General features: G+C 38.1%; 1 protein-coding gene and 1 non-coding gene across 4 annotated transcripts; one reads left to right on the top strand and one right to left on the bottom strand.

Annotated features, from left to right (window-relative positions):
• Positions 1-21,819: 21,819 nt before the first annotated feature.
• LOC113707518 (small nucleolar RNA R71) lies at positions 21,820-21,927 on the top strand. Its single transcript, XR_003452246.1, has one exon. It is a non-coding gene; the product is annotated as a small nucleolar RNA R71 (small nucleolar RNA).
• Positions 21,928-41,307: 19,380 nt separating this feature from the next.
• Positions 41,308-49,025, bottom strand: LOC113705853 (uncharacterized). 3 transcript variants are annotated; one of them, XM_072063934.1, is made up of 2 exons: positions 48,633-49,025; positions 41,308-46,385 (listed from the first exon to the last, which is right to left on the bottom strand). In XM_072063934.1, the coding sequence occupies exon 2, from the start codon at positions 42,834-42,836 to the stop codon at positions 41,577-41,579; it is 1,260 nt and encodes a 419-aa protein (XP_071920035.1). In that variant the 5' UTR covers positions 42,837-46,385; positions 48,633-49,025; the 3' UTR covers positions 41,308-41,576. The 3 variants fall into 3 exon arrangements, with proteins under 3 accessions (XP_071920035.1, XP_071920036.1, XP_027083563.1); XM_072063935.1 differs by having other exon boundaries at positions 41,308-42,104; positions 42,192-49,023; XM_027227762.2 differs by having other exon boundaries at positions 41,308-42,842; positions 43,848-49,022.
• Between the last annotated feature and the right edge of the window lie 23,064 nt (positions 49,026-72,089).

The raw sequence follows: 72,089 nt of genomic DNA, 5'->3' as shown, positions 1-72,089 counted from the left end.
TTTCGGTATACTCGAGTATTACCACTAGAGGGATAAGGTGATGGCCAGTCAAACCGAGGGGATCCGGAAGTCATAAGGTGCAGATGACCGACAGAGTTGCACTGGAACACCGTATCCTACAGTATATGTTTACCTTGTATCATGATAATTGTTTCATGCTAAAATGCCAACATGAAATCCTGAGCTATGCCTGTGATATGCTCCATACCTGTTACCTGTCCAATGTACTCATATCATGATACCTGTTTCATGTTAATGCTCCATACCTGTAACATGCTTAATTACTCGCACCTGTAATAAGCTCCAATCACTCGTGAACTATACATGCCAATGTCTTGAACCATGATAACTCATACCATGATACATGTCTCAAATTACCTGTACAATGATTATCACCTCATGATAACATGCCATTGTGTAACCTTGAACCATGCATATGATATGCCCAACCTACTTGATTTATTTGAACTGTTAGAGTGTCTTGGAACCTCACTGGGCTGTGTAACTCATCCCACGTTGTGGTTTTCTTTTACAGGGTTCGAGACCAAGGGTGCTCGTGAGTAGTACTAAATTGTTTTCTTTTGAAAACTTTAAGTTATATTATAACGGATGGCTATTGTACCCTTTTCCGTTGGGTTGTATTTAAGCTTGAAAGCTGCATAATTATAAGTGTGTGATATTTGAAATACTTTAATTATGTATTGAAATTACTTAAAGTATTTCGAGCTTTTGAATGATGGATTGTAGTGAGTCCTGGCGAGAGCTGGACAGACATCCTGCGGATACCCTTTGGTTCGCCTTAGGGAGAAGTGGGGGCGTCACAGTTTTGGGTGGCAACACCGTATAGGTCCTCAATTAACACAAGAATTTTAGTTAAAGGACTTAATTCGTGCGATAAAATGTTGAGGGACCTAATCGGGTTTAGTAAAATACTTTAAGGACTAAATTGGCGATTTTTCCATTAAGGTCGAAAATGTTTGGCCTTTATGATTAATAGCTACTGGAATTGGACTAAAGTAACAACTCAAGGAATGCTGGACTTTGACTCTAGAACAATGGAAAAAAAAAAAAAACAAGGTGTCCTGAAACTATTTTTTTAACTCGAATCCAAGATGCTAATCTAGTCCATTTACAAACAGCCACTCACACCTGGTGGGCGGCCTCTTCTATTTAATTAAAAAACAATTAGAAGATTTCATGCAAAGAGGAAGGAACTAAACCTTACCCTCTCCTAATTCGAAAATTATAAATGCCAAGTCTGTGTTACAGCACCAAATCCTTAGACAATCTAGGTAAGCTATGCTGCGAGTGAAACAAAACAAAAGACCTAGATGATACAGCAAATGCCGCCAAAGAATCTGCGACCATATTGCTTTCCCGGAAACAATGGGTAATCGAATGCATTAGAGAATCAAATGAGTGGATCTTTCGTATAATCGAATGAATTGATGAAGGACTCAATGCTTTAGAATCCAATAAACACCATAAACCTTTTAATCTACCTCCACCATAACTCTAGACACACCCATTAAAGCACAAATCTCTAGACCGGTACACAATGCCCTAGCCTTTGCTTGGAGAGCAGAAAGCTTGCCATAAAATTCTGAAAAGGTGCATAATTCATCCCCATTGGAATCACGAAGAATACCGCCACCACCTACGATGATCCATTTGTATTTAATTTAACATAAGTTGCCAAAGGAGAACTCCAGGAGACCCGAGAAACTTTAAACATAGAAGAAATTTCCTACAAGCAATTCACAAGCTTCTGACCAAGGGGTACCCACCAGAAAAAATACGTTAAACTTCGCCTGAAGTATTATTAGCAACTCAGAGGTTATCTGGAAGACCAGTTGCCGCCAATCAATAACCACTCCATCAAACTAAACTTTATTTTGGAAATGCCAAATAAACCAAAAAATAACAAAAGGAGCTACCTGCAAAAGCCACCTCATCCTCGAATTGGCAGCCTTAAGCAACCCCTAGGAAAACAACCTACTATGTACCCCTATGTTTGGATGGAAAATACCAAGCAGTGTTTCAAAATATGCCCACACCACATTTGAATTCTTACTTTCGGTAAACAGGTGATGGATTGACTTGCTCTTCGAAGACAAGAACAACCACACTTAGATGGACGAGCAATCTGAAACCTGAAGAGATATTCATCTACAGGCAGCTTCTGTTTTAGCAATCTCCGCATAAAAAATGAAACCTTAAGCGGAAATCCCGACTGCCAAACAGACGTGTATATCCAAGATTTCTGTGGAGAGCCATCTAACACTGGAATCGTAAAGCGGATCTCAAATTCCCCCAACACTGACAAGGCCCAAATAGGAATGTCTGGATCCTTTCCGTAGCTAAACAAACGCCCCTCTCCATTTGACAAATCTCTTGTGGTGCCAACTGTCGGAGGCGGAAGAAATTCCACTAACCTTTATCCCAAAAATACCTAACCATTGCCAAGGAAGCTAGCTTGGGAAATCTCCACGCCAACGGCCCCGATCCCGACTAGTTGTCCCACCAAAAGGAAAATTACCATCTAACAATCCTAGACTAAGAATTGCTCGCCACGCCACGAATAGATAACATCTATTTCCATAAGGATGACGCTGACGAAGATAGCACCACTTGATTTGGGTGCAAAAGTCTACAATATCTTTCATGTAAAAATCTAGCCCACAACACCTTCTTCCTCGGAGCCAACACCAGAACTTACATGCAAACGCGTCCGCAAGACTTGACAATGATCTAAAGCAAAGCCCTCCTGCATTTGCTGGACAACACAACTTTGCCTAAGCTACCCAATGAAATCGATGACCAAACTATGAATCACCCCAAAGGAAGTTCACAAAGATTTGCTCAATCTAGCAAATCACACCTTTGGGATGAGCTAACACAGATAGCAGATACACCGACATTGCTGACAAGACCAATTTAATCAAGATCACATGAGCTCTAATTGACAACCACCTAGCATTCCACTGTTGTATACATGCTACCACTGCGTCAATGGTATGTGTGAATATGTTTTCCTCTTTTAGCCCACAAACATTAGGCACCCCAAATATCTAATCGGGAATTGCGTAGAAGGAAATCTCATTAGGTTATGTATTAAGCTCTTTCGAGTTGCGGGAGCCCTTGGTGAAACCAAAAAATAACCCTTTGAAACATTAACTAATTGACTTGAACATTGCTGGTAATCATGTAAAACTCTCATGACACAACTCAACGATCATTGACTGCTCTTCGTGAATATAATAATGCCATCTGTGTATGCTAAATGAGTCACAAGAGGGCAATGCCGAGTCATGAAATACAAGGTGAAAGACTTGTTAAATTGCAATGCATTCAGACCCCTTGATAACAGCTTAGCAGAAATGATGAATAATGCCGGAAACAACGGATCCTCTTGCCTTAGCTCCCGAGAGCATGAGAAGAAACCACATGGCCTACCATTTACCAGCACTGAGTACTTACATAATGATATGATTCTCGAAACCATGTCTATCCAAATCTCAGAGAAACCAAAAGCTTGCATAACCCGTAAAAGAAATATCCAAGACACCTGATTATAAGCTTTTGCCATGTCAAGCTTCAGGGCCATATTACCACCTAGAACTTTTTTAGAGATTGATGAAAACATCTCTTATGCCAGCAAAATATTATCTAAATTTAATTGACCCTTGACGAATGCACTCTATTGAGGGGAGATGATTTTTCCCAAAATAGGAGCCAGCCGGGAAGCCAGCAGCTTAGAAATAATTTTGGCAATAAAATTACATAAACTTATTGGATGAGAATCAGCAAAACCAGCGGGATTAATCACTTGAGGAATTAACACAATTAACATTGAGGAAAAACCAGCCGGTAACCTAGCCCCAACAAAAAATTCTTGAACTGCTAGAGAGACTTGTGGGCCAACTATCTCCCAAGCAGTCGTGAAAAAAGTACTAGAGAACCCATTCAGGTCTGGGGCACCCTCACCATCCATGGAAAACACCGTCGACTTCACCTCCTCCACCGAAGGACTTGTACCAAAGTAGCATTATCTTCCTGATTGATTAACGTCGGAATCAACTGCAACAAAGAACCATCATCACTCTCCTGCGTTTGCTCCGCAGAAGGGCCCTCGGAAAAAATTGAGTAGCCGCTTGTTGAATTTCTGACTCCTTCTTTAACCAACTCCCATGCTCATCTTTAATTAGGTGTATGAACATCTATAATATTCTCTTTTTCAAAGAAGCATGAAAAAACTTTGAGTTAGCATCCCCGTCCCTAATCCATTGAATCTAAGATTTTTTATGGCAAAAAGTAGCCTCCCTGTGTAAAGCCACCCTTAGCACTTCCTACCTAGTCTGTAATTTGGACATGTTTAATTCAGATGGATCTTCTTGAAGAATCAATTCTTGCTACCGGAGAAATTCTTCAGCCACTCGCACCGTATCAAAAATACTTCCAAAAAACTCCATACTCCACAGCCTCAAACACTGCTTTGCCTGCCTCATCTTCACTAATAACACCCTCATTGGATGTCCCATATCATCCCCATCCCATGTATCGTGAACTACTCGCCTAAAATCTAGATGAGACAGCCAAAAATTTAAAAATACAAAGCTCTTAGGACCCTCCTCCAGGCTTGGCTTAAATCTAAGCAACAGCAGGGAGTGATCAGACCCTAGCTGATTCAGATCTAACACCAATGAAGACAGCTTGAGGTCTGCCCAATGTTTGCCATGGAAAAATCTATCAAGTCATCGGTTCAAGAAGTATACAATCGGGAAATTTATTTGGACTGTTTCGTTTGGAACGAATCTGGAAAATTGACTTTGGACTGGTTTGTCTTCGAAACTGGAGTTAAACTGCCCTTTCCCCAATGGAACAAAGAATATATGACTAGGTTCAATGAGTTTTCCCCAGAGGAATTGGTTAATGGCTGTAAGATTCATCTGGTGAAACCCGAATTGGAATTGGATTTGAAGGGCAATTGTTTTCTTGTCTTATTTGTCTAGCCGATTCTAGAGCTTCACAAACACAAATAGGCTCAATTCTGGAAGCTTTAGGAATAAAAAATTCATGGCTGTGATTTTTTTTATACACTACAGCCAAGAACTTCAGATGAACGAGAGTTTGTGGACTAGCAGAATTTGCAGCTTTGACTTGAACAAGTTTCGGTTCCCAAACCCCAAACCAACTTCAAGAATCTAACAAGGATGTATGAAGGTGTTTCTAGAATTCATGAAACAACAAAAGCTTGAAGATTTATCCCCAAACAGTTGAAGATTCCTTGGTTTCAACTAAATAGATTTTTGGGTTTCAACAAAGCTTCAAGAATTCGACAAAAACAATGTCTAGAACTTCAAGATTGTTGAACTTCAAGAATTTCGAATTGTTGAATCAAGGTTCCAAGAAACTTAGCACAATCAATCCAATTCTTTCCAAACTCAACACGTAACAATCAAGAATTGCAAGAACAAGTTTTGGTTTTCTTGAAAGAAAGTCATGACAAGAAACTTTTCCAAAGAAAAACTAATGACTGGCTTTTCTTGTAACAACTTGAAACCCTAACTATAATCAAGAAACAATAATATTACGAAATGCTAGAACAAGAAAATGGATGAAAACAGCAAGAACAAATGTGGCCAGCAACTAGAAACAATGAAACTCTAATTATGATATGTGAATGTGACTAAGAAGAAAGAAACTAACGTGTGGAAATTTTTTTTTTTATTTTATTGGGCTGTTTCACGACCAAAACGACACAAATTAACTGCACCAATTGACACTATAATCTAGACAAAAACAAGAGAAAGTAACGACTATAGGTTCTGGACAGATTGCAACAAGAATCGCCTAGAACAAGGACAAGACGCAATGGAACAAATAAACCCTAGTGGCTGTTCTTTTTTTTTTTTTTATCGATTTGCTGAAAAAATCCCACCAAGGAACAACACAAATTAACAAGAAATTCTGGAATAAACAACAAGAAACAAATGACTAAGACTTCGGACAGATTGTGATAGGAGACAAAACACAATGAATAACAAGAACCATGATGATCATTAGAAACACTATCAACAAAAAAACAAGGACTAGCTCTGACAAGTACGAATTGATTCTATCAACAAAAAAACACTAATGAATTGAAAGAAAAAAACAAGGATATAATCTAGAAAATCGCCAACTAGCTCTGATACAGCTGATACGAATCCCATTGATAATGAAATTCCCGACTATGAACCCCAAAACGATGGTGATATTCACAGGTTTGAATTGGGTGAAATTTCTTACTCTGAACCCCTCTAATCCCAGTGATTACGAACCTTCTTGACCCACAATTAAATGAACTAGTAAACTCTAAGAATTGTTAGAAGGCGCCACAATCAAGGATGCAATTCTTGATTAATAAGCCTAATATGAACACTAGATGATTCTAGATGTTCAATAGAAGCTCGTAGAGCCAAAGAGAGAAATCTCTCAAGACTGATGTTCTCAAATTATCGTATTCTAGTAATCTAATTATTCAACACCATAATTCCCTAACATAACTAATGGACCTTGAAACCCGGCCCATAACTCTAACTAAAGGAACGGTTCCAAGCTTAAGAACTAGACCATTTTAGTAACTACTAATTCGGCCCAAATAATAATTAACTATAGACTAAGCTATATTTGACCATAACTAGAAACAAAATTAATGAAACTTGAACGGGAAAATTTGGTCCTTAATCTCTTTCTAACAACTTTGAGTAGCCCCTTTAATGAGTAAGTAACTTGACACTTGAGACTCCGCGCCCACATCATGTGATCTTAAAGCATAATGTCCTTGAAAATCTTATTTCTTTTAGCTTTCCTTTTCAAGCCACATTGCAAGTTTATAAAGTCCATTGTGGACTTATCTTTCATGACAACTTGAAGTAAGGATCAAGTCTTTAAAGGATCTCTCAATCACTTGTGATCATAAGGTCATAGCCTTTTCAATGTGTTTGTCTATCTCTTCTACTCATATATTACAAGTCTATAGAACGTATATGTTGACTAAGTTTTCATAAGAAATATGGGTGAGAAATGTGGTATTGAATAGGTTAGATGCAATTCAGGGGCAAAGTTAAGAGATTTCTTGGTGTATAGTCTTTAGTTATTATTTCTTTTAACTACTTGAAAATTTGAAATAATACCCACTTGTTTAGTCCTGAAGGACGAGCTACCAACAAAGAATGATTATTTTCCCTAAATGCTGAACCTAAGTGAGGAAGAGATATATAGCATTTTGTTTTGAGAGTTTCATCATGAAATCTTTTACATGAGTTTAAGCATGACATTTTTTTGGTTTTTGGGTTCTTTTTCATTTGAAGAATGCAATTTCTTTTGTATTACATGTCCTTAATGGTACACCAATGCACATTGCATGTTAACATGTGATTATTTTTCTAAATTTTAGGGAGCACAGTTTTCTTGTTTTTGTCAAATAAATGAAAAGTCATTGAACTAAAGTTTTTGCAATTAAATGGCCTAAATTGAGACAAATTCTTATAATAAATTTGTAGGGTGCACCCGAGGGTCAAGTAGTCTTCAAAGCTGTTATTCAAATTTTGATTTTGATAAGCCAATATATTGCATGAGTAGTAATTGCTACATCATTGTTTCAAAACATAGAAGGTAATTTTCATGAAAAAAATTCAAGTGTCTATTGTAATTTGGCAAATCCCCTCTATGCAGGTGTTTATGGTTGAGATCGGGAAATAAGTGGAAGTCAAAATCTTGCAAATCTAAAGATAAATCACCAATAAAAAAAATAATAATGCTACATTGCAAAGTGGAGGACTAGCTTATTTATTCAGAAAGTGTACTTACTCTAGCACCAGTTTTGAATTTGGCAAAAAAAAAAAAAAGAGGAAATGAAAAAGATTTTCCTTCAATTCTACAAATTTTTCTATTAAACTTTTGGAGCATTTCACTTTGGAATTGTGTTTCTAAGTTGGGACAACTCCTTACTCTATTATGTATGGATTAGAAGTAGTACTGCCTGCAAAAGTTGAAATCCCTTCCTTTGCACATGCTGATGGAGGCACAAATAGAAGATGCTAAATGAGTTAGGAAATGCCATGAACAGTTGTATTTAATTGATGAAAAGAGATTAAATGCTCTTCGTCATAGACTGTTATCAACAAAGAATGGATTGTGCTTACAACAAGAAAGTTAAACCTCATCTATTTGAAGTAGGGGATAAAGTCTTGAAGTGAATTCTTCCAATTTAAGAGAAGATTAAATGAAAGTTTGCTTCAAATTGGCAAGGACCATTAATTGTTAAAAGAGTGCTACCTGGAGGAGCGCTTATCTCCATGGAGATGGATGGGTAAGTTTTTTCTCAACCAATCAATTCAGACATGTGCAAAAGTTTTATTTTATTATGAAAATTTTCTTTTAAAATTACTGCAAGAGATGGGTTCAAGGCAGGCCTTCTTTCTTTTTCATTTGGATATTTTATCCTTAGTTTTCCCTTTTGACCTTTTAGAATAATTTTTTTTTTTACTTGGCAGCCCCTTAAGATTGCAAACCCTATTCTTTGTTTTTATAAGAGAGAGAGAGAGAGAGAGAGAGAGAGAGAGAGAGAGAGAGAGAGAGAGAGAAGGAAAGAAAAAAAAGAGCAACAAAAGAGACATAAAAAAAGAGAAGAAAAGAGAAGTTCAGTTAGAATTAAATTGGGGCAAATTCTTTTGTTTTTTTCAGCCTTACACTGGGGCAAACTTTGAAAGTATGCAACATCAAAACTATTTTAAACCTATGATACGGTCTGTTTTTAAGCCTTAACCTTTTTTTATACTTCACTTGACCCTAATTACAAAAGGAAAAATGTTACCGACCTCTATCTTTTGCAGTATTTTGAAAAAAGTTTTTCTTAATTAATTGGCAAATGATGTAAATACATCTTTTCTGAAACCTGTAAGAGAAGATTATTTCACTAATGCCATTAATTGTTAAAAAAAAAAGGCTGAATTAATATAGTTAGGGTTTAACTTGCTTATTTCATTTCATCATGATGTCCACATCTCAAGGTGAAAACCTGAAATGGCGTTTCTGTGACGAGCCATCTCCCTCCAGAGCATATCTTAAAGTTTAGTGGACAACCTGCCTAATTTTCACAAGAACTCACTCAAAATCTCCCAATCAATGGCATAACTCCAAAGTAAGTATTGTAACACCACAATTAAACATTACAAACCATCCAATATGCCAAATCATCCCTACTTATATGTACAACTAAACGGATCAAAATATAAGTTGTTCAATCAATTCACTAAGCACAAATAGGATGGCAATTTACTTAAAACAAAGACTTCAACTCTCACACTCACTATTCCCCGATTCCACGTTTCCAACATTTGTTAAGCAAAACAAACAAAAGAGGTAAGTTTACGTCCAGTGAGGTTTTCCCAAGCAAACAATAATCAATAAACACCTAACATGTAATCAAAATTAATCAAGAAAAGAGCACTTCACTGAATAAAGTAAAGAACACTTTACTAAACAATCACTTTCAAAAGGATACGGTGTGACGACCCCACCTCCCCCTAAGGCATACCCCAGGGTTTAGCGGACCACTTGCCCAACTCTCGCCAGGACTCACTCATTCACTTGAAATAAAATAGGGTACAACCTCAAGAATAAAGGAAATAACAGTTACCAAGTTTGAAAAGCACAAATACATTCATTTCTGTCTCAAACATTGATACAACCCCAAATACATCAAAAGATTGGAGTTCTAGATACATTCAACCCTAATCGAGCGATTAGTGCAAGTACAATTATAAAATTTCAAAAAAACTAGACTACGCTAGTCTGTACCAGTCTCACGCCTCGCTCGTACCCCCTGTAAGGAAAATAAATGGCGTGGAATAAGCTAAAAGCCCAGTGAGATTCCAAATAGCAAGTTAACCATTATTTGAAATTTTACGTATCAAAGTAGCAAAGTAGTGAGTATAACAAGTCCATAAACGTGAGCAATAACACTTCAAATAGCAAATCTCAAAATGAGCGAGTATAAAATTCTTTTCTAAAAGAAACGATAACACTACAAATAACAATCAAAGTATAAGGATACAAATGGCTCTCAGGAGCCAATTTCCTGTTGCTTCACCAGAGTTTGATCAAGTATTAGTTGACACTCCGTCAACTTTCAAGTAAAGTAACCAATCCAATAGTACTTCGCTTAACACCAATCCGTCCACCATTCAACCCTCTTACCAGGCCCCCCATTCAACTAAACACTGGTGGTAATACTCGAGTATACCGATTAGTCAAGGAGATAACACTCCACTCGACAACACTAGATACCCATGATTCGTTATCTAATCGATCAAGTCCTTGCCGGCTCGACTTGATTAACTAGCCAGTGGGGTTTGGGTTCCCAAGTAATCACTATAGTCGATGACCAATTGACTTGGTCAAGAGAAAAGTACAGAGACGGGAATGAGAGGTACCTCCCACTCGTATCGAGTGTGGTACATACTGCCGCTCAACACTTATAAGTCAAGCACAAGTACAAATACAAGTACAGGTCAATGCAATTCAAGTCACTTGTACAAGCATGAATGAGTTATCAAGTATTTAGTTGAGTTAGGTCTAGTGCGATAAAGTACACACTTGCCCGACCAAACCAAGCAAATGTTATCCGATCATGTTGGTAAATCAAATATCAAGTTCAATCATGTATTTGAAAGCACTCACCAAAGATTTAGTGCTTGTCAAAATCACGCTCAGGTGTAACTCCTTCGTTGGAGTCCAAATCTGCGATAAAACATCGTTTAAGAGCATTGAAATTAACTAAGGTTCTAAACTCAAGCGTTTCATGTAACTAAAATCAAGTAACTGAAACTCATTTGGGTAATATTCACATTACTTATCACACCCTAGAAAACTCATACTCGCTCTTTTAGTTTTGGTAAGGAAGCGATTAAAACTTTGGAATTCTCATTTGAGTCAAAAAGACGAGGAAAACGTATTTCCATTGGTCGCTGCTTTCATTTTTTCCAAGGTATGAGTTTCGGCCAAATTTCAGCTTATATATCTCTATGAAAGCAGACTCGAATACCCTAGACAAATCAAGTTCAATTCGTCCTCAAATCTTCACTCAAGTCACAAGTACACACGCCTGACCCTCGAGTGAAAATTTGGGCAGCACACCCTTTGTATTTACCTATTTTCCAACCTTTTATGGCTTCATTATTTTTTTCTCAATATAGCCCCAAAATCACACACAAATAATCTGACCACAATAGCCTTTCACTAGGCTCAATGTTATTCAATTACAAAACAATGCTAGCAATGCGACCGGAACTAATGTTCAAGATAAATAACAAAATAACAGGTTTGATGTCTCTTGGCGTTTCGGTCACAACCGAAGTTACGGTTATCGGATTGGGTACACTTTATGCTGTTTCAAAGCTAAGACAGAGAACTACATTTCTCATCAAGACATCAACATCCAATTCATGCATTTTCAATATCAAAATGTGACATCTCAGAGGAAAACAGAAAACTGTCTGCAAAACAGTACATTTGGCAGTTAAGGGTATTTTTATCATTTCACATGCTCCAATGCTCTGATTGAGCTTAAATTTTGTAGGAAGCTATTTAACACCATTTCCTACAACTTTTATGTTTTGACATAAGCTTGATTTGGCCTCTAACATGGACAAACGTACAGGTCAGTAACAGGGCAGTTTCAACCTTAAAGTTGGAAATTTGATGATTCAAGGTTTAAATTTCTCATTCATGTCTTGAATCACTACCCTAAATCCCTATCCATGCTTATCAACATCATATGCTATATAAAAAACAAGAAACACAACTGAACAACTCAAACCCTAGCTCAACAATCCACCATATCAATCAAAACTACTTAAATAATCATCATTAGCCAAAAATATGAGTTTCTATCCAAACTTAAACAAGATTAAGGAAGAGAGAAAGGAAGACAGCCATAATACCTCAAAACCCCCAAAATAAGTTGTGATACAAGAACTTTCTTCCTCCCAAAAGTTCCACCAAGCTCACCTCCAAGCTTTCCCAAAGATTAATCGGAGTGGATTCAAGTTTCACTTTACTTTCCTCAAGATTCAAGCAAGGTTGTTATGGTGGAAATGGAGTTTTCTCTCCTTTATTTTCCCTCTCCAAACTCACGGCTACAATGAAGAAAAAAGTGGAGGAATTTTGGTCCAAAACAATGTTAAGAAGATAGGAAATTTGTTGGTCAAACTTGGTTGGCCAACACTTGTCAAGCCACCATTGGTCCTCTTTTTTTTTTTTTTTTCCTTTCTTCCTTTTCTTTTGGTAAAAAATGGTGGCTGTTTTATAGGATATTTTAGGGGTGATTAGCTGAAATAAAATCAAGGTGATTAAGGTAATAAAGTAGTGTTCAAGTGATATCTTCAATCGGTAGCAAACGGTACACGTCGATTCAAGTTTATTTTTCTTAACTCGTACGTACTAGGGTTTTCACTTACAATTCACTAATTTATTATTATTACTTCTAATCACACACATTTTCTTCTCTCAAACTCACTCTTAACCACCAAATTTAATACACACTCTGTACCGAGTATTCACGCTCCCAAAAGATGTAAAAACCTTAGTTTACCCTAACGATGAAAGTAAAGGGAAAACTCTTAATTCCATTCTTTATTCCAACCATTGGGGAGGTAAATGAGTAGTAAAACTATTATAAAGTAATTGAGTCAAAATAAAAGGAAATTTTAAGAAAATATGAGCGAATTTTCCAGTCGTCACATACGGTGCTTGCAGTAGAGGCACTTCAATACACTACACACTTCCCTCACTTTGGCCATATTAGTAATTTGCTACTCTGTGGTAATACTCGAACATACCAAAACACTTACCCAAAACTACTATCATATCCGATCAAACCCTTTTTTGGCTCGAATAGTCCATTGAACAGAGAGTTTTAGGGCCCAATTCAACCGATGAGGTAAAATACACAGATGGCTTACAATAATGCACACTTACAGTAACACTTGGTTAATTATCAACATTCAAACTCAAACTAAGTCGAGTGTGATAAAATACACTCCCGATTTAGAAGGTAAGGGACAATTGAAATACATTTTACAATGAATCACTAGCAATTTTTTATAGTAAGCAATTTATCATATAAGATCACTTAAGAAACACATAAGCAATTAACACACAAATATGAAAACACTCACCCTAAAAGATTAATTCACACCTGGGTTCCGGGGTTTCCTTCTTGCACTCTATAATCCCCTAAGACAAATTATAATTATCATAATTATTTAGCTATTCACTTGGTAAAACTCTTAAGAAAGGATATACATACATTCTATTTCCTAGCCTCTAATCACAATTTCAAAAATGTTTTAAGCTATAGCCATGTTAGGTGAAGCAACCAGCTCACCTTTTCCCCGAATTCTCGCACAACAATCCCACTTTTAATTTCAAGAGGTTCAATCATGCAACCAACATACATCTAGTAAAACAGGTGGGAAGCAACAATTCATCAAAACCTATAAAATTCACAACTACAAGCTGCACAAATAACCAGCTCAAGTTCGGCCAAACTTACGAAATATAACTTCAGAAATTTCATTCCTCATTTTCTTGCAAACGCACCCAAATTCCTTGCTCGAATCAAGTAAATTACCACATGCATGCTAAGTTTTAGTTATTAAGAAGTATATGAAACAAAGATATACTTATTCACAACTAAAGTTATGGAGTTAAAGCTGAAAAATTCCCAGCTCTTCCCCCTTAGCCCTTATAAACAATTTCCAGCAATTTCCTTAAGTTTTCCTCTTAAAACAACCAACTTTCACTATAACCAAAAGAAAACACATGATACAACATATATGCAACAAAGAATAAATACATAACAGGAATTCTCCTAGTTAAATTCCTAAAAATTTTGGATAAAATTGTGGTAGCCAAACTCCTTTTCCTCTCAGCCAAAGCTAGAAATTCCAGAAAGAAACCGGTAAACTCTCTCTTTTCTTCCCTCAATCTCCACATGCAACAAATATCTAAGTTAATTTAGAAAATAAAGAGTGTACTTGATGAATTTACCTCTAATTCAGTACAAACTAAGAGTTAAAACAACTCTCCCAACTTCAACTTCCTCCCTCACGATTTCCAACAAAGATGAATTGTTCCAGCTAACTCTCAATCCTTCACTCTTAGATGCAAGACAAAGAAAGGTAGAAAGTTTCTTGGTTCAGCTTTATACGCCAATTCTCTCTCTCTCTCTCTCTCTCTCTCGGTTTGCTAGGGAAAAGAAACAAGCAAAAACTTGGCTTGGTTGCCAAGGAAAAGGAACATTCAAGAACAAGTCTTTTGTCTTGCTAAAAGCATTAGGTTGTCTTGAACAAATGGCAAAAGAAAATGATGACAAGCATCATGGTTCTTGACAAGTATCAAATGTATATACCGATAAAATTTAGGCCTTGCATTTTCCTCTTATTTAACTATTACCCCACTAGGTTTCTTATTCTAGCTAGTATTAAATTTCCATATATGTTAGTCATACTTAAATTTGAAGTAATCTAATGCACTTAAGTTTAAGGCAATCAATTAAACATTCTAAATAGTTGATAATGAAACAAAATTTCACGTTAAAATTTTCTAATGGTAATATATGCAATTAGGTATAATTTTCGAGCTCTCATGGCTTTTCCTTCAAAAGATAAAAAAAAAAGACAAGAAAAATAAAAAAAAAAAGAGAAAAAAAAGCAAAGAAAAAAAGAAAAAAAAAATGGGCAGGGTAACCTTAGTGAAAACCTGAAAGGCCGCTAAGGTAGGATTTTGAAATGCAAGAGAATCATGAATGGAAACTAAGATGCTGAAGTTCGAAAAAGCTGGTGTCTATGTTCGTTCGGATTTCTCTCCATAATATTATTCTTTTGCCGATATTGAAATTCAGATGAACTGTGAGGACCCGAAAGTTATTGTATATTTTCTTTAATTTTTGAATAAACTAATTTATATTTTCCTTTATTTTAATTTACTTGCCTTAATTTTATGGTTATTTTCATGGTTGAGTCAAAATTTTTATCTTTTTCCTTCTATAATTTGGTGCATGTTAAGTTTCATAAGTATGATCGACTAGTGAGGTGTGAGTAATAAATTTGGATGATTAGAAGGAGTTTTGTGAAAAAGGAAGTATGTAACATGAGGTGTTAAGAGTTAATTGGAGAAGCCGTGGATATCTTGGAGATTAGAGACAAACAAGAGACAAAGAGATAGGCTTGAACCATGCCTTGCCAAGTGTCGATGATCTAAGCACTCGTTGACCAAGATAAGTCTTGCCTTTATCTTTTATTTCACAACTAAAAGCCTTCATTTTCTCCTCCTTCTTGGCCAAACTTCATGAGAGAAAAGGGAGAGAAAACCCCTCAAATTCTAGCCTTGATTCTTATCCAAATTTGTGAGAAATCCAAAGAAAAACCCTAATCTACTCTGAAGCAAGCTTGGAGGGAAGCTCTTGGTGGAGCTTTTGGTGGAAGAAAGACTTTGGATCATTTTTCCTCTCAGGGTTTTGAGGGAAAATGGCTAGGAAACATCTCTTTCTTCTCTTCTTTTGAGATTCATTCGATGTATGAAGTGATTAATGTTAAAGGAGGTATATTTATGGAAGATTTAATGGTTTTGTTAAGTCATATTGAATTTTACAGCTTTGATGAGACTTTCCAGCTTTGATGTGAAAGTTCTAGCTTTGAGACAAAATTTCTAGCTTTGATATGAAATTTCCATGTTTGAGATACAAATTCCAGCTTTGTTGTAGCTTGGTTAGAGCTTTATATATGTCCAAAGTTGATAGCTTTCTTGACCTAAAATGGAGACCATATACCCCATAACATGTGATCTTGATTGTTAGTGATTTTGCCATGAAACTAGGGTTGGAAACTAGAGAGTTAACTTGAAGAATTTGGTGGCATATTGCTGGATTTTTTCTCCTTGTTGGTCAAGTGAGTGAGAGTGAGAGTTGACGTGTAAATTTAGAATGATTTGGACTTACTTTGCTCGAAGTTACTTGAGAACACCTTGATTGTTACATATAAACTGGATTCAATGGTTGTCCAAACATGTTTTCTAGTTGGAAGTAACCACCTTTAAACTCATGATTCTTGTTATTTTGTTCAAGACACTTGTTAATGCCATGATCTTTATATGTAGTTTCATGGTGGAATTCTTGCCTCAAATTACATGTTACACTCTCCCTTTTATGGTCGATGCGTTATACTAGATTTTTTTCCATGAACCTAAGTACAAAAAGTGAGGACTTTAGAGGAAACGTTGGCAAGGTCATGTTGGATTTATACTGGAATTTGTATGATAATTATGACCTTCTTTTGCTCAAGATACTTGCCAAGATTTTGAACTTCATATGTACATTGGTTTGAGTTAAAACCAAGAGGTACAAGAGGAGGAAATGAGTTTTCTCCAAAATGTTTCTTGCTTGAAAGTTCCAGTTTTGCACCTCGAAAGTCTTGCCCTGTTTTCGTTAAAATTTTGGCTAGATATAATGTCCCTGTGCTCTATATGTTGCTGGAGACATTGATCTATCATGCATAAGAATTGACGCTTAGATCATCTATGCATTAGATTCATCTTTTGTGTGTCATTCATTGGATTTTCATGCATTTTTTCTATTTTAGGTAAATTTTCCAATTTGCATAATGTTTCCTCTTATATTATCCCTTTATCCCTATACACACGAGCCATATCATTTAAATTCGCATTTCATTTAGAAAAATTAAAAAAAATAAGTTAGTTCATTTGCTTGTTTAGATTAGAAAAGTTACCTTTTGAATGTGAAAATGGGTGATTATAGTTTTGTAGTTTCAATAGCTCGTTAACCTCTCTATAAGAAAGAAAAGTGTATCACAAGTTTTCGTTTCCTGTACCCATTATATTGCATTACCTTTTTTTTCGTCATTTATATCTATATATAAAGTTTAATTTTCTTTTTTTTTTTCAAATCTCATCTTTGCATATTTGTGACCTCTTTAAGAAATTACTTGGGTCTTTGCAATTAAAGCGATTGGTGCCAACTAGATCTTGAATGGGCATTTTCCCCCTTTCAATATCTTCTTAAAATTTAGGTTTGTATCCATATAGGAAACATCCAAATATAATAAGTTTAAGGGTTAGATTAGGAAAATTAACTAGTTTAGATTAGCTTATAAGGGCGTTTTAGGTTTGAACTGATCGAGCCTTTGGCTTCTCTTTTCTCAACCGTAACTCTCAAACTTATTTTCTCTCATTTTTAAAGATCTGGAGTTGTTAAAAAGGGTCTTATTTTATTTTATTTTTATTTTTATCAAAAATATTTTAGGTGATTTAATACACCTAAACTCGATGCCAAGTGACGATTTCTTTTTCCTAAAATCTTTTTTAGACTAAATTTTGGGTCCAAAGTATCACATTTTTTAAAGTTCCATTTTAGGCCCTTTTTTACTTATTTTTGTAAATTGAAAATCACATTTTTTTGTTGCAAAAAATGGGGCGTGACAGCTAAGTTTTATGTTTTCAGCTGAATAAGGCTAGATGGAGTCATGGCAAATAAAATGATTTAGACATTTATACATCCTCTAATTTATGTACCCACATTACTGCATAATTTTTCACATCAAAATTGTGCTTCCAGATTGCTGAAGAAAAATATGAGTGGCAATCATGCAAGGGCATAAATCTTATATCCTACTTTAAGACTTATTTTTCACCATACAAATCATCAATAGCTGCAATACAGGAACAAGATTCCTCATACAAAGGGTTCAAAGGCATTAAATTCTTCTTTTTCTTTACCAATTCTTAATTTTCCTTCAAGTAAATCAATGTTTGCAACCCGCATAGCTAAGACCCTCTACCAAGGATAATAGGCATAGAAATATCTTCTTCCATATCAAGAACAATAAAATCAGTAGGAAAAAAATTTTACCAACTTTTACCAACAAATCCTCTACAATGCCTATTGGATATCGAACTAAATGGTTAGCAAATTGTAGTACCACTTGAGTCGGCACTAGGTTGGCAAACTTCAATTTCCTGAAAAATGATAAGAGCATCAAATTAACACTAGATCTAAGGTCACATAAACATTTATCAACAAGAAGATGTTCAAATTAATAAGGCACAGTAAAACTCCTTGGATATTTCATTTTAATTGGAAGACGATTTTGAAGCACTATACTGCATTCCTCGGTAAGAGACACCTCTGCAAAGTTTCCCAACTTTCTTTTATTAGACACTATCTCCTTTAAAAACTTTGCATAAACAAGGATATTTGCCAAAATTTTGGAAAAAAAAACATATTAACTTGTAACTTCTTAAGCATAACCACGAACTTCTAATATATCTTATCAATTGCCTTCCTCTTAAGCCTTTGCGTGAAAGGGATAGGCGGGACGCAAGTTTTAACTTTAGGCAATTTTATCTGGATATTTTCTTTTGTAGCATCTTCACCTGAATTGGGTTCCTTATCTTTACTTTCTTCACTTTTCTCATCAATTAACATCTCCTCTTGCTTCTTTGATTTTTCCTTGGAAGTTTGAACAGATTCATCCAACACTTTCCCCAAATGAAGTGTCACTACCTTTTTAACTCCTTTGAAATTCACCTCAATGGTACTAGGCATGTTACCTTACCCCCTCAGTCATTGCCTTCATCAATTGTCCAACTTGTTGCTCAAGACTCTAAACAAATGCCTGTTGGGACTAAACTATTTGATCCATTTTTTGCTTATATTGAAACATCATCTCCTTCATACTACGATTTTTCTCTTGAATACGTTGAGGAGGATACTACAGTTTTTGTTATTGACCTTGGAATCCTAGTGGTCCCATAGGTTTTTTTTTTTTAAAAAAAAACAAACTTACTTTATTTATTAAAAAAAGGAGTACATGATTGCAAGTTCAGGTAACACCACCCGACCTACAGATAGGCCCTAAGGACCTCTTAGAAAATCGAAAACGCCCAACCCCCAGTCTATCAACCTAACATAGGCCCCTCACTGACCTAGGCAAGGATGTGAAGGAGAGAAAGAGACAGAATTTGTCGGAACGGCTACCCAGCGATGCCAACGAGTCCGCCACTGAATTTCCTTCCCGATGGATATGTTGACAGGACGATATAGTAGGCGAGAGTTGCCGAAGATGACAGAGGATTGCCAGTAGCGATACCGGAACACCCCTATATCCCTGTAGAGCATCAATCAGGATCTTAGAGTCACCCTCCACTAGGACTGGGCCATGGAGGAATAGGTTACACAATTCAAGCCCCGTGCACAACGCCCTAGCCTCAGCTTGCAATGACGTCACATTTCTGTACGGCTCTGAATAAGCAAAAATCACCCAACCCTTAGAATCTCTCAGCACTCCTCTTCCTCCTGCTGGGGAGTGGGTAATGACAGACCTATCAAAATTGACCTTCAACATCTTTGCCGCTGGGCGAACCCACCGAACATACCGTGCTTGGACAGGGAAGCGGACTTCACAAAGGCGTCGGATCACCGCCTGCCAACTACACCCCTGTACACGACATCGAAGGAATGGAAACTGAGATCCAAGTAAGTCCTCAAAGTCACCCAATATCCTATCAAAAATGACCTTTGCCGAGAGGACCTGCCCTTCGTACACAAACCCACATCGCGCCTTCCATAAGTGCCACAAAATAATCACCGGCCCTATGCGTAATACCCATCGCAGGATCCAATGATGCGACTGAGCAAACCACCAGGACAAACACCGATCATAGATCGTTCTGCCGAGGGATTTGGGGTCGATCCAAACAAACCCCAAATTGCCGTGAGAATGCTCCCCATAGAAAAAATATGTTGCATGGTCTCAAGTTTCGACTCGCTACAACAGAAGCAACGTGAAGGACCATGGACATTAAATTTAAAGAGGATATCAGCAACTGGAAGAGTAGAATGCATTATGCACCAAACCAGGCAAGAGAACTTAATTGGCAAACCTTTCACCCATACATGCTTGAAGACCCAAGACCTTGACACACCTAGTGTAAGTAACTGGACAACATTCTTAACACAAAACCTGCCGGATTGGGTGCCAGACCATATAAGAGCATCCATGCCACCCTCCTACAAACAAAAAAACCGCTCCCTAATCGTCTTCAAGGTTTCAGGTGCCACCCTCGTCCCTAGTTTCCTGAAGTCCCAAGTCCCTTCCAACCAATAGCTCAAAACATCCTCACCCCTGGCCAGGTGAGGGAACTGCCATGCTAGAGGGCCGTCGCCCAGCCAATTATCCCACCAAAATGAAACGCGGCTCTACCACATCCCAGATTGCATGACGCTCCACCAACGGTCGCGCCCACAACATTCTCCTCCAAGCGGGCGATGTCGTATACTTTGCCGTCACCTGGTTCGGGTGCTCCCCCTTACAATGCCGTGCTAACATGAACTCTGCCCACAAAGACCCTCCTTGTCTATACCGCCACCACAGTTTGCACGAGAACGCCTGTACCACCACCTGAAGCGATCGAAAACCCAAACCCCTCTCCTTCCACTGCTGACATAATCGTGGCCAAGAGTGCCAATGTCATCGCTCCTTCCCATCAACCACACCCCACATGAAGCTCCCTAACAGTCGATGCATATGATGAACCACCCTCTTAAGGGGATTCAACACTGAAAGCAGGTATACCGGTATTGATTGCAGGACAGAGTTGATCAGAACCATTCGACCACTAAAGGAGAGCCATTTGGATGACCAACTCCTTATTCTGCTAGCAATAGAATCCATGAGCTTTGAGAAAAGATGGCCGACTTTCCTCCCAAGGAATAAAGGGCATCCCAAATACTTAACGGGAAAAGGCTTAAATGTGAAGCCAGTTTCCCTAGCAAGCAATGCACGCCTGGGCAGAGAGCATCTAGTTGAAGTGAGAAAGCAACTCTTGCCCTTATTAATGAGTTGGCCTAAGCAGTCCTGATACTACTGAAGGACCCTCATCACGCATTTAACAGAACGCGCGTCTCCTTGAGTGAAAACAATAATGTCGTTCGCGTAAGCAAGATGCATAATGGGACTCGACCACCTGTCTACAAAAAAAAGGGCTGAAGCCTGGTTAATCAAGTAAGGCATTAAGGTCCCGTGAGAGCACCTCTGCAGCAATGATAAATAGAGTTAGAGAGAGCGGATCCCCTTGCCTTAACCCACAGGCAGACTTTAAAAAATCGCAAGGCTGACCATTAACCAAAATCAAGAAATGACAATTGGAGAGTAAGCGCCACACATATCAATAAATAGCTCCCCAAAACCGAAGACCCGTAAAATTAGCTTTATTCCCTTGCTCCTTCTATGAAAAATTAGGGTGATTATGATACCGTGGATTATAAGTGTTTGAGAAGGTATCATTTCTCTATTACATTCGCTAACCTCCATAAGCTCCATCGAAATTAACATCCTCCACCATAGTAAAGGGCTTTCTATTATAGCAGCCCACAATTGTATGCTGTATGTGTTACAATTAGTACAAGGCTCTGACTGGTGAATTCCATGGGCAAGCAATGATTGCATTTGTTGTATTTGTTTACTTAACTCAGCCACTTGTGAACCCAAATTTCTTTGTATAGATAGTTCATGTACACTTGGTCTCTTACCCCAAATCGCCTTTCATTGATAGTTACTAGATAGCAACTCGTAAATTCTAACTAATTCTTTCGGAGTCTTGTCCCCAACGTACTCTCCTACTACAAAGTCTGCCATATTTTTGGTCATGAAAGTTAGCCCATCATAGAAAAACTGCACTTGTAGAGCCAAAGGGTATTGGTGATGAGGACATTGACTGAGCAGCAACTTAAATCATTCCCAAGTTTCGTGAATGGCTTCTCCCTCCATTTGAGAAAATATGCAGAATTTTTTTTGCAAATCAATAGTCTTTTGTGGTGAGTAATACTTGGTCATAAAAATATTGTACACATCTTCCCACGTTGCCAAAGATCCCTCTGGTAAATTTAAAAGCCATGACTTTGCATGATCACTAAGACAATAAGGAAAACACCTCAATCACAATTCATTTTTAGATAGCCCATTTAATGGAAAAGATGCACCATGGAATAAAATTTTCGGATGATGGTGAGTGGATCCTGATGAGCTAGACCATAAAAAGCAGGTAGCATGTTGAAATGTATGGTCTTTAGCTCATAATTTATTGCCCCTTCACTCGACCTGATTCAGTGTAGGGATGCTAAACTATGAGGTGCTAGATGTCCCCCAAATGAATTGTAGCAGGTGAAGCTACGGGTGATACAAGTTGCTAATTATTATTGTTGTTATTATTGCCACGATTCTTTTCTGCCATTGTTTCTTCATCTAAACTTGCTAAACCTGCCAACTCAATTGTGATATGAATATCAGGTGATGATAGTTGTGATGTCGGCTTATGCAAATGCATTTGTTTCTTGTAGTACTTTATAGTTTTTTCAATTTCAAAATCGTACACCAAATCACCCTTTTGCAATCAGGTCATACACCAAGTACCTACGCAAGAGGACAAAAATAAAGTAAAGAACTAGAGATAAGAAAAAATAAAACAAAACCAAAGATAAAAAGAGAAATAACTAAAGTAGAGAAATTAATTGTTGTCCCTAGTAACAGCGCCAAAAACTTGATCGATAGATTCTTGCAAGTATATAGGGTCAATCATAGTATAAAATCACCTGGTGTATTTTAGGGGTCAAACCCACAAGGATGAGTTGATATCCTACTTTAATTATTTTGATACAAAAGAGTTAAATCACAGAGAATTTGTTATTGATGAGGATCTCATAGTTAATCTAACTAAAAAAATTGGGTGATAAAACAATAGTTGTGAAAGTCTAGGATTCAGGTTTTCTCCAGAGTCTTGACTAAAATTTTCAATTATTTTCTTGCCAAGTTATGAACACATCACACATTTGCATTCTAGATTATCTCTTGATATATCTAAAGTGTGCCTAATTAAATCCTACGTCTCTTTGAAGATCACAAGTATTCTATTAAACCCTTTAAGAACTTTAGTGACACAAGTGCATCATACAAATCCTTAACCTACTCTCGTGATTAGACTAAATATGTTTATCTATTTATTGCGCGGTAGTATCTCTTTCATTAATTCAATACAATTCCAAAAATCATGTTCATGGTGATCAGGCATAAACATGTAATTAAGAACAAAATAGATATAGCAAAAGTCAAGAATTTAATTAGAAGAATAAATCAAATTTCTTTCATAAAACCCTAACCCTAGAAGAGGTTTAGTTCGTCATAATTAGAAAATTGAAACCAAGAATTCAAAGAGTTGCTGCAAATATGAGAAAAAGAGTAAGAAAACTTCTCAATTTCTTGCTCCAATCTTCTCCTTGCATGCTCCTTGATTCGCTTTGATCTTGATCTCTCAAGAATAAACTATGAAAAGATGTTGAAACTAAGCTAGACTAATGTTTTGCACCCATAAAAACGTCCTAGATAGCCCCTATGTATAGTTTCTTAGAGTAATATCCCAAATAAGGTAGGGTTGGGCATATTGGAATTGAAAAACAATTGTTTTTGCACATTTTTTCTAGTAAGCACCCAAAAAAACACTGGCGAGAAGATCGAAATCAACACCGGCACAAGTTATAACAGATCCACGGACGGATCTCATGGAATATGTGCCTGGATCCACTTTGAAGCCAAAAATCTCTATTAATGAGGCCGAAGCAACTCTTACTCAAAACATGAAAGTGGTAGCCCTTTAAATTAGCTTTCAATGCCACAAGAATCATGTCATTTGGAGATTTGGACACTAAGATATGCTCAAAATACTTGGAACTGGTTAGAAGAGCATTATAGCAAAACTATACTTCACTAATTTGGACTTTTGGTTATGAACCGTGAGAACCAGACTTTAATGTCTTATAAGAATTGCAGAGCGTTCTCTTAGTTTCAAAATGAATCAAGAGTCATCTCAATCCAATCTTGGTAGCTTAGATGATTGTCAAAATATTGAAACTTGTCAATCCTACCAAACCCCTTACTCTTGATGTTCTCTTCTTCCATTACTCTTCTTGCCACATTTTTGGTCCGTTTTCTCTCCAATTGAGCTCTTGACCTATTAAAACAATATAATAGCAAAATTAAGTAGTTTTCATTCAAAATGAAGCTCAAATAATATAATTCATATAAATGGACTACAAATTATACCCTATAAACTAGCTACGCTGTATCTCAACAACTATGATGTTTAGCAATTATTCCATTATATATGTTTTCTTGTCAACTTCTTTGTATTACTTTCTGAGCAATACCTTTATATATAATACTTGTCAAACAATATCTGACTTAATATATTTTCAACGTTTTAGATGCCTTCGTGTGTTGTGTAAGGCTTGCATAATTAGCTTGTTTAATGAAAACAATATGCTATTTATTGGTCTTGTGCAACCTATGAAAAGGACAAATTAGGTTAATATACTTTTTAACAATTTGAAAAATTCAAAACAAACAATAAGCAATTAACTCAAACTAATCAATAATTAAGTATTAGTAACTAGAAATTAAAAAGTAAAAGAGAGAAGCAAAACTCAAAATAGTTTATACTAGTTCAACTATCCTCCTTGGTGCTTAGACTCGCTCCTAAGCCACATCAATATTTGGTGTTTATTCCAGTTAGTGTCTCCTCAAAAGTTGGCGAGACAATGACATTTGAACAAATGCAATTCAGTCAGGCTCACACTAAATACAATTGTTCTAATTGATCCAAGACTTTTATGCTCTCGCAAAGTAACCTCACTTTGTTGCAAAGTCACTCTCCTAATGAAAACAACACTTGTTTAGCTCACAAATGTGATGATTTGTTTTGCCTAATTTACTCTGGACACAATTGATTTTTAATAGGTGAAAAAAGTAGAGCTCTTAGGGTTAAAAATTTAGCTATTAAAAGTAAGCAATTATATAGTTCGGATAACCAAAACCTTTCTTAATGCATCCATGCATTAGTTTTAAGTATTGTAAAAAAACTATGTTTTTACCTATGTCTAAATAGCCAAAATACACCTCTACTTTCCTTTGAAGTTTGCATCCAAAATCTCAATCCTTACCTTTTTTATCTGAATAAGTGGTAGTGCTTGGTTTCTTCTTTCTTTTAATCTGCTCTCATTGGTCCCAATTGTACTCTGTAATTTTAAAGATTCGAACAAACTTTAACTAATAAAAAGAACACTCAATCACAAATATTAATCCCTATTTTTATCATTAATTTGTTATCATTATAACTTGGAAGTAGTTTGAATATTAGGATTTTTTATTGCTTTTATCAAAATTATTTTCTAAATACGAAAACACTTTTGTACTTCCAAAAGTTATGGTTACAGTATTTTCAAAAATAAAAATAATAGATTGGTAAATGATACTAGAAGCAAGTTAAAAAGAATTTAATTCAATAAATGATAAAGTAGTTCAAAGTCAATAACTAAAACTGAATAACTTTTGGAATTAAAAGTCAAATATTTTCCCTTAAAATACAAAAGAATTTTTTCTAGGTAAAATGCTTATTGATTCTGTTCAAGGGGCCAAATGTAAATAATCTCAACTTTTAGGGGGGTTAACTATGAAGACCACAAGGTCCTTAAATCCTTTAGTTTTAATGATTAACAAAATATATAATAAAGTAGACAAATGGCTTAATTGAGTAATATGATAACATACATTTAAGGGAACAGGAATGGATTATTGAAAAAGAGAAGGAAAATAAGAATGAGCCAAAAGGATATATGTGTTCTTTAGAAAAAGAGATTTTGATGTAGTTTATTGATTTAGCTGTTTGAAGCAAAGATAGAGAGTTTGGTATCTTTGTTCGGACACACGTTTGGATATAATTGCAAGGGTTTACCTATTTGATCGGCCTAACATCTAGTTTTTAATAGCTATATTTTTCAATGTTGAGAGCAAGTAATAAGCATCTATAAAAGATCACATCTTCAAGAATCAGCTTTAACAAGTGGAGGAACATATCTAAGAGCTTACAAGTTAATTCCTTTCATTCTTACTATAAATTCAAGAGGTTAAACGTGCTTATTCATTCCTTTAGAGTTTCAATTGTACATCAACACCATGGAGGGTGTATGTGCACTGTTATTTGTACAATCCACACTACTAGATTATTGTTGTTCTTGTATTACAATCAATCTGTGTGTTGTATAAGGCTTTCCATTTGGAGAAAGTCATCCTCACTTATAACACATTTATATTATTCTTGAAAAAAATGTAAAAGTTTTGGCTCAAAAGGAATTGGTAGATTCAAAGAAGCAAGATTGATCTTCAAGTTGTATTAGATTGTGCCTCACCTTTTGGAAAAGGCACATAGTGAAAAAATACCGTGACTCGGAAGAAACTTGCGAGTGGAGATGGCACCAAGGAGAGTAGTCAAACAACTATTAATTACTTGTGTTTGCATTTTCTTTACCTAATCTCTTTACTTTTCTTTGTCATTCTCTATTTGATGTTATTGCTGGATGAATTAGTGAAGCTATTATTCTTGAATTTAATTGTTCTCAAATTGTTAAGGTTGTTCTAGGACCAACAAGTTATAATTAATTCTTTTATTATTGTTTTTTATTCATCATGAAAACTCGTAAAAAATTTTGAATTCTAGAGTCTTGAATATCCCTTTCTTTCTTATGACAAAATAAGGGTGTAAAAATCTGATAATATAAAAAGCAAATAAGCATTCTTTTTCAATAAAGCTCCCATTTGTATTTGTGTTGAGCTCCTACACTATATTACATACTAGTTTTTAGCTCACACATGTCTAAATAGGTGTCTAAATTGTTAGATTTTGTGAGAATATAGGTTTGGCTATGAGAAATAGATCTAGTAAGATTTTAAAATTAAGATTTAGTATTTTTAAAGCACTTACTAAAAGCAGATGCACTTGATAAAGTTATAGTCTCATTTAGTTAGGGAAAACTTTTATGTGTGACTATGGTTTGAGCAATAGTTGGATGATTTGTGAATAGTTTTTTTTAGTCTGTAAGAAATCTAGAGATGGCAATATTTTGTGTGTTCATGCAAAGATGATATGCATGTTATGAAATATGTATGAATCTATGCATTGTGTTTGGAAAAAATACAAATTTTTGGTTCCAAGAAAATAAAAGAAGCACTAAAATAAAGAAGTAAAATAATTGTTCAAAATCGCTACAAATACGAGCATAGGCAAAATGAGGAACACACTTTCCTCTTTCAAAACGTATACTAACCTATCTATACATTATGTTGCTTAGCAACTGCTGAATACTCAACATGAGAAATCATATTCCTAATACTTCAATGAACCTTTTAGAATATCAAGCTTATGAAAGCCAATTAAGATAACTAAAGCTTCGTGATATATATACAACAAATCCAACTATTCTTCAATTTGTTAATTTTTTTTAAAACTATGAATTTTATTAATTATTGATAGCCGAATTATAGAAGACATGCCGTGATTGAATATAAGGAAACTGTCTAATTTCCAAGCTAGAAATGCCTTTTACACCTTTTGGGAGCATTGTTGCACCATACGTGGCAGATTGCCTGGTATTAGCCGTGTGCTTTGCGAGTTCATCAGCTGCTGAATTAATCTCCCTGTAGCCAAATCAGCTGTGGCTAACTCAAGTCGTATTTGCCTTAAGACACCGTCAATCCTCCATGGTGAAGGTGAGGTGTGGTTTACTGATTTGAGCATTTGCACAATCACTTTTGTCGATCCCAAGTTTTTGCAATGCCGAAGGCCCTCCAAGAGTGCCATAGCCTCTGCTTCCATATTTGTGTGTGAAGAGGTGATTTCTGGTGGGTAGTAGAACCGACCGAAATCAGTCCTCTTTCAAAAGAGGTATGGTGAACTCGCTTATCCGAAGTGAGTGATGGGGCTTTTCCCCTGGGATCACCCCGACGATCAAGTCAGTATATAGAAAGAGTAAAGAGTAATGAACAGTAAGGATGTAACAATAGTCTTACTTGTTGGAGTGAATGGGGGATATTTATGGGGCAGGAGTGGAAGACAGGACGGAGGGCTTATGCTAGTGGGGCCCACGTCCTGGCCATTACGGCTCTGTCCCCTACCAGGAGGTCTCTCTGACACAGTAGCAGTCTGGACATACTGACAAAGAGTCCTGTACAATAGCTATTAAAAGCATCAGGTGCTTTTCAGATAAAGCACTGGGTCTATATTGTGTCAGGTTGACATCATCAGCGTGCAACCGAAGTGGAATGCCTAAAGTACAGAGGTCATCCATGCTGTGGACCTGAGATCTGGCCGGACCCCGGGGGTCGTGTCTAGGAGACATCATCTCGGCATATATGAGGATGACATGAGATGACCTCGGCCTCTACGACGGCCAAGGTGAGCATCCTCAATAAGCCCCCAAGCCTCGGGAGCACAGGGGCTCATGGGGTACCGCGGCTTCCTTGTGCTGAAGAATTTCAGATTTTGGGATCTGAACCTGTTCCGGAAGATGAGGGGGTGTGACACGTGGGCAGGTCAGTTGAGAGGAGGTGGTGAGCAGAACGGTTATGGGTAACCGTCATGTTATAAGGTAGTGAGACGCTTCGTGCAGAGAGGGGTGTCAGTTGAAAGGATGGGACATCAATGAAGAAAGCGAGAGAGAGACGTCCTTTTGAATTTGAACGTGACCGCCTCTTCGCATTCTTGCCGCCTCTTCGGATTCCCTCTAACCCCTATAAATAGGGGTCCGTTTCACCGCACTACCCATCATTTTCCATCTTCGCATCAAACTTGCAAATTTGTGAGCATTGCCGAGATCAGTTCCTTGAGCCGAGGCCTTTGTTCTCGTCCGATTCCTTAGTCAATAGTAAGTATTTTTCTTTTCATCTCATCTTTCATACATGACTAGAACGGCTAAAACCCATAAAGAAATCGTGACGCTGAGCTACCAAGTCGAGGAAAGGACCGACCCCTCAGAAAACGAGACCTCGTCCCGTTCTGAGGAGTCAACGTCCGGTGCAACGGAAGAAACTACCGAGGAAGAGACTGCCAAGACCGCCCCGGAAGAGGAATCTTCCAAGATGAGCGAGGGTGGTTCCGAGGTCGTATACAATGATGATCTCGGAACCGAAATCCCCCACGATGAGGGCATGCTGGAGCCAGTCGCTTCGATAGACATCTCCAACATTGACTTCAGCAATATGCCAATGTTCAGGAGCCGCGTCGGAAGAGAGATGGCCGAGAAGGTGATAAGGAAATACCCCTTCGGGGCGGGGTACATCATCAAATCGCCAGGACCGACCCACTCGGCCGAAAGGCCACCAATGGGCACAGTGACGATCTACTTGCAGCAGCTGGAGGCCGGGCTGAGGATGCCGACGTCGAGGTTTTTCAGGGACGTACTCCAGCACTTTGTCATCAAGATCACTCAGCTCATCCCGAACGCGGTCCATATTTTGGTGGGGTTCGAGATGCTATGCCAACATCAAGAAATGACCCCTACCATTAATCTTTTCTGCCGGTGCTACACCTTCAAGGCGCGTGGGGATGGATAAGGGATGGTTCTATATCTGCAACTGGAACAATTCTATGCCAAAGCTCGTGGTCAACGCTCCCACTTCGATAAAGAATTGGAAGCGCGACTTCGTCTTCGTCACCGTCGGGGACTTCCCTTGGGGTTTTTGGTGGAGGCCGCTTAAGTCGAAAGCCGACCCTTCCCCGGAGGATTATAACGAAGAGGCCTTTCGGAAGCTGATGGGGTCAGGGATTCAGATCAATTGTTAGGACTACCCTGTGGCAGTATTGGTCGACACGGGGTTTAGCCGAGTCGTGATCGATCCTGAGAAGTCTCCCTTCTTTTCCATTAGACTTACGAAGCCTTGTAACTTTTCTTTCTTAGCTTTCTTTTCACTTCGATTGTTACAAATAATAATATTTGCTTCTTGTGCAGTGGTTAGACTATCTGATATCCTAACCTCCTGCTCGGCAGAGGTGGCCAAGAGGCCGAAACGGAAGAGCTCGGATGAGACATCGACACCACCGCCGAAGAAGAAACCACAAGGGCCAATTGTCAAGGCTAAGGTGGCCAAGAGCACCTCGGCCACGGCAGCCAAGAGCAGTTCGGCTGCAGCAGCTATGGATTCCACCTCATCAGCACCAAAAGGGGCGGTAACTCAAGGAGTCACAGTTGCTTTACCTCCTCACGGCCGAGGCAAATAGCTGAGGCTCCTAGTCAATCCGGTCACGGGGTCCTCACTATGGAACTGTTTCCATAGCCCTCCTGTGTTTCTTGGGGGAGACAAGATGCGTCCCGGCGAGCATTGGTGTCCGAGTTAGAAGCTCTCGGTCAACGACAGGTGCACCCAGCCTCGGGTCACGCAGAAGTTGGTAATGCAATCAAGCTTGCCGACGGACGTGGAATTTACGAGGAAACTGACTCCAGCCGAAGTGGTCCAAAGCATCATGGTGGCCACGGCGTCCACCACAACCTTTGTGATCGAGATGGCTCAGTGATATTGTGGCCTGGTCGAGAGCAAGACTCCAGCAAGATATAAGATAAAATAGAGAAGCTAGAGAAGCAGCTAGCAGTGCCAGAGTCCGAGAAAACCGAGTTTCAGAGTCGGCTGTAGCAAGTTGAAGTGAAGGAGGAGGAGATCGAGGCTACCATAAATAGCCTCAGATCAGCTCTCGAGGAGGAGCAAAAAACGGAGGACGAGGTGAAGAAGTCCCACGAGTAGGCACTCGAGGGTGCTGGAGCCTCGGCGGTGGAGGCTTTCCGGAGGTCCGAGACCTTCGGTTAAGGATGCTGAAACCTCGGCAGTGGAGGCTTTGCGGAGGTTCGAGGCTTTCACCAAAGACCTCGGAGAACTGATCATGCTGAGCTTTATGTTCAGCTACACACCTGCCATTGACGAGACTGCTCCTCACCTTTCCTCCGAGGCCTTGGAGTCCTTGAAGAATAAGGCCAACTACAACAAGGACTCCAAGGAACTGTGCGATCGGATGGCCGAAGGCATCCAAACTGGGCGAAACCTGGCCGAGGTCTGGGACGAATTCAACAAATAGCTATCCGAGCTCGATGAGGTGTTCGAGGAGGAAGGGGGAGGAGAAGAGGCTAATTTCAGCGGGAAAAGGCTGGGCAGAAGACCAGCGAGGAGCACGAAGGAGGAGGAGAACCTCATCCCGGCGTAGGAGAGACCGGCGAGAAGACCGACCAAGAGGGAGCCGAGACCGGGGTCTAGGCTAGTGGGTGTTAAGAGAATATCGAGGCGGGAGGTGCTTAGTAGCGCTCCTGACCTCAGTTATTTTATTCTTTTTGTAATGTCCTTTTCATGAAATGAACTTTCTATTTCTTCTCATCTCGGCTCTTTTACTTTCTCGCTTCGTCCCCTGCTTGTCCCCTTTATTTTTTAATAGTGGATATGTGGTATCAAGGTATTAAAAAATAACGAAGTGACTCAATTCACAACTTGTTAACATTCTCAAGCATAATACAATCTAAGGTTCTCGGCATGTCAAGTCCTTGGCACTAGAGAACTGTCTCTGTAGCTTAGTTTACAATACCCATTTAGGTTAGATTTCACAACTCGATAGGGCCCTCCCATTTAGGGGATAGTTTCCCTTGCGGTTCAGCTTGGCTGACTGAGTTTTTTCTGAGAACCAAGTCTCCTAGTTGGAATCAGCGATGTTTCACGTAGGCATTATTGTAACGGGCCAAGGTGTTTTTGTATGAAACCACCCGGGCCGAGATGACATTTCTTTTTTCTTCGACGAGGTCGAGGTCCATCATTCTTTCTCTCTCATTTGCCTCGGCTGCATAGACCGCGATCCGAGGACTAGGTGTCAGGATCTCGGCTAGGATGACTGCTTCAGAGCCGTACGTTAAGGAGAAAGGAGTCTCTTGTGTGGCCGATCTCAGCGTAGTCCGATAAGACCACAGGACACTGGGGAGTTCTTCTACCCATGATGATCCAGTTTGGTGTCGTCGGGTCTTAAGGCCATACAAGAGAGTTCGGTTGAAATTTTCTGCTTGACCGTTGGGTTGGGAGTGGCCTACCGAAGTGAAGTATTGCTTGATGCTGAGGTCCTCGCACCAACTTTTAAACGGATTCTCAGCAAACTGCCTCCCATTATCTGAAATGATAACCTGAGGTATGCCGAAACGGCAAACAATGCATTTCCAGAAAAATTTTTGAACCGCCAGCCCTGTGATGGTCCTTAGAGTCCCGGTCTCGACCCACTTGAAAAAGTAGTCCACGGTGATTACAAGGAAGGTATACCCTCCGACAGCTTTAGGGAAGGGATCGATGATGTCTGTCCCCCACTGCTCAAATGGCCAGGGTGAAGTGATAGGGACTATGATGTATGAGGGCTGGTGGCGTTCGGGGGCATGGACCTAGCAGGAAGGGCAGTCGAGAACGAGGTTTTGGGCATCTTGTCGAACAGAAGGCTAGAAATACCCGAGAAATAGGGCCTTCTTGGCCAACATCCTGTGTCCGACATGAACCCCACATAGGCCTTCATGTACCTCGTGTAGGACTTGGCGTCCTTCCTCGGGTGTAATGCATTTCAACTACGGGCCAAGGTAGGATCGTTTATACAGCTCTCTATCGTGGAGTGCGTACCGAGCAGCTTTGCGTTGGTTTCTTCTTGCTTCGGCTCGATCTTTGGAAAGGATTCCCTGGCTTAAGAATAGGATGAATGGGCTCATCCATGTGCCTCCCGGGTGCATGGGGCAGGCCGTCCCTTCCATGTATCCTGGCTCGTTCAGCACTTCCACTAAGACCGCTTTGTTGAGGTCGGAAAATGATGTGGAAGCTAGTCGGGATAAGGCGTTAGCCCGCCTGTTCAGCGACCGGGGTATTCTTTGGATTTCGAAAGATTCGAAGTATGCAGTGAGTTGGTGAACTTTGGAGAGATACCGCCGCATGGTCTCATCCTTGGTTTCATATTCATCAAGTACTTAGCATAAAACAAGTTGGGAGTCACTGGGACATGGATCCGCTGAGCACCAAGTCTGCGGACTAACTGAAGTCCTGCAATCAGAGCCTTGTATTCGGTTTCATTATTGGTGGTCGGGAAATCAAAACGGAGGGCGTATGAGCACACTTCTCCATGGGAGCTCTCCAGGAGCAATCCTGTGGCACTGCCATCTCCGTTAGAAGATCTGTCCACATACAACATCCATAAATATAGCTCGGACGCTTTGGTGGTGGCGGAAGTGGTGTCTTGGCTCTCCGAGAAGGTGAGTTCGGCAAGAAAATCTACTAATGCTTGAGCTTTGATGGCAATGCGTGGCTCATACGACAGATCGTACTCTCCTAATTCGACAGCCTACCTGGTAAGGTGTCTGGAAGTCTCGGGACGCATCAATATCTGTCGAATAGGTTGATCTGTCCTAACGGAGATGGGATGAACTAGAAAATAAGGATTCAGCCGTCGAACTACATGGACTAATCCTAGCACGAGTTTCTCCACCTGGGTATACCAAATTTTCGGCCCGCGGAGAACTCGACTAACAAAGTAAACGGGCACTTGAGTGCCCTCGTATCGGATGAGCATAGTGCTGACAGCTTCGTCAGCCACGGAGAGGTAGAGGTACAGTTTCTCCTCGGGCCGAGGTGAAGCGAGAGTGAGAAGGTGGTACAGATATTGTTTCAATTGGTCGAAGGCTTGCTAGCATTCTTCGGTCTAGGCGAACTGGTCGGCCTTCTTCAACACCTTAAAGAAGGGTAAGGCCTTCTCAGCAGATTGAGACAGGAAGTGGTTCAATGCGGCCAAGCGCCTGTTTAGCCTCTAAACTTCTCGGAAGTTTCGAGGTGGGGATATGTCCTGGATGGTCTTGACCTTATCAGGGTTAGCTTCGATTCTCCGGAGGGAAACCAGATAAATAGTCCAGGAATTTTCCCGAAATGACACCGAAGACGCACTTCTTAGGATTTAACTTCATCCTTGAATCCCGCAGGATACTGAAGACCTTCCTCACATCTAACAAGAAAGCCAAGGTGGTTAGACTTTTGGTGAGGATATTGTCTACGTAGGCCTCCACATTGCGGCCAATCTGATTCTTGAAGAGACGGTTGACCAACCTTTGATAGGTCGCCCCAGCGTCCTTTAACCTGAACGGCATTGTGGTGTAACAGTAGACACCTCGGTCGGTGTAGAAAGATGTTTTTTCCTGGTCTTCCTCGCTCATCTCTATTTGATGGTACTCCTTGAAAGCATTCAGGAAACAGAGGATCTCATGTCCCATTGCCGAGTCGACAAGAGCGTCTATCCTTGGCAGCGGGTAATAATGTTTGGGACAAGCCTTATTAAGGTCGGTGAAATCCACACACATTCTCCACCCACTGGTGTCCTTTTTGACCATGGCAGGGTTGGACAACCAGGTGGGTTATTGGACTTCATGGATCATCTTGGCGGGCAAGAGCTTGTCGACCTCATCGGATATGGCCTTGCTGCGTTCGGGGCCGAAGTGCCTAAGTTTTTGTCTTGCAGGACGGGCCTGTGGATTGACGTTAAGCTGGTGAATCATGAATTCGGGAGGCACTCCGACCACTTCATCAGCGGACCACACGAAGACGTCTCTGTAGTTCTTTATCAGATGGATCATGTCTTCTTTTAGGGGCGAGGGGAGGCTCATTCCCACTTGGACCACTTGGTCAGGCCTTGCCTTGTCCAAAATTACCTCCTCTACCTCGTCCCCGGGCTCAAGCCTGCTGGGCTTCCCAATCTTCCGAGGATCAATACTGTTTATGGAAAGGACAGTTGGCCTCTTCTCCTCAGCCTTCGACGCAGTTCAGGGAGTGACCGCGACCTAGATGGTAGCGAGGTAGCATTCTCGGGCGGCGTTCACGTCACTGCTCTCCTTGGCCACCCACGCTGGTGTCGGGAACTTGAAACTCAGGTGGTGGGTGGAGTACACAGCTCTCAAGGCGTTGAGCCTGGGCCGACCTATTAACATGTTGTACGGGGAATCTGTTCTAACGACCGCAAAGCTAGTGGGTACAGTCCGGCAGCGGGGGTGACGCCTAATAGTCACCGTCAGGGATACCATTTCCTCTAGGTGAACCACGTGTCCCCCGAAACCGACGAGGGGGGTCCTGACAAGGGTGAGCTACTCTCTGGTCAATTTCAAGTTTTCGAAGGTTCGGTAGTACAAGACGTCTACCGAGCTGCCGGGATTAACGTAGACCTTCTTGACTATGTAATTATTGGTGAGAACTTCAATCACGAGAGATTCGTGGTTACTGGAGGCAACAGGGACAGGGTCGTTGGGACCATAGGTAATCATCTCGGATAACCTGGAGCTCGGCTCGGCAGCCTCCAGACCGACTTGACGGTAGGTCCGTTTCTGGGAGTTCTGCCTGTCTTCTCCCGTCGGGCCACCCGTGATTGTGTTAATTACTCCGGCGATATTAGGGCCGTAGCCCGGGGACCCGTCTCGCAGAGGCCGCTGGTCCTCCCTGTAGTCCTCGGCCCCACGGCAGTGACTCTTTGTGTCTCGCTTGTCCTCCCGGCGAGGGCCTCGGTTATCTCGGTGGGAGGCACTTCGGTTGAAGCCTCCATCCTTGCGGACGAATTGTTTCAAGTATCCCTGTCTAATCAGGTTCTCGATCTCTCTTTTCGGATCGTTGCAGTCCTCGATCTCGTATCCAACATCTCGGTGGTATGCACAATAGAGGCTGGAGTTCCGCTTCTCCCTTCTTCCCACAATCTCAGGAGGGGCTCGGCCGAGGTGATTCTGCCTCGTTACAGCCAGAATATGAGACCGACTAGAATTGAGTGGAGTTAGCTCGGCGTCCGAGGTGGACAATCTCCCATTCACGATCCTGTCAATGACACTCCGGCGATCTCAAAATTGATTCGACAAGCCACTGGGGTCCTGTTCGATTTGGCCGGTTTCTTTTTTCCTCCAGGACTCTTGCCCAGTACGGGTTGCTTGGGCTTCCTGCTTCATACAGTTTAGGTCCTTACTTCTGATTCCTTGGTCTACCCGTTCCCAAAGTTCCCGAAGTGAGCGGGGGTAATTCTGATGTATCTCGGTGTGGAAGATCCCTGCGATCAATCCGTTGGTGAAGGCAGCTATGGTTATCTGCTCATTTTGATCAGGTATCTGCACATTTTCCTCATTGAACCTCTGCACATACAAGCGCAATGACTCCTCGGGAGCCTGCTGTAGGTTCAAGAGGTAGGCTGAAGTCTTCGTGACTGGGCGAGACGATACAAAGCGGTGAATAAACCTGTCCACCAACTCGTCCAGTGAGGAAATGCTCCTTGGTTTCAAACCCCAGAATCATTTTTGAGCTGTCCCTTGTAGAAAAATGGGGAAAGCTCGACAAATCACGGCGTCGGGGATGCAGTAGAAGCGGAATGCCGAGATGAATGTGTGGAGGTGATCCTTGGGATCATCCTGGCCATCGTAGGGTTGTAATACTGGGAGCTTGAAGTTAGGGGAAACCATTTCCCCATTGATGTCATCGGTAAAGGGCGGATCTCTCATGTAATCGGCTACTAGCCCCTCAGGGCACCGAGACATATCCTTAGCTTGTCTTCCCAGTAAACCCCGGGAAAACGCCCGGAAAATAGAGACAATTTTGGAGGTCGCCTTGGAAGAGGCGCGCCTTGAGGTACTCCGAGAGAGGTGCCCATCGTCAGAGTTCTCACCTGAGGACACCTCAGGCGACTTCGTTGGTCTCCTCTTGGAGGATCCAACCTTCTCTTTTCCTTGCCTCTTGAAGTACCTCCCTAGTTCTTCGAAAATGCAGGGATTGTCCGCCACGAACTCTGCCATCCCATCGATGGCGTCTTCGTTAGCTGGTTGGGTCCTCGGGGACCCTTGTTCCTCTGAGATGTGACCTTGTTGAGCAGCTGAGGCTTGCCCAGCCCGGGTTGAGGGAACTCTCCGGCTTCTGGAGCGCGTAGGTCTCATTTAGAAGTAATCTCGTTCTCACAGACGGCGCCAATTGAAGAAGTGATTTCTGGTGGGTAGTAGAACCGACCGGAATCAGTCTTCTCTCAAAGGAGGTATGGTGAACTCGCTTGTCCGAAGTGAGTGGCGGGGCTTCTCCCCTGGGATCACTCCGACGATCAAATCAGTATATAGAAAGAGTAATGAGTAATGAACAGTAAGAATGTGACAATAGTCTTACTTGTTGGGAGTGAATGGGGGGTATTTATTGGGCAGGAATGGAAGACAGGACAGAGGGCTCATGCTAGTGGGACCCACGTCCTGACCATTACAGCTCTGTCCCCTACCAGGAGGTCTCTCTGACACGGTAGCAGTTTGGACATGCTGACAAAGAGTCCTGTACAGTAGCCATTAAAAGCATCAGGTGCTTTTCAGATAAAGCACTGGGTCTATATTGTGTCAGGTTGACATCATCAGCGTGCAACCGAAGTGGAATGCCTAAAGTACAGAGGTCATCCATGCTGTGGACCTGAGATCTGGCCGAACCCCGGGGGTTGTGTCTAGGAGACATCATCTCGGCCTATATGAGGATGACATAAGATGACCTCGGCCTCTACGATGGCCGAGGTGAGCATCCTCAATGTGAAACCCGTAGGAGGAGGAGAAAGCCCCCTTTACCTGGCCATGGTGGCCTCGAATGATGCCTCCCACTCCCGAAATCCCTGGGTTCCCAAGCGAGGGGCCATCCACTTTGAGCTTGACGTAAGGGAAAGGCGGCAAGGACCAGGTTAATGTCAGATTTGTTTTGTGTTTGGGGCTGCCTAGAAAAGGTTGGTAATCCCAAGAGTGGTAGAGAGACATCCTCCGAGCCAGAAAGGGCAAAAGGGTAAGCTGGACCAATCTTGGTTCAAAGACTCGGTCGAGACCGAGACGACTCGGCTGAGTCGTAACTAGAACGGAGTTTTACGATCTGCTATCGGGATGAGATAACTCCGAGATAATGAATCGTCGAGAACTCGTCCAAGACATTTTCAAGATAGATAAAAATAGCCGAGTCGCCCCGAGTCAATTCAAATTTTTATTTTTATTTTTTACTATTTTTAAATTGTTTTTGTTTATCATATTTTTTACAAATTTTAGAATATTAAATATTTTAAAATTTTGCGTCTCGTGGAGCCCGCGACTGATATGCTGAGACCGATGTGGAACGGTCTGGACTACGACCACGACTTTGAACCATGGTACCAATGACGTTTAGCGACCAACAAACTTGGTGGCAGAGTTGGGTTGGAGATGCCACAATGTTCTCATGTACAGCCTTGTTTCTCACCTTCCATAGTTCACAACATATCAGCAAAGGAAGTGAGCTAAAGAGACCTTGAGTGATCTCCCGGCTGAGAGTATCCTCCATCCTTGTAGTTTCTGTGTAAGAGAGTCCAAAGCTGCCATGTGAATAGTCAGCCCGTGGTCAAACCTCTCCCAAACTTGGCGACCCATCCGACATTCGACAAAGCTGTGCTGTAGCATCTCTTCATTGGCGCAGAAAGGGCACTTAGAGGGTAGGTGGAATCCAAAAGGCTGAAAAATGTCTGGGCAAGGAAGCATGCAATTAAGCAGCCTCCACATGAAGATTGAGATCCTGAGGGGGATCCGCCGACCCCAAATTAGCCTCCGCAAGCCGCAATAATTGTTATAATACAAATATGATGGAAGTGTTATGTTCATTAATTATTAGATGTAAATATTCCACCACAATTATTCCTAATTTATTGTTTATTTTTATAGAGTCATTAAAATTTTATTAGCAAAGGTGATGAGTTTATCCTTTCTTATTCTTTTCTTTTATCTTGTTTGTAGTTTTTTTCCTTTTCTTTTAATTTGATTTTTAATTTTTATTCTTTTATTTTGATGTGTATTTTCTTGGTATTTGTAATTTTAAACCTATTTCTATAGTATTAATATTATTGACTAACCATGAGCATTGACTAACCATGAGCAGGTAAAGAGCTTTGGTTAGAAAGTTTTTCATGTGTATAATTGTTATAATACAAATATGATGGGATGTGATCGTATATTGATAATTGCCACTATAAATGAAATATAATAAATTACATAATAAAAGAAGAAGTGCATAATAGGAGGTACAAAACCTAAGACAATATTGTGCTTACACTCCAAAGCACCAAGACTCACTATACTTTTATAATAGTAATGATAATGCTATCTTGAGTTATGTTACGATGTACGCCAATGAAGGACAATATAATCTGTTAGTATTGTTTACATATCATAATTTAAGACGTATGCCACTAAAAGAGAAAATGAAAGCCATCAGCTAGAAACACTCCAGATGATGCACTAATAGATTCTATACTTGAATTAGTGTTTTCTCCTCAAGAAATGATAATTTTATCATTCTTGTGTATCAATCTACTAATCCATTTATATTGACAATGTTTTTCGCTTATTTCGCTTTTCTTTAGTTTGGTGAACCGGTTCCCGTGCGGCTTCACTGAAGGAATTTTTTTTTTTTTTTTTCTTGTGCAGTTAGAGCTCCACTTTCAAGTCTGGTGGGAAGTCCACCTCCATGTGTTTTTACTTCAACATCTATTGGTTATGCAATTGATTTGATGTTGGAAAAGAGGCACTAAATGGTCATAATTGTAAGACATAATGAATTGAATAGTTTGTCTTATGGCTCAAACTTGAGGGCAGTTGGAGTTTTAACTAGAGAAAGTTTACTTAGACTTTCTCAAGCTTCATCACAGACCAAAAGGTAAAGAATTTTGTTTGAGTAGAAATTCCATGTAAACTTTTGAGAGAGACATTTTTTATCAAAATATCATAATTTTCGTCTGCCCTTCTCAAAGTAGGGCATATTGGGTGCATTCCATATAATAGACTATGTTTTGATTGCTCGTGAGAAACTACATTAAAATATGAGTTGTTCTCTAAACACAATCGAGGGGAAATGAGAAATAGCTTGTAGTATGGGTTACAGAATGACTTTTGTAATTTTTTAATATAAAAGGCAATGTTACTCGTGGTTCTTAAACATCACAAGTTGCAAATATGTAACCTATGTGGTTTTGAATAATCTTTATTCTTGATTCCTACCTTTTCCTTATCCCTCCAGTCGTGCATTTAGTCTCTTCTACCCATTCCCATTGCCATGAAAAGCTCCCCTCTCTTGTGGCCATCACTTGCCCAAAAAATTCCCCACACCAATTCTGACGTCTTGCTACTAGAAGTTACCTTGATCTTCTCAGCATCAACCTCCAAGCCTAAAATCTTCTGAGCAATCGAGGTCTATTGCTGAGTTTTTTTCTTTTCAAGCTTCATGAAGATGAATCAAAAGTGAATTATCTGATTCCCTTATTTTTGTAACATAAATAAAACCATAATTACATGTCTAATTCTTAATAAAAATGTCACTATTAATGAAAATTTATCTACAACTATTCATATCTTTTTTCTTTATTCAAAATTGCTATCCATAGTTGTGCCACACCACTAACTTCTTTACGATGGTTGAAGTATACTTTTCTTCTACAATTTTCGAGCGGTAATGAAAATCTGGATCTTTTTTACTCCTGAGTTTCATGAAATGTTTCCAATTTTCATTGCAAGTTTACTTATGTTAAAAAATAGTTAACCTTTATTCACTTCAGAAAAGATGTGATATTCGGGAACATGCTTGCTTTAAAACCTAGATGCATGCATTCCTATTCAGTTTCATGTCTTATTTAGATATTCTTAATCTCCTGCATTAATCTTTTGATCCTCTCTTGACGCTTTGCATCAGAAGGCATAATTTTTTTTAAATTCAAAATATTGAGGAATTTCCTGTTACGAGACGTACCTATTTCCTCAATAAGATATTAGCAAAAATATTTAAGTAATCTTTCATATGATCCATTGCTAAGTAATAATCTTTATTAGTGCTACATAAAACCAAATGCTTTTTACACTTCCAATATGCATTTTTCATTTTAATTATATCAACATTATGAATCTTTTCAATAGTTAGGGCAAAGAACATTTTTAGTATTTTAGACCAAGTGTATGTGATACCGTCTTCATCTATATTCATTTTTAGTTACAGATTGTATGAAATGCTGTAATCATACTACTCTCCTGCTAGTAAATGTCCAAAATGGTAACCAATCCAATAAAGGAATTATAACCAATCAAGAATAATCATTATGTTCCTTTATAAGTAGCAAAACTAATAAGCAAATAGTGCCTGAAAAATAAAATTTAGATATTTTATAGATGTGAAACTAACTATTTAACAACTGGCATAGTGATTGACTACACTCCTACACACATCTGGGTCGATTTTATTGCTTTTGGTAAATGACTGAGGAGTACTACAACATTACAATAGAAGAGAGCTAAAATGTAAAATACAATTGAAGAGAAATGTAAACTTTTACAATAAAACATTTGTTCAGGGAACATAAGGCATTGTGTTTAGATTGCCTGAATGAATTAGGCAATGATGCAGACTCCCTCTATAGAGAAGTCATCATGTTTTAGAAAGATCTTCACCTATAACTATGCATTTCATGAGTTTGAATCTCCATGAAAAAATGATTTTCTTTTTTTGGGCAAGATTAACTAGTTTACATACCATATATATTAGGAAAGTCATTCAGCATCACTTGTTGTCTTGTAATGATATGACAGTTTCAAAAGCACCAGCTAAGGCTTTCACCTTGTTCTTCCTTTGTTCTCGAAGCTTGCTTGCAGTCACCTCTATCACATTGTTGGATAATGGCGCTGAATCATTTTTCCCTTGAATCACTTCTGGTTTTGTTGTTTCCCTTTCAGGACCTTTCTTCACTTCTTTGGCAACATCCTTTGCAGAATCTGTTTCATGCTGTGAGTCAAGAACTAGGCTTCCATCACTACTTTCTTCCTTTTCATCAAACGTTTGAGCAGCAATAGTATCCTCTTTGGTATTTTCTCCTTCCATCTTTGGGGCCTCAACTTTAGGGCCTTCTTCAACATTTTCGTCTTGATGGTTGATATTTTTTTCCTCTTTATCATGTGGATGTTCTAGTATTTTTGATTGATTGCTAGTAATTTCTCCAACCTGTAATTCATCTTCTGGTTCTTCGAGTCTAGCACCAATGTTTGCATCTTGGTCTTTCAAAATTGAGGACGACTCAATCATCTTGAATTCCTGAAGTTCATAGCTTTCTGGTTCATATTTTGTCACATTGGAATGTATCTTATCTTCAAGGACCAGAAATTCATCTGTTACACTTACATTTTCTTTTCCCACATTTAGAATGTCTTCATCAATTTCATTAATTGTTGAACCCAGATCTTCTTCTTGATGTTCAGCTACTTGTGGAAAATCAACCACAACTGGAGTATCAACTGTACCATGAGGTCTTTCAGTTGGTGGCTTTACTGAAAATGTACCACCCTGAGTTTCTTGGTTCTTTATAGTTATGCTGCTTGTTTTCACATTCTTTGGTCTTGGATGCAGGGAGTGCTCTCTACCATCAGATTTTGGTACCTTTGATAATCTATCTGATGGGGATTTTTGTGAAGTAGTGGTTGTCTTAACACCAAAAGAGGAGGATCTAATATTTCTTTCCCTAGGATTAGGAGAAATTCGTGTTTTTTGTACATGAGATGGTGGGAGGGGCTTGTCAAAGGATCTTCTTCTAGCAAGGGTTGCCTTCTGTGCAGACTCACTGGGAGGATGCTTCTTGACATGAGACCTAGAAGCATCAAGAGCTGAACTTATGGTTGGCTTAAGATAGTTTGGAACGCTTCTTTCTGTAGTTGAATCATGTCTTTTATTAGGAGAAGGCTCTTTTGAAGTGCTGGGACTTTTCTTAGAAGATGGAGAAATTCCCCTTTTTTCCTTACCTACCAAGCCTTCTTTTACCCTTGTTGCCATCTCTACCTAGCAAATTGAAAAATAACTTTTGAACCTTTGCATAATTATTAGCAAATGGAACATTCTTGAGATGGATATGTTTATGCACGGATGTACGTGAAGAAAGAAAGAGTTAAAAAATAAAAAAAATAAAAAATTAAGCAAATTCAACAATGAAAACAGGGACAAATAAATAGAAATACAAATTCATGACATCATCTTAATACCTACCCCAATGTGCAAATTTGAACTTATCTACGGGGTTGTGGGATGTTTGCGCTATTGTGAACTATATGTAAGGGAAAATGGGAAAACACCCAAAGATTTTGAAAGCTTATAGAACCAAATTCTCTGTGAAAAAACTAAACTTATTCTCATAGAACTTGAATCCAAATGATCATGAAAATTATGCTTGGCTGTTTGAGTAGCCGGTCATAGCAATTCAAAGACTTGTACATAATCAATTCAAAGTTACTGCTGAATTTTTGTCAGCCTAAGATGGATACAAATAATTTTTCAACTTTACTCAATCAAAGTGGCTGATGGATGGGTCTCTTTCATGTATTAGATAGATCAGGATGACATTTTACATATGACAACATTGAAGCATTCTGCCATAATTTGTGTTTTTGAAATAGGATTTCTGCTTCAAAACCCAAATATCCCAACTGCAGCCAAACATGAAATCAAAATCCTAGGATCAGCTTCGGCACATTCTAACCAAGAAAGTTGCATTTTTTAATCACAAATAGATGGATTGGTCCTTCAATTAGCAAAACTTCATTGTACAGGTAGCAGTATATCTGTCTATGGTTGATTGTAACCTGGTTAACCTTGATTTGCATCTAGTAATTAGGAGAAAAACATTGAATTTAGCAACCAAATTCTTATTAATTTTTTTTTCATTTACATACATAGGCACTAGAATAATTTGAACAAAAATTAAACAAATCAAGAATTGGACAAGATACTAAGCTTTACAACCAATACACAGACACAATGCAAGAGCAAAGAAAAAGGAAGAGTTATTACCTTTCCTTGAGCGAAGAGTTAATACCTTGTTGGTAACAATCTTGATGACTGCTTGAGGACTTCTTGTCGTGTATAGGAAGGAAAGAGACAAATGATTTCAAATGAGAGGATTGACAGGTAGAGGAAAGATAAGGTGATTGGAAGACTGGTAGTTTGGTTGTTTATTAGTTAGTTATATGTGCGGGAATTATGCAGAGCCCAAGGTGGGCAATGGTCCTGTGAGCACAAAACATGACATTATTTATAAGCACCGTTCTTGACTTTTTCAAAGAGAAAATTATTTACATCTGTGTTTTCCATTTTTATTGGAACCGTTAGAAAAATATTGCATGTTGGATTCCAATACTTCCATTATTTCCCTCCATCTTACAACTAGACTTTATTTTATTTTATTCGTCCAACTATTGTGTGTGTACATGCAAAAGTCTATCTTTTGCAATGCATATTAATTAAATTAACTTGCAAACAATATATTCAGGACACATTAGTGCAGAAATTACAGTTTAATCTATGTTTGCCAAATCTATTGATCAAAATAGTAAGATAATATGCAACATTTTCAAACTTTAGAAATAAAAAATGGCCCATTTGAATATCAAATTAATTTCTCAAATTTTTAAAATTTTTGTCAAATTCTCATCCTAATTCTGCATTCCCTCTCTAACGTCCTTCTCACCCTTCTAAACTTATTTTTTGGGAAAGAAAAGAAAGGTGAGATTGGTTTGTAACGTCTATGTTTAAAATTTGGCAAGTGTATAGTCGAAGTAAATAACCTCTAGTTGGCTTTAATGGAAATCAACTAGGGAAAAACTAAAGAAGTTTTTAGGGCTTAATTATATTTACCTCCTTTGTCTATTGACCAAATTACAATCAACCCCCCTATGTTTTAAGAATAACACTCATCTTCGTTGACCGATCACATAATAAGAACAGCATGGTAAATGTTCAAATCATGCCAACACCAAAATTATCCTAAATATTTTAAAATATCAGCTATTCCTAATTAAATAATTGAATCAACACTATCTGCATTTTCAACTTAGAGAAAAGAAAAAAGAGAAAAAAAAATTAGACAAGAAAGAAAAAAGCAAAAATGAGAGAAACAAGTAGCGAGAAAAGAGCCACCAACATGCACTCTTCTTCTCCTGGTGATCTCCTTATTTTTCCTCCCCATGCCAATAATCATAAGATTTAAACAAGAATAAATAAATTTGGCACATCGACCAATTCCCTATTGTACACATGTGGCATGCCATTCACTTTCATCACTTTTATATGCTAGAAAGAGCTAGTGATATGTAGTATATATAGTAGGCAAAATGGTTGGTAGAATTGGGGTGAAGATGGGAAAAGAGACTAGAAAAATAGTTGTTTCGTTCAATTAGGTGAGGATGATGTGATAACCCAAAAATTTTAAAATTGATAACAACATGGACAATAATGATAATAGAAAAAGATAAGGAGATATCTTGATAATTGTCAAGGAGTCATGAGATGGGTCGGGATCCTCTCAATTAGTTTTCTCTCCATTATTTTCTCCATTTATTGATATCTAAAATTTTATAACTCAATAAAAAAAAGAATAAATTTGGAATAGTATTGAAAACCTCCCCTAAGTTTTTTTGCAATTGCAGCCACCTTTTTCTGAGGTTTGAAAAATTACAAAAACCCCCATTAAAAATATATCTCTTGTTACATAAGCACAAAAAATTCAACGAATATCCCATATTGCCCTATTTGATTTCTTTAGGGCAATATGGGATATGAAATCAAATATGACCGTTGCCTATTAGGTAACAATTTCAAGATATTTCTTTGTATAAATTTTGAACCATGTTTTGAAGACATTTTTTTTGGCACGTGGACATTTTATTTTTGGTAAGGTAATTTATGAAGATACTCCTTTTTAACAAATGCGTCCATATTGGTTAATTCTTTCTTTATAGAGTTAAGAAAAATGTCTATTTGGTGGAACTAAGAATAGAATACAATATACTAGATATATAAGATGAGGCTAGAGTTTCTAAATTAATGAGATAAGTTTTCCCATTTTTTCTTTTAAACTCATTTTCACTTATGATTTGTAGAGTTTGTAAAGATTATTGTAATCTTTCCATAACATCAAGAGATGTAACATTTTAAATCTTGGTGGAGGTGGTCACAATCATCAGAAACCTCAGAGGTTTCTGAAATTATTCCCATAAAATTTCATATTTACAAAAGTAGTTGTGTGATGAGTCCATCTCCCCTTAGGGCGTACCTTAAGATTTAACGGATCGCTTGTCTAACTCTCGCGAGGATTCATTTAAAATCTCCCAATCAATAGCATTAACTTTAAAGTAAGCATTAAAACACCACAATTAAACATTACAAACCATCCAACATTCCAAGTCATCCATACTTATGTGTACAATTAAACGTATTAAAATACAAGTTGTTGAATCAATTCACTAAGTACAAATAGGATGGCAATTTACTTAAAGCAAAAACTTCAACTCTTGGACTCACTATTCCCCGATTCCATGTTTCCAACATTTGCTAAGAAAAACAAAACTAAAGAGTTGAGCTTACACCCAATGAAGTTTCCCAAGCAAGCAATAATCAACAAACACTTAACACGTAAAGTAAAGAACACTTCATTGAATAAAGTAAAGAACATTTCACTGAACAATCACTTTCAAAAGGACATGGTGCTCGCAATAGAGCCACTTCAATGCATTACACATTTCGCCGAACTTCTCCTTATAATCTCCAAAACAGTAAACACTTCTGTCACTTAGATGGCCATATTAGTAATCTGCTATTCCATGGTAATACTCGAGCATAACAATGCACTTATTCAAAGCCACCATACTATCCGACCAAACCCTTTGTTGGCTCGAATATTTTGGTGAATAGAGAGCTTTGGGATCTAGTTCAACTGGTGCAGTAAAGTACACACACATCTTACAATCATGCACACTTACAGTAACACTTGGTCAATTATTAACCTTTAAGCTCAAACTAAGGTAGGTACGGTAAAGTACACTCCTAACTTAGAAGGTAAAGGATAATTGAAAATACTTCACAATAAAACACTAGCAAAATCATATAAACATCACTTAAGTAACACATAGGCAGTTTAAACAAACAAATGTGAAAACACTCACCCAAATAGTTAGAGTTCACTCCTCGATGCTTGGTCTCTCTTCTAGTTAACCCTCGGCCATGAGATATTTGTAAATTTATTAGATTATTAGTTAAATTTTCTAAAGATTGGTAGCTTAATATTCCTATGAACTTTCTTGGTTTTTATGCTATATTTTGGATGACGTTTCACAAGTAAAACTATTATAAGATGGTTTGAAACGGTTTTCCAGCAATGGGTAGTCAAGTTTCTTCCTTAAGTTTGCTATTTTCTTATTTAAACTCCCTCAAATTCAAGGTACATTTGACTATCATTCCGTTATAGATCATTTTTGGTTAAGACTAAGCTAAAACTCAGCAATTCAATCAAAATCATCCCAACAACCCAAATCTGCCAAAACAATTCCACATACTCGACCAGCTCCCATTTCTTTCTCTAGGATTCAATCATTTCCTCCCAAATCAGGACAACCACACTATACAGAGCAAGACAGAAATCTATACGAATAGGGATGTTTTTGATCAATATATGCATAAATTTTAGGTTGCAAGATGAAATCTAAACTTGAGAAAACACAACAGCATTCTCGGTTGTAAGCTGGAATTTCCAGCCATATCTCTCCACCAAAATTTCATTCAATGCATCAAACATCAACCAAACTCGACATGCATTCATATAAACATTGCAATAAGACCATGTAACTTCAAAATCCAGCAAAAAAATTCTCATCAAATTCCAGTTTTAAACAAAATCTCAACTAGTGCTCCATCGGACAGGCTAGCAAGTGTCTCACAATCATGCAGTCCTTGTATGGCCATTTCAGCCCCATTAGTCGAGTTTTTACCAAGAAAAAAACTAACATGCAGCACTAATTAAAGATTATACTTAACATATAACATGAATTTCCCCGCTAAACTCTTAGAAATTTTGGACAAAAGGTTGAGAAACCAAGCTTTCTTTCCTCTCGGCCAAAGCTGGAAATTCCAACTGGAAACCAGCTATAAAACTCAAGTTTTCAACATAGGAACTCATATGCATCATCTTATAAACGTTATGCAGGACATAAAGCATGGATTCCAGTCATAATCTATCAAAATTTTTGGAGTAAGGAACCGAAACTGCAGCTTTTACTCTTGTTTTGCTGTCCAGAAAATTCCAGCTTTTGAGATTGCTTTAAACTCAATTTTTTCTTGCTTTTAACTCCTCAACTAACAAATGCACGACTGGATTAGGAAGATGAAAGTTATTTGAAGTGAGTTTTTAACCAAACTAAAAAAATTTTCTAAAGATGAAGCTGGAAATTTCCAGCTTCATCTTGTCGGTCTGCATGCAGAGTCAAAACAAGAACTTCAGCAAGATTTTCTTCATTTTCTTACACTTATTCTACTTGAGTTCATGTCAAATATTGGATGTATGCCAAACTATATAAACTTGGGAGCATATATAATGCATGAAGTCACAATCTAACAGGTTTTGGAAGGCAAACATCCAAAAGTTTGCAGTTTAACAACATTGGGTAATATGCAAAAACTTTAAACAAATTTTCCAGCTTCGATGAACCTCTCCTCGGTAAACTTTCTTCTTTTCTTGGTTCTGACTTAATCTAAAACATTTCTAACTGAAAGCGGAAGGAAATTGAAGGAAGCTTAGTTAACTACCTCTTGTTTCTTTGCGTTGTGGACTGGAAAATTTCTGCTTTCCCTCTCTCTCGATTCCTTAGCTAGATAACCTAGAGTTTCCTTGTTTTCTTGGCTGGTGTTCACGGTAGAAGAAAGAAAAGAGTTCCTAGTTTTCCTTGTTGTCTCTCTCGATTTTGGACAGGCAAAGGAAGAGAAGGAATTTTGATTTCATTCTACTCTTATCTCTCGGCTGTTTATGGCAGACAAAAGGCAAGTGCTACTCTATCTCTTGGTTCTAACATACTCTCGGTTTCTAATGGAAGGTAATAGAAGTTAATGTTTCATGCAGTGGACGTTGAAGTTTGATGACTCTTCTCCTCAAATGTGCAATAGCTATGGAGGCAAAGACAAGTGTACTAGTAGTTTACATTGCTCTCGGTCATCTTATGGAAGTCGGTAGGAGCTGATGTGTCTTGTGATTAATATTTGAAGCTTGGTGACTCGCTTTCAAACATATAGCAACTTTGCAAGCAAAGACAAGTGTACCAACACTTGTCATACAAGATGACTTCGTGTGTTTCCTCCCTTTTGTTTTCCACCACATCAAATCTAAACTAATACTAATATTTAAGGTATAAATGATACAATTTTTCAACGGTGTATAACGACTTACTCGTTTATTAAAAGGGATAATTTCGACATACAAATCAATCAATATCAAAAGAAAATAAAGTGTAACATACACTAAATTTTAAATAAAACATGAAAATTTTTGGACTCTCGCAAGTTGCAATATTATCACAACTAGTTTCAATGCCCAAATTGACTAAATTATCATTAGCCTCAATAGATTTACATTTGGAGTGTTGATCTAGTAAATTTTAAATTGAATTGGACGGTTTAAATACCAAATAATCAGAGAAAGATAATTTATTCGTTGCCCTCAAACTGTTTGTGAGAAATGCTAGAATGGAAAACTAATACGAAAAATGAATGTGTATATATATACACTTATTTGTGCATGAGCAACAACGTAACACTAATGGTTAGACTACCACAGTACGAGAAGACAAAAAATAGCAATTCTATTGTCCTTCACATTCTTTTTTTTTTTTTTGGCTTGCAATGAGAATTATACATGTATATTATTGTATGAGAGAGAAGAATTCCAACCAGTTTTAAGCCAGCTAGAAGGGGCAATTTACCGATATTGGTGTCTATTGAAAAAGTTACCAATTTATGTTTTTTTCTCCCCAGTTTATTGAAAATTTTGTTTTTAACCCTATTCAATGGAAATTTTTTTCTTCATTTAAACGAAGGGCTTGACTTGTAGTTCAATATTGCCTTTAATTGTTAGTATTTTTTATGCCAAAATAATTTTTAATTGGTGGTGTCATTGTACGAGAATCAAATTGGGTACAAAATTTTACGTTTGATGACTAAATTTATCAAAATAAAAATTGAGGGATGAAATTATTTTTAGCCAAAAAGGTTGGAGGAATAAAATGGCCATTTTCCTAATATTTTATTACAATTATTCTTTTTCTTGTATGTGCATTTGCATAGGATTGAATCCTATACTAAATAATCAAACTAATAGAAAGAGAAAAAATATATGAGGAATTGTAAAATTCCTAATCATGGATATGAAAAGGAATCATGTGGCATTGTATTATTGAAAAGAATATTAAAATGGAAAATTAAGGGTTGATTGGTTTAAAAAAATAAGACTATTGTATTATGAGAAGGGAAATAATATATTTACTCTAATTTACAAAGATTAAGGAGTGAAAAAGGAATGGATTTGATTGTTACCCAAAAAATAAAAAACACTAAAACATAAACATTAATTATGTCCATGTGGCGGAATAGAGTATGTCCACTTGGCCAAATGTAGCCCCGTTTGGCACTTGAGTTTTTTTTGTCAAATTTGTCCGCTACAAAATTTAAAAACTTTAGCTACAGTAATTTCAAAAAAATTTTCAAAATTTTTAAACTATACACTTCAAAATATTCAAAAATTTTTTTAAAAACTTCTACAGTAAACTATAGTAAAATTTTAGACAAACACCCAAAAAACTTACTTGTCAAACAGGGCCATAATTCTATCTAACTCACCAACTTACTTGAACATCATTTTTTTAATATATGACTAGTGGTACTATAGCCTGCATTTTTATTAGTTCTTAATTAGTCTAAGTTTTGACTCATTTATTTCACTTGGATTTATATTATAGCCTAAAGGAAAAAGGAAAAGGCTTAGTGCCAAACTTTTTTCTCAAAAAGAAAAAAAGAAGGAAAGGGCGTGAAGCCCAACTAAAGGCCCAAGTCAACCTAAGAAAATCTGTATGTCTGAATTATTGAAATTTGGGTGATTGTGCAAGCTGTGTGAATATTCTAAAAGACTTTTGTTACGGGTAATCTCTTTATCCCACATTGGAAGAATTTAAGAGAATTCACCCCATCCTACAGTTTTAAATATCTTAAGTTAGAACAACCCCTAACTATTGTTTTTTCATCTCCAACAAATAATAAACAAGAGAGAGAAAGGAAAGGAGAAATCAAGCAAGAAAAGGGAAATGCAAGGAGGATTCATCTAGCCTAATTGTAGAGAGAGAAGAGGAGACCATAACCTAGAGCAAACCTAGATATTGCTTGGAACAAGTAATTGGATGTTATTGCATGTATCATGATTGATTTATAGCTGGAATTTGCATGTTCCACTCAAAACAAAAAATGCTAGTTTTAGCATAAAGGAAAGAAATAGAATTTTTTTTTAAAATAAATAGGAAAAAGGAAACCATGGCTTACCAGCCAGATCAGTCAGCCATGGTGGTTCATTGACAATCCAGGGCCACTAGAAAAACAAGGAAGAAGAGCTGCAAGTAGTTGCCAAGTAGTAGCATCACTGCTGCAGTGGCAGCGCAGTTGTTGCTGCAATTGTCCATGACTAAAAGTGTTGGGTGGGCCAGCCCATTTGTGGGCCAACCCACATAAATAACACTTGAGGGTATCTCAAGTGAAATAAAAGAGCAAACGGCAGCCGCAAGAAGCAATTTTCTCTTCGGTCCTTGCATGCGAGAAAAAGTCAGCTGGCACTTTTGAGAGAACAACGAAGAGAGAGAAAGAGCTAGAGAGAGAGAGTGATTCGGAACCCGATTGAGACGAAATTTTACACACGCGATCCTCTTATCAAGCTCTACTCATCTACCGGTTCAGATTTCAGATTTCCTCTTCGTTTGGTAACATCTTTCCAAACCCACTTCTTTGATAGTTGTAGTTTTGAAGGGTGATTTTATAGCAGATTTGCTTGGTTGATATTGGTGCTATTATTGTCATCTGAATATTTCGGATAGACCTGTGTATTCCCATTATTGTGATAGTGGAGATTTTTGACTGGACTAGATCCCGTGGTTTTTTTCAATTTGGGTTTTTCACGTAAAAATCTTGGTGTCCTGTGTCTTTTATTTTTCTTGCATTTTATTATTACTTGGTGATTTGGTTTATTCCTATTTTTAACTAAAACTTGGGGAAAGAGAAATTTGTCCTGGGCTAACTCTGATATTGTGTATCTGTATTGGTACCCCTTTCCCAACAAGTGGTATCAGAGCAGTCAGGTTAGGCTACTCAATTGTACCTGTTAAAAATGGATGATTCAGATAGTGGTTGCATGATAAAATTGAATGCTACTAATTATTTGATTTGGAAGCCTAGAATGGAAGACTACCTGTATTGTAGAGATTTGTTTGAACCTGTTCTAGGGGATAAAGGCAGACCAAGTGATATGAGTGATGAAAAATGGACTAATATGCACAGGAAAACTGTTGGTAATATTAGAAAATGGATTGGTCAAAATATTTTTCAACATTTTGCTAATGACACCAGAGCTGATATATTATGGAAAAGACTTGAGAGTATGTATGAAAGAAAGACAGATTTGAATAAGGTTAGTTGTCTGAAGCAGATTACTCGAATGAGATATAAGGATGGGGAAAATATGACTGAGCACTTGAGTAATTTTCAGGGATTGATAAACCAAGCAACTACATTAAATTTGAATCTGGATGATGAAGTGCAGGCTTTATTATTATTCAGTTCACTACATGATAGTTGGGAAACCATGGTGGTCTCCATCAGTAATTCAGCTCCGAATGGTGTGTTGACCATGGCTATTGCAAAAGAACCCGTGATGAATGAAGAGTTCAGGAGGAAGGAACAAGAAATTGTCTATGAGTCTCAGGCCCTGGTAACAGAAAAGAAAGAAAGAAGAGGGAGAAGCAAAAGTAGAAGACCCCACAACAAGAATGACAAATCCAGTGGCAGGTCTGAGTCGCGAAAAAATGTTGCATGCTATTATTATAAAAAGAATGGACATTATATGAAGGAGTGCAGAATCCTAAAACGGGATCAGGCTGAGAAAAAGGGTAAGGCGAAGGAAAAAGATGATGAGGACACTACAGCAGTTGTGGCAGCTCATGATGATATGTTTGTGTTCTGTGATGATGGTCAGATGAATATTATTCATTATGACAGTGATTGGGTAGTTAATTCAGGTGCATCCTATCATATTACTTCTCACAGGCATTTCTTCTCAAAATACTCCGAAGGAGATTTCGGATGTATTAGGATGGGAAATGAGGTCTCATGCAAAGTTGTTGGCATGGGTGACATATACTTGGATATAGATACGGGGTGCTAGCTGATATTGAGAAATGTTCGACATGTTCCTAATATTCGATTTAACCTTATTTCTACAGGAAAACTTGACGATGAGGGCTATTATAGCTCGCAAGGTGGAGGCAAATGGAAACTCAGCAAAGGAAATCTCGTTGTTGCCAGAGGAAAGAAGCACAGTACCCTCTACGTGATGCAAGCCAAGTTGAGGAAGGGAGAAGTGAATGCAGTTCGTGATTCCTCAATTGATCTTTGGCATAGGCGACTTGGACACATGGGTGAAAAGGGGATTCAGACACTTGTTCGCAAACAACTCCTACCTGAAGTTAGAGGTAATGCACTTAAATCTTGTGTTGACTGCATTTATGGGAAACAACACAAAGTTGCATTTCAAAATTTTCTTCCATCTAGGAAATTGAATCCGTTAGAATTGGTGCACACTGATGTTTGTTATATGAAAGATAAGTCTCTTGGTGGTGCTGTTTATTTTGTAACTTTTATTAATGACTTTGCTAGAAAGGTTTGGTGTTTTGCTTTGAAATTCAAAGATCAGGTTTTGGATGTGTTTAAAGATTTTCACAGTAAAGTTGAAAGAGAGACTAGCAAGCAGTTAAAGTTTATTCGTGTTGATAATGGTGATGAGTACAGAGGACTATTTGAAATCTACTGCAAGTCTCATGGAATCAGATTGGAGAAAATTGTACCAAAAACTCCTCAAGAGAATGGAGTAGCAGAGAGGATGAACAGATCCATCACTGAGCGGGTCAGATGTATGCTCTCTAATGCTAAACTACCAAAATCCTTTTGGGGTGAGGCAATGAGGACTGCAGTCGATTTGATCAATCTTTCCCCATCAGTTCCTCTAGATGGTGATATCCCAGAAAGGGTGTGGACGGGAAAAGATGTGTCCTTTAAGCACTTGAGAGTTTTTAGTTGCCGGGCATTTGTTCATATTTCCAAAGATGAAAGGTCAAAACTTTATGTAAAATTAAAGCAGTGCATTTTCTTGGGTTATGGACATGAAGATTTTGGTTATAGGCTGTATAATCCTATTGAGAAGAAGGTGATCAGGAGCAGAGATGTTGTCTTCTTTGAAGATCAAACCATTGAAGACATTGATAAAGGTGACAACTCAAAATCCTCAGATGACATTCCTGCTAGCTCAAATTCAGATCCAGATCCTATTCCAGTACTTGTTGATTTTAATCAAGAGGGAGTTGAGACAGAGCAGAGAGAGGATGTTAATGACGGTGATAATCTTATTACTGATGAACCTGAGCATGAGGCACCATCTACTCCACCATCACCACAAGATGAGATTAGGAGATCTACCAGAAAGAAGAGACCTTCTAGTAGATATAATCCTCATGAATATGTGTTGTTGACAGATGGAGGAGAGCCAGAGTCCTACGGTGAGGCTCTAGAACATGAGAATAAAGAAGATTGGTTGCAAGCCATGCAAGAGGAGATGGTGTCCCTGCATGAGAACCACACTTATGAGCTAGTGAAACTGCCTAAAGGTAAGAGAGGTCTGAAAAACAAATGGGTTTACAGGTTGAAGACTCAGGAGTACAGCTCACAACCAAAGTACAAAGCAAGATTGCTTGTGAAGGGATTTAGTCAAAAGAAAGGTGTAGATTTTGAAGAAATCTTCTCTCCTGTAGTAAAAATGTCATCAATTCGAGTTGTTCTTAGTATTGCAGCCAGTTTGAATTCGGAGATCGAACAACTTGATGTGAAGACAGCCTTCCTGCATGGCGACTTGGAAGAGGAGATCTACATGGAGCAACCGGAGGAGTTCAAAGAAAGCGGTAAGGAAAACCTTGTATGCCGTCTCAAGAAGAACTTGTATGGGTTGAAACAGGCACTGAGACAGTGGTATAAGAAGTTTGACTCCTTCATGACAGACCATGGGTACCACAGGACTACATCTGATTACTGTGTTTATGTGAAAAACTTTTCAGATGGTGATTTTGTTATTCTCTTGTTACATGTTGATGACATGTTGATTGTTGGTCGTGATACTGTGAAGATTGACAGGTTGAAAAAGAAGTTAAGTAAATCCTTTGCAATGAAGGATTTGAGTCCGGCTAGACAGATACTGGGGATGAAAATCTCACGTGACAGGCAAAATGGGAAGCTTTGGTTGTCTCAAGAAAAATACATTGAAAAAGTACTCAACAGGTTTAACATGAGCAATGCTAAGGAAGTCTCAACTCCACTTGCAGGTCACTTTAAATTGAATATCAAGCAATATCCTATAAGTGAGAAAGATAAAGAAGATATGAAAAAGGTTTCTTATGCTTCAACTGTTGGTAGCTTGATGTATGCTATGGTTTGCACCAGGTCAGATATTGCTCACGCAGTTGGAGTAGTCAGTCGGTATCTCTCTAATCCTGGTAAGGAGCATTGGAATGTTGTCAAATGGATTCTCAGGTATCTCAAGGGAACTCCTAGATTGTGTCTATGTTTCTGCAATGGTAAAACTATACTAGATGGATACACTGATGCAGACATGGCAGGTGATCTTGATAATAGGAAGTCTACATCTGGGTACTTGATGATTTTTACAGGGGGAGCAATGTCATGGCAAAGTAAGTTACAAAAATGTATTGCCCTTTCTAGTACGGATGCAGAGTATATTGCAACCACTGAAGCATGCAAGGAGACTCTTTGGTTGCAGAAATTCCTTCAAGAGTTGGGTATGAAACAAGAGAAGTATAGCCTTTTTGTGACAGTCAGAGCGCTATTCATTTGTGTAAAAACTCTACATTTCACTCTCGATCCAAACACATTGATGTGAGATATCATTGGATTCGGGAAGTACTGGATTCCAAGTTGTTGACACTTGAGAAAGTGCATACAGATGACAATGGTGCTGACATGTTTACCAAAGCATTGCCTAAGGAGAAACTTTATTTTGTAGACAAGAATCAGGTTTGATGGAGCCCCCCAAATGAGTTGGAGGGGGAGATTGTTGGGTAGGCTAGCCCATTTGTGGGCCAACCCACATAAATAACACTTGAGGGTTTCTCAAGTGAAATAAAAGAGCAAATGACAGCCGCAAGAAGCAATTTTCTCTTCGGTCCTTGCATGCGAGAAAAAGTCAGCCGGCACTTTTAAGAGAACAACGAAGAGAGAGAAAGAACTAGAGAGAGAGACTTTAAGGTCTTGATTGGAGAATGATTCGGAACCCGATTGACACGAAATTTTACACATGCGATCCTCTTGTCAAACTCTACTCATCTACTGGTTCAGATTTCAGATTTCCTCTTCGTTTGGTAACATCTTTCCAAACTCACTTCTTTGACAATTGTAGTTTTGGGGGTAATTTTATAGCAGATTTGCTTGGTTGATATTGGTGCTATTATTGTCATCTGAATATTTCGGATGGACCTGTATATTCCCATTATTGTGATATTGGAGATTTTTGACTGGACTAGATCCCGTGGTTTTTCCCAATTTGGATTTTCCATGTAAAAATCTTGGTGTTCTGTGCCTTTTATTTTTCTTGCATTTTATTATCACTGTTGGTATTATTACTTAGTTATTTGGTTTATTCCTATTTTTAACTGGTACTTGGAGAAAGAGAAATTTGTCCTGGGCTAACTCTAATATTGTGTATCTGTATTGGTACCCCTTTCCCAACAAAAGAGAGGCTTCTGCCTCCTTAGCTATTCAATGCTGCTCCTATGGGGTAGGTGAAGGTGTTAGGTGGTGGTAGGCACATTGGATTGTAAATCAAAGAAAAATGAAAGAAGATTGTAAAAAATTGAACTTTTTTGAAAATTTTCGTGAAGGTTGAGTATATACCTAAGTTTACAAATTCATAACTCACTATACAAATATCAAACTGAACTCCAATTATTTTGTATGAAACGCGTTAGCGAATACTACTTTCTATAAAACATTATGGTCATACACGTGTATGTGTATGTATAGATGAACTATAGTGTTTTTTAAAATAAGTCACATTGTCAGCCTTTTTAAAACAACAAAATGACTTTGAACCTCAAAAATCATTAATGGATTGATGGATTTTGAACATGGTTTATTTTCAATGTTTTGACATTGTGAATGCAGTTTTTTCCAGTACAGTTATATTTTGAAAACTCTTTTTTAGCTCACAGTATAGTCATTTGACTAAATATATAAAATCGGCTAGTGTAATTTACATGAGATGCTTAAAGGCCATTTCGTAGTAAGTAAATATTTGGAAAAAATGTTTTCTGAATTTAAATGCTTTGGATAATCATTTAAAGGAATCTTTTTAAGTAAAGTGCAAAGTTGGAAAAGTTTGAAAACCTATTTCTTATGAAGATTGTTAGGGAGTTCTACATCCTTTGCATCTATCACCACACCCCGAGGACGTTCATTCCTCAACATGATAGCACCCTCCTAATTCTTATCCAAGAACACCTTAAAATCACAGAGCTGCTGCTTCGAAACCACCTGCACACCAACCTTCTCCGTCAATTTCCACCGCTTTAGATCTGAAATTTTGTTCTCTTCAGGGGAGTAAGCTGGTGAAGTTTCCCACAGATCTGCTGCCACAACCTTCAAGCTTCAGAAACTGTAAGTTTGAGCCCTCTAGATTGCTCAGAACAGAAAAGGAATTATGGGTTCGCACCTCTGCAACATCTAAGGTCAAATCTACAGCCCCCACTACAGCCTGATGTCAAAGCTCCGCCTGTCCAAGCTCCAGCCTCGCGAGCCACTGACAGCTCACTTCTGTTAGCGCCGCTGCAGTTGGCTCCTTGCTCTCAGTCGGCTGCAACTCCTGCATCAACTGGTCTGCACCAACCTCCAGCCCAACTAACCCTTCATGCTGAAGCGTCGACTGCTCCTCAAAATACTGCCAGCTAGGTGAGCAGTCTTTGCTATCTTTAATTTTCTAAATGATACTTGAATACAATAATTATTAGAAATAAAGCATGTTTCAAGGTTATTCTTGGGAGTAGTCCTTATTATTGAAGATTCACTAATTATTTTCAAAGTTTATGAGGATAAAGAAGAGTTATTTTGCAAATGTATGTTTTCTCAAATATATATTTTAAGATGCAAAATTGGATATGTGGATTATTTTTGCTATTGTTTATATGATGTGAAAATTAAAGTAAGTGGTTGCATTAATGTTTAATCTTCAAAGCATTTATCATTCATCCATAAGTATTGGTGGATTTGTTGTGCTTCCAACTTGGAATCTTCATAATTGCCATCGTCATTTGAAGTACCTGAGATGAACACTATTCTAAATCCGGGTGAGTTTGTTGAGGCCAAGTGTTGAACTTGATTTTGACATTTACATAAGTTTTGATGATTTACAAACAAAATGATGATATGGACTAATATTTTTATAGGGCAAATCATGAAAAATGTCACTAAACTATACACTAGTGCTTGTTCAGGTAACTAAAGTAATTTGTTAGCTAAAAATGTCACAGAACTAACCAAAGTGCATGTTTTGTAGCATTCCATGTAAATTTCACTGTTAAGACAAATGGAAATTACACGAAATGGATGTCACATGATTTGCAAGCATAGGGTTTGAAGAGCAAAATTGTCTAAAAACTTTAAGCAAGCTAAAGAAGCCACAATTGTTGGATATTCAATTCAGATGTGGAATTTTGTCACTAGACTTTCAATTGAAAGGACAAAATTTAGGGATCCTCCGAAACTTGAAAATCGACAAGATTAGAGTAGATAATTCAATAATTGAAGAAGAAAATTTGGTAGACAAGGTTTATCAGTCACATAAGCCGCTCGTTGATTGATCATGATGAAGTGGATAAAGCAAAAGATAGATGAATACCTGGATTTGTATGAACTATATGGTGAGAAATCGCTAAAAACCATGTGTTCCTCTTGATTTGGTTATTAATGCATGAATGGTGTTGTTGAACTATGTGGGTATTGTGTTTAGTGGGTCTAAGGGTTTTATGTTTTCCATTGGTTGGGAAGAAAGTGACATGAGAGCACTGGTGGGGTAGAAAAGGACATTTCTTTATGGGATTCCTTTTGTTGTCATCGCAATAGGTTGCAAAGGGTCCTAGAAGAACAATTTTTTCTGATAATTTATTGAAATTTATTGTAAATTGTGTTTTGTATGTCGGATTGCTACTAATTTTGTGTTCATTTTTAATTGTATGCACAATAAAAAATGCTGATTAAAATTATTTCTGTATTGTGTTTTGTGTTGGTGTAGAAAATAGAAGAGGTGCATTTTCAATTAAACTTCACCATGAGAGTAAAATTAAGGGAGACAAGTACAAGAGTTATGATGGGAGAGAGATTGACAACTTTGACATGTGCAATGCAGATTTTATGTCGCTACAACTAATAAACAGAATGGTTGAGAAATATGGGCACCGAGGGACCATGTTGTATTATTACATTGACCCTAGAAGTGACTTGAACCATGGACTGAAGGAACTTCAAATGGATGAAGATATGCAAGGATTCTATGATTTTGTGTATGAGTATAAGTTAATGGAGATTTACTGCGATCATTTGATATTAGAAGAAATATATGAGCTTGATAGGCAAAAGAAAGAGCCGATGGAGGAACTATTGAGGAAGTCTATGGATGCCATAGAGGAGATTGAAGATGTTGCTAATGTAGCTCCAAAAAAACTAGTGAGACCTCGTGCTAGGAAAAAAAACTGTTGCTGCTCTGGAGTGGAAGCATGACTGTCCAATTCGAGAGTTTGGTAATAGTACTACAATTGTGGAACCGATTATAGAAGTGAACAGGACAAATGAGGCAAGAAATGGGAGCGATGAAGCAGCCATTCACAACAAAATGCATAATAGGACTGAGTATGATTCAAGTTTTGATCATAGAGGAGATTTTGATGATTGCAATGAATATTGCCAAGATGAACAAATGTATCAACAAGAGTGTGTAGCACATGGAGACCCAAGACTCTTTTGTTGGGTCCCAAAAAGAGGGCCAATCAGGATGGTCACCTCCAATAAAGTCCCTTTAACATGATAAACCAACTACAAAATGTCATCATGAAGACTCTACCTTTAGACATGAGCCACCAACCAAGGGCCAAAGGCAAGGGAGAATAAGGCAACAAACCAGAAATTTCATTAAAAAAAAGGAGTGATGAAGCACAACAGACCCAAGCCATAGGTACAGAACATGAAGGTGGAGCAGGTGGACCTGAGCACAATCCACTAATAGATGACACCTTGGATGTGGAGCTCCTTAGTGATCTTGATGCAAGTGAAGATGAGGATGCTCCAATGAGGTATACCAGCTTCAATATTGCCAGAGATAGTTGAACTCCACAGTTTCATGTTGGCTAGAAATTTGGTATCAAAAAGTAGTTTAGAATTGCCATAGAAAACTATTCAATCATGACTGGTAGACCAATCTACATCTATACAAGTGATAAGACAAGATTGAGAGCTAAGTGTAGGCATCCTAATTGCAATTGGTACATGAATGCTTCCCAGGTTCCAGTATTGGGTACATCTGATTTTGTACTTAAGAGGATGCTTGAAGGAACAAGACATGTCTTCAGAGTGGGTGGCAGAAAAATTTGAAGAGTTAGTCTGTACAAACATGAAAATGCCAGTTGGACAGTTGTTGCAAAATGTTGATCAACAGCTCAATTGTGAAATCACCAGAAACAAAGGGTGCAAAGCATTGGCCATAGCTAAAGCAAACATTAGAGGTTTAACAGTTGAGAAATATTCTCTCATTGGGAAATATGCAGCAAAATTACACAAAACACATCCTAACACCGCCATCGACATTAGGTACTCCCCGAGACCTGATCCCCAAAGCAATCTTGAGTTCATGTAGTTGTATTGTCGTTTGGGAGCACTAAAAAATAGTTTCAAAGAAGGATGTAGGCCTCTTATTGCCTTCTTATTGCCTTGGATAAGTGCCATACTAGGCGACCATACCCTGACCAACTATTGACTATTATTGGGGCTGATCCTAATAATGGATGATGGCTAATGACTTGGGGTATTGTTGAAAAGGAGGCAAGGGAGTAATGACATTGGTTTTTAAGTTTGTTGATTGAAGATTTGGACATACCTCGTGGAAATAATGAACATACATTCATTTCAAACCAACAGGAGATAAGTCCTTATCATTCACTGCACTGTTATTTCATGTAAGGGACTAGCACATAGCTAATATGTGCTTATTTACTATCTTGACATTGGTAGGGTCTTGATAGTGCTTCGCTTGTGCTGTTGCCATATGCTAGACATAGATTTTGTGTACAGAAGATGTACAAAAATTTAAGTAGAAGCACCCTAAGGAGCTCCTCAAGCAGAAATTTTGGAACATTGCTACAGTTACAACAGTTGAGTTTCATGCTGCAGCATTGGAGGAGTTGAGAGAATTTGACTAGCAGGCTTATGCATGGGTTAAAAAGGTAGTATCACCCCAACATTGGTGTAAGGATTATTTCCTATACCACATCAAATCTAACATGCTTGTCAATAATTTGTTTGAAACCTTTAATTCACATATATTGAATTATAGAGACTTGCCCATCATTGGATTGTGTAAGGGGATTAGAGGGTTCCTTATAGGAAGAATAGAAAGTAGGACTGCTTGCATAAGGAAATGTAGTGGTTCCATTAGTCCAACAATAAAGATTTTCATTGACGAAAGAGAGAAACTTTCTAGGAGATGGCATCCAATTTCAAATGGTAAGGGAGGGTATCAAGTTAGTGGGTCAAGGGGGGAACAGTTTGTTATATCCTTAAAAGAGAAAGCATGTACTTATAATTTGTGACAAATTAGTGGCCTTCCATGTTGTCATGCAATCTTGGCCATTATTAAAATTGGTAGGGACCCCTATGAATATGTACATGATTGTTATAGTAGAAATGCCTTTTTGGCAATTTATGATAATGTACTCTATCCAATAAGTGGCAAATCCTTGTGGCTTGAAAGCGACATTCCTGACTTGGATCCCCCCATACCATGTGTTCCACCTGGTCAGCCCAAAAAATCAAGAAGGAAGGATAGCACTGGAACAAGGAGTGGTGTCCATGTCGGAAGGGATGATGTGCAAAGGCTGAGGTAACATGTGATCATGCACTGCAGAAAATGTGGGTAGGGCAGGACACAATAGTGCTACCTGCAAACATGTTTCAGATTTTGGTGTTGCTAGTCCATCTCACTTTGCTGGCACTACCAAACCTACTAGAAAATCTGCTACGAGAGCTGCCACAAATTTTGGTAGAAATATTTCTAGGAATGCTGGTAGATGTGCTGAATCTAGTTTACATAAAGGTGATTCTGGTACAGATATTCCCTAACATAAAGCATTTACACAGTCTGAAACTTTGGTAAGAGAAGAGGGGCAATCAAACAACACTAACACTACCCCTGTTATGCCTTCACAAGCAAATAGTGTTGGACATATGGAAGTTTGTAATGCCAGAAATGAACAAAGACTGAATGCTACTGCTACAACAACCAAACCAAAACAAAATATTAGGAAGACTAATGCATCAGTTAGTCCTGAATTTTGGTCCTACTATTTTAACATTTTTCTTACCTTTTTTTAACTTACAATGTGGTTATACTATCTATATTTACTGCCCACATATGAGGAAGATTAGGCCTACAACTACTGATCAAGATACTAGTGGCACTGCTGGACATATGAATTCTGGTACTCATAATAAGATAGAGCAAGGCAGGAGAAAGTTGAGTGATATATATAAAATCATGATCAACACTAACTACAAATACCTTGGCAAAGAACCTCCTTTTAAGGTTGGTAGATGGGCTAGAAGTTGAAGAAGCACCAAAGGTGGATGCTCAGCTTAAGGGGTCCATGATGTTGACTGATTTTCTTTTCTTTTGTTTCTTCGACTAAAATAGTCTTTTGTATGGTATCTGTTGTCTGAGATTGACAGATTTAAGAGGCTTGACATGCTTAAATGAATGGTAACTTTTGTTGGAGGTTTAAAGTGTTCGCTTGATACTTTTGTCAATTGATTGTAATTATGGACAACTAACAGAAGCTGAAATATTGACTGATGCTTTTGTCAATTGTTGATATATATGTTGATTTTGCCTTCTCCAGTTATGTCGATTTGCATTTGCCATGTATAACACCGAAGGAATAGCTCTTGCCTAAATTCACAACTATAACATTGTAGGGAAAGAAATTTCCATTCCAAAAGGGAGAATAACACCTGACAAAATAAAGTGTAAACATCAGTATTACTCCTAACAATATATACAACAAACAAAACTACCTATAAGAAGCTACCTGCTACAATGGTGTCCTAATATCCATCGATTTGCAACGTGCCAAAATAATGTCCATTTTTAGGCCCTCAATCCATATCGATATAGTCACAATTGCTCAGACCGCAACAACAAAAACAATGAACAATTTTTCCCTCAGCTTACTCCCAAGTTTCTCTTTCAGCTTTCCAACTTGGACCTCCATTTTTTCAGCTTTGTTTTGCCGTCTTCGAACATCTTCTCGCAATGCTTCATTCTCCGATTCTAGCCTATTTGCTTTCCTCAGAATACTAGGTATTACTTGCTTCAAACGAGCACATATTTCATCATCATACCACTCCCAATAGCCACATCCATCAACCCAAACAAAATTATTTGTTCCATCAAATTGTAAAACACACATTTTAATTTCCCAACTTTAATCTCCAAAAAAAAAAAAAACTCACCCAATCACAAGCACATCTTTAAAATGGTTTTTGTTCTGCATTGACAAAAAAGAGTTGCTTTCTTACGTCTTGACATCATGGAGCTTCAACCTACCCAGCATAGTAGAGATTCCAAAATAGTTACTAAACTCACCTCAGATCTGGTCACAAAATCTCAAGAGAATGATGGGTTCAAGAAAGTTGGGACAAGCTACTGTGATTCGATCGTTTATAAAGATAAAAGTTAGCCAAAGAGGTGAACCAATGATTTTGCCCCTCCAAAATCAAGCCCGCAAGTGGAGGTAAAGGAATTCTAGTTGTCTTAACGGTGAAATTACATAGAATGCTACAAAACATGCACTTTAATTAGGTCAGTGACATTTTTGGCTAACAAATTACTTTAGTGACCTGAACAAGCACTAGTATATAGTTTAGTGACATTTTTGGTGATTTATTCTATTTTTACATGAGAAATGATTTAGGACAAGTGTTCTGCTATATGAAAAAAGGAGGAAAACAAATCAAAAAAGGTTGAGAGACAATAATATCTATTAGACAGAAGGATTGAATGCATGGCACAAAATTGAACTCCAACAATCAGTGAGCACTTACTAGATGTAGCCTCTCAGATGGAAAATAAAACTATAGGATGTCCAAAAGATAGACCAAAATGTTGGACACATCGATCGGACGTTTATCTCTTCTATTGGCCATTCACAATTGAAAGTGGAACTCAAACATTTTGCTTGTCTCAGATGCAAGACTATCAAACATAATGGCAGTAATAAGTGTTGCAAAGATATGTAAAGTATCTTTTGATTGTAGCATATCCAAAATGTTGTATTGGATATGACATCTATTTGTGACAAAAAAGAGTATCATAAATAATGGACTAGTGTTCTTTTCGAAATAAAGTACAGTGCTACAAAAGAGCATAATATGCAATCAAGATTGACACCACTCAAACCAAAGACTGCTATTTTATTGCTAATAATATCAAAAGTCAAGTCAACTTCATTTTAGCAACAAACCAAATACAAAAAAAAAATCCCTACTCTTTGGACTTAAAAGTATACTAAAAATGAATGTATTCCTAATACATTAAGTTTTTTATTTCTTATCCAAGTGATTGGAATTAGCATGCTGACTCTAAAATCAGCAACTTGTCTAGATATCATATCCTACAAACCAGCAAGGCACAAATGAATTCATATTGAAATAGACATAATAATGACCATCATATTGTTGTCCAAAAATGAACTCAATTAGTACCTTAGATACATCAGTTCTCTTTCAAGAACCTAAAACCAACAGATGTGAATTGGCCCTTTATTACGAAAAGGAAGAAAAAAATTTTATGCATCTTATGCCATACTAAATTTGTGGCTAAGATAAGGAAGTCCAAGTTCCGATAAAATAATATTATAGTATAAATCATGACAAATATCTTAACTATGATAAAAAAATTCAAATCCTATATAATGTGAACTAACAAAGATATTAAAACTCTACCTATCATCATAACCCTCTAAGTAAGCTGTATAGTCATTGTACCACAGCATTGTACATATTGCCTTCAGAAATTTTGTTATACCACTGATCTATACACTTTCTTCACAATGTTACATGAGTATAAATAATGCCTAATATTTTATGTTGTTTGTCTTGGTTCAGTCGCGGCTGAGAAGAAATAGATAGGTAATTTGATGTTTACGTCTTTGTCTCAAGTTTCTTCAAAACTTAGACAAAGAAGAGCAATCTGTAGACAACAAATTATTTTGATTTCTCAATTCTATTGTAATTTTTATTTACTTATTTTCAACAAAAAATTATTAAGTAAATTGTACTTTATTGTTTTGTAGGTTTGTGCAAGAAACCAAAATAGAGAAAGAAAAGAGCACAAAAAAAGAAAGAAAAAAAATCAAGGAAAATGACCCATTTTTCTTTAAACCCAAAGACCCAATTCCTAAATCCAATGTCAACCTCAAGCCCAAGCAAAAACTTAGGCAAAAGGAAATAAAACCCAACCAAGTCTTGCAAAATTTTTTTTTTAAAAAAGAAAAACCTAAAGGAATAAGGCATGTTGCCCATTTAAAAAAAAAAGTCTGGAGCATTTCACGCGTGCATGCTGGCCACACATGTATTTCTTCTCATTACCGATACGAGACATGTAATAGAAACCTCATGGCCATTTTCTCTTTTTTTTTTCTTTTCTTTTCTTTTATTTCCTTCTTTCTTTTTCCCTAAGCCTGACTCGTACAAGGACAACTCCCATCTTGTCCAATACCACCGAACAAAATCTATCAAAGGATAAGGAAGGAATGCATCATCCCAATTCATTCTAACCATCACTTTTAGGGTTTTAGGGTTTTATTTCTTAATATAGGACCATATAAATATGTTAATAAGGAGCTTTTAGGGCTTAGGTAGGATACTTGTTTGATATCAGTTGTAAGAGACAGATTCAGTGAGAGAAAAGAGAAAAGAAGAAAAATTTCCAGAAACTAGAAAAAATAGGGCTGCCAAATCAGCCCTGTTCGAACCCATTTTTCTCACTTGTTTTAGCTCATTTTTTATTGATTCTTCTTTTCTTTTCATACTCTATAGAAATAATAGAAAAACTCTTCTATTGAAAGTTTTTGGAGAAAACCACTCAAATTCGCACATTTTTCAATTCTTAAAACCCAAAGCATTTCACTCCAATAGGGAGGAATATTGTAAATCTTGAATCCCGACATCCATCATGGTTTTTTCCAACTTGAAATCTTCAGAGAGTTGTAGGTAACCTTACTTGATAATTTTCTTTTGTTTTATATCATTTTTGACTAGTTTCTTAGAACTTTTTATCCATTTCTTGGTTGATAATGGTGATTTCTTTTTCTGGCATGTTTTGGTCTAAGATTTGTCATGTTTATTTCTCTTTTAGACCCATGAAGGACATTAAGTATGAACTTTTATGAAATTTTGCTGTATTTTTTGTGAAAAGTTGGATGTTGAAGTGTGGGTTTTTCTTAAATTTTCTCCCTCTTTTGTGCAAAATATGATGTTTCCAAGTCTATTTTGATGTTACAAACACATTTAGAATGATGAGAGGAATTAGTAGATGTAAATAGTTGAACTAGAAAATCACCGAAAAATTTGTTGATGAAGTTTTAGGCCATTTGGCTGGAAATTTTGCAAAATCCAACGAACTCCAGCTTTTGTTACATTTCTCCTTTTTTTTCCTTTTTTTTTACTTTCCTTTTCATGACTGATATAGATGACTTTATTTGTACTAGTTATCTTAGTTTTGGGTCATATAGCATGGGCTAATTGAGTTTGTTAATGGAATTTACTTGAGTTTTGGTCTAAGTTGAAGTTGGGCTTGTATCCTTTTAAGCCCGGATTAGTTTTCTATCTTAATGTAGACTAGTCTAAGCTTGTTTCTACTTGTTCTTTTATTAGATTTGTTTGGGCTAAATTGTGTTAGTAGCTTGGGTTTATTTATGTTTGCATCTGGGCCAAATTTTTAGAGCCCATATGGCTAGCCTTGTTGATATAAGAAATTGGTTTAAGAAAATATGACATAAATCTTTTGGTCATGTTTATTTCTCTTTAGACCCATGAAGGACATCAAGTATGAACTTTTATGAATTTTTACTATGTTTTTTGTAAAAAGTAGGATGTTGAAGTGTGGGTTTTTCTTAAATTTTCTATCTCTTTTGTGCAAAATATGATGTTTCCAAGTCTATTTTGATGTTACAAACAAGTTTAGAATGATGAGAGGAATTAGCAGATGTAAATAGTTGAACTAGAAAATCACCGAAAAATTTGTTGATGAAGTTTTTGGCCATTTGGCTGGAAATTTTGCAAATTCCAATGGACTCCAGTTTTTGTTATATTTCTCCTTTTTTTTCTTTTTCTTTTTCTTTTTACTTTCCTTTTCATGACTAATATAGATGAATTTATTTGTACTAGTTATCTTAGTTTTGTGTCATATAGCATGGGCTAATTGAGTTTGTTACTGGAATTTACTTGAGTTTTGGTCTAAGTTGAAGTTGGGCATGTATCCTTTTAAGCCCGGATTAGTTTTCTATCTTAATGTAGACTAGTCTAAGCTTGTTTCTACTTGTTCTTTTATTAGATTTGTTTGGGCTAAATTGTGTTAGTAGTTTGGGTTTATTTATGTTTGCATCTGGGCCAAATTTTTAGATCCCATATGGCTAGCCTCGTTGATATAAGAAATTGGATCAAGAAATTATGACATAAATATTTTGTTTTAGCCTTTCTTCACTTGCTTAGTCTAAACATTTTCTTTGTATTTTAGGCATTTTTTGTTTCATTTTCTAAAAAAAATTTATGTTGTTATGGCATTAATTACTTGCTAATTTTTCATATAACTTCCACAAGAAATATTTATGATTTGACCTCTAACATTTGCATAATTAAGCTAAGGAGACAACATTTGTGAAAATGGATAAAATTTCTCTTTTTTTTGGACTCTTGGTCTTTCTTTATGATTTTTACGTATGTTTTGGTGAATTAATTCTGACTTTCAAAGCATACTTAGGGTTTAAGTAAATTTATCAAATTTAGGATTTTTATTTGACAACATTAATTGCTCAGTCATACAAGGGGAACTTCAAGAGGATCCCACAGTGGACGCTTGAATTTCGAGTGCCATTTCTTTTTGCTACTTGGTGAGTGTCAAGTGTGTGCTACTTGAATTCCTGTGAACTCGATACATGTTTACTTGTTATTGATACTTGAGATTTTTAAACTTGAGACGAGCATGTACTTTATCGCACTCGTTCTCACTTGAAATGAATAACTCGTACTTGAATACTTACATATCTCGATTGCTTGAATATATCGCATGCTTGAATGACTTGATATGGTATGCTATGGTTGCATACATCGTTGGAGTGTATCTCCTCCACACTCAAAAATACATGGGGGACGCCCAAACCTCATTAGTCATCATCGGACTCGAGCCGGCATGGGTTTGGTCGGGCTCCTTGGTAAACCATGGAGAAAACATGAAAGCTTGATCTAGTGAGAGATCTTGCTTGACATACTCGAGTAGTATGGCCTTAAACAAATGACAGGCGGGCCCGATACAGGGGTATGTAAGGAGAAATGGGACGGGTTAAGTAGAGTTCTACGGACTAAACCTACCCGATTGACGGAGTGTCAATTCGTGGAGGTTATTGCTTGTGCAAGTGGAATATAGCTCCTGAGAGCTCCTGTATCCTTGAATTGTTTCTGTTTACTTTTCCATGTGAATTGTTAAATATTGAAATATTATTACTCGATTTGTAAAATTTGATTAATACTTGATCAATGTGCTTGCATGTGCGTTCTTGGTCTCACGAGCGTTTGCTCACCCTGTAGATTTGTTTTTTTTAACAGGATTGGGTTTGGAATGAGACTCGGAGAAAACTTAATTTTGTAATTTTGTGTACTCTTGTAATAGGCTTCCGACTTTATTGACTAGACTTGATGGCTATTGAATATTTTGGGTTGTATTATGAAAACCCGATGTAAGGATTGGATAATTGTTATATATTGTTAAGTTTGAACGCTTCCGCACTAATTGTATTTATTTTATCTGGTTGTTGACGTCTAGTTCCGTGATAAGCTTGAACAGAAATTGGTTGAATCCTGGCGAGAGCTAGGCAGGCGCCCCGCGGATACTCTTTGGTTCGCCTTAGGGAGAAATGGAGGCGTCACAGTGGGTATCAGAGCGCTAGGTTAGAGATCTATATGGGAGACATATTAGATACTCTACCCACCTGAGACCGAAAAACTAAATTATATCTTAAGTGGTACTTGGGGCAAACTAGTGACTAGGTTAGGCATGTATAAGTGACATCCGAGCGAGTTAGTGATTACGTTCCTAACCCGAAAAGTATGATTATTTTGCAAGAATGGATAATGGAAATGGGACTCCGGCAGCTAACGGGAATGGCCATACTAATGGTCACGTAGAGCCTCCTAGACCTATTTACTACCGATCCCTTGGTGGAGGGGGTCGAGTGTGCTACTCACCCTCTAGTAGCTACCCTCGATGTTCGTGTAGGTTGACTTTTGCCTACCCGAACCACGTTGTACTGGTCTTGGACGACGAGCGTTGTCAGTTGGTGAATGCCAACTTGGACTTACAGGCAGAGGTAGATGAGCTGAGGCAAATGGTTAGCGCTTAGGGGGGCAGATTGTGGAGCTTGAGGAGGTTATAGAGGGCGAGGTGGCCACATCCGCAGTTGTTCGTGAGGAGCTCCAGAGTACTAGGATTCGACTCACTAGGTTGAGAGAGAAGGTCCGTGGTCGGGCTTCCGACATCTTGACTGATGCTACTAGATTGGTGGAGGAGGGGATGGATGTAGTCCAAAGTCCTGATCCGGAAGAGAAGGATCCTGAGGAGGATCCTAAGGACGAGATTCCTCCTGGTAGTCCTACTGAGGACTAGGTCTTTAGTGATTGATCTTTTGACCCTTTTGACTGGTACAGTTAGGATTAGGTGGGGTGATACTAAGTGCTGAGACCATTGTGTTTTACATGACTGTGTGGCCTACTTTTGAGACACTTATTTTTACTTTAGTCTTCTGTGACTAAAAGTACTCTCATGACACCTGTGTGCTATTTGTGATTTTCCCCATGACTTACTAATTGTATGAACTTGACATGCTAATGAATGTAAATTATTATTATTTCCAATGTTTTCTTGATTGGTTCCTGCTTTCTATTTTGCATCGCATAATTGATTTATTTCTGCACTAGGCACGCCTAGGTTATGGAGGACTATGAAGTGGTCGAAACCGTGAGCGAAGGACTAGACAGGCCCAATCTCAAGGGGATGACCAGGGATCGGCAACTGAACCGACCCAGGGATAGAAAAATATTGAGGGTAATCAAGTGGTTACTGCCATTAATAGGATGACTGATATCCTAGAGCGTTTAGCTGATAGACAAGGTCCTGAACAGTTTAACCAACTTGGGAGACAAGATAGAGGAGAAGATAGAGCCTTAGAGAGGTTTTTAAAGTTTAACCCGCCTAACTTTCTTGGTGAACCCGATCCTGAAATAGCGGAGAATTGGTTAGAGAGGATGTCCAATATATTCGCTGCTCTAGACTATACTGAGAATAGGCGAATGAATTTTGCTACTTTCCAATTCGAGGGACTGGCTCGTGCTTGGTGGGACATGATAAAAGGAAAATGGAAGAGAACTCAAACCCCTTGGACTTGAAAGAATTTCATGAGAGAATTTAATGAAAAATTCCTTTCACCCCTGATTCAAGAAAAAAGAGAGGATGGGTTTATCATGTTGAAACAGGGAACCCTTAGTGTAGCGGAATATGAAGGAAAATTCACTAAACTTTCTAAGTATGCCCCTGAGTTGGTGATTAATGAACGGAGGAGGATAAGACGATTTGTACAGGGGTTGAATGTGAAAATTCAGGAGGGTCTGGCTGCTGCCCAGATCTCTACATTTACTGAGGCTCTAGAGAAGGCATAAAGGGTTGAAAGTGCAAGATTACAAGTGAGAGACTTTCACAATAGAAAAAGGAATTTTTCTAACCATACTTCTGGGCAGACCAGTAAGAAGGCACAAGCTTCTAAAATAGGAAGAGGAATGGGAGGAATAAGGACCGCTGTTGTTTCGAGAGGAGCTCTATCTAGAGGAGGTCGTAATGGGCCGACCCAAGCTAGGGGAGCACCATCTACTGGTTCGGCGGTGACCCCTCAAGTTACTTGTGGGTACTGTGAAAAACTCAATCACTCTGAGAATGACTGTTGGAGAAAGTCAGGGAAGTGTTTATTTTGTGGTAGTGCCGAACATCAGGTCGCGAATTGTCCGAAAGCACCAAAAGTGGGAGGTAACACTCAGAGACCAGAAAAGTCAACTTCTAAGCAGACCAGTACCAGATGAAGTCGACCGAAAGTACCGGTTAGGGTTTATGCACTAGAACATCAACAGATACCTGAAGCGATGGAGGTGGTTGAAGGTACGATCCCTAACCGTTTAGCTAGGATTTTAATTGATTCGAATGCAACACATTCTTTTGTAAACTCTAATTTCATGAGTGGAATAGACGTGAAACCAATTAAGTTACTGTATGACTTGGAGGTTAAAACACCTATTGGAAACTAAAGTCTGATTGCTAACTTGATG

The sequence above is a fragment of the Coffea arabica genome, chromosome 8c (genome assembly GCF_036785885.1).
Source record: "Coffea arabica cultivar ET-39 chromosome 8c, Coffea Arabica ET-39 HiFi, whole genome shotgun sequence".
Classification (NCBI taxonomy): Eukaryota; Viridiplantae; Streptophyta; class Magnoliopsida; order Gentianales; family Rubiaceae; genus Coffea; species Coffea arabica.
The sequence above is the reverse complement of the archived record's forward strand: the minus strand, read 5'-3'. Positions and strand labels throughout refer to the sequence as shown.

Coding starts and splice junctions, on each gene's coding strand:
- LOC113705853 (XM_072063934.1), bottom strand. CDS start 42,836: ATGGCAACAAGGGTAAAAGAAGGCTTGGTAGGTAAGGAAAAAAGGGGA.